The sequence below is a fragment of the Myxine glutinosa genome, chromosome 4, assembly GCF_964187855.1.
Source record: "Myxine glutinosa chromosome 4, kmMyxGlut1.1, whole genome shotgun sequence".
NCBI classification, from domain to species: Eukaryota; Metazoa; Chordata; class Myxini; order Myxiniformes; family Myxinidae; genus Myxine; species Myxine glutinosa.
The window spans coordinates 94,344,818-94,406,132 of NC_136264.1; the positions used below are offsets into that span (position 1 = coordinate 94,344,818).

The 61,315-nt window shown below is 51.4% G+C and overlaps 1 protein-coding gene and 2 non-coding genes across 3 annotated transcripts; 1 reads left to right on the forward strand and 2 right to left on the reverse strand.

The window, feature by feature from the left end:
- Positions 1 to 5,620: 5,620 nt before the first annotated feature.
- On the reverse strand, positions 5,621 to 5,761 carry LOC137426325 (U4 spliceosomal RNA). The gene has a single exon (XR_010984283.2). It is a non-coding gene; the product is annotated as a U4 spliceosomal RNA (small nuclear RNA).
- Positions 5,762 to 14,576: 8,815 nt separating this feature from the next.
- On the forward strand, positions 14,577 to 22,369 carry LOC137425000 (PRA1 family protein 3). Its single transcript, XM_068112980.2, has 3 exons — positions 14,577 to 14,864; positions 18,982 to 19,202; positions 19,341 to 22,369. Exons 1-3 carry the CDS (start codon positions 14,686 to 14,688, stop codon positions 19,520 to 19,522), a joined length of 582 nt encoding a protein of 193 aa, XP_067969081.2. The 5' UTR covers positions 14,577 to 14,685; the 3' UTR covers positions 19,523 to 22,369.
- A 16,924-nt stretch (positions 22,370 to 39,293) lies between these two features.
- Positions 39,294 to 39,484, reverse strand: LOC137426314 (U2 spliceosomal RNA). The gene has a single exon (XR_013623309.1). It is a non-coding gene; the product is annotated as a U2 spliceosomal RNA (small nuclear RNA).
- Between the last annotated feature and the right edge of the window lie 21,831 nt (positions 39,485 to 61,315).

The window sequence follows — 61,315 nt, forward strand, 5'->3', positions numbered from 1 at the left end:
GGGAGGGGAAGAAGAAGGGAGGGAGGGGAAGAAGGGAGTGAGGGGGAAGAAGGGAGTGAGGGGAGAGAAAGGAGGAGGAGGAAGAATATGGAGGGAGGAAGGAGAGGGAGGGAGGGAGTGGAGAAGAAGGGAGGGAGGAGGAAGAAGGGAGTGAGGGGGAAGAAGAAGGGAGGGAGGGGTCAGTGGAGGATGGGGGAGATGAGGGGTGAGAGAGAAGAAGGGAGGGGTGAGGAAGGGAAGGGATTGAAGGCAGCAAGAGGGGAAGGGAAGACAGCATCATATTATATGAGGGTTTGGCAAACTTAGCAACAGGTGCAAAACAGCTATCAGGGACGCCTCTTCACGGTGGTTGTACCCCCAACACAAGTCAGGGGGACAAATCTTCCCCATTCTTCCCTGCTGCCCGGATTCGTCAGGGCAGTACGGTCATGGTCAGAGTGCCGATCGGTCCCCATGGACCGGTCTTTTACCTTGTCCCTCTTTTATTCTCTCTCTCTCTCTCCCTCTCTCTAACTCTGTCATGGCTCTGACTTTGTGAAGGTGATGGTACACCATCGTGGATGTGGGGGATCTCTGGGTCGCTCCTGGGTGATCGATCAGCTGTCTCCGTGCTGCGGGCTTGTTGAGAGAACTGTCCGGGGCTATACAACAACAACACCAAAAACAACAACAACAACAACAACAACAACATGCGCAAAATAATTCATTGAGGATAAAATTTATTATAAATGTGTAACTGTCTCCGGGCGTCTCCGGACATCCCGTTCAAACAGGATATCAAACTACTCGTCGTTATCAAACAGCACGTAGCATTTTATAAGTGATTATAACATGGGCTTCCCTTAAGGGATGCGACTCGACCAACACTACTCCCACCCCTTGCCGTGCTTCCTCCCGGACTCCCAACCCACCCATTCCCGTGCCTCCTCCCGGACTCCCAAGTCCCAACCCACCCCTTCCCGTGCCTCCTCCCGGACTCCCAACCCAGACTGTGAACCACTGAATTATTAATGGGTCTTTGCTATTACCAATTATTCTGTACAACAATAACTCGTATATTATTTACTCATATAATTCGGTGCTTTTGTTGAGTTATTGTACTCATTACTTTTGTACTTCCTATTCCGGTGCACTGTTCAATGCAGCTCCTCTTGCAACCAACTGTACCTGGCTCGTGGTTATTCGTGTACATGCTCTTCCCATGGTTATTGCCTCACCTCACTCGGTCCCGATCTATCACAATCCCCACTTTAATAATAGACACAATCTGGGTCGGTCATATAGAGGGAATTTTTAAAAACATATAGTTCAAATCTTCGGGCTTCCTACAAGTATCGCAGGTCCAGTGGAGTGACATCCTATCCTATGGAGGTATGAATTCGTAAAAAAATTACTATCCAGTTAAATTTAAAAACTAACGCTAACAGAGTAGAAGGAGGGAAGACAGCCTTGCTTAATAAATCAACATAAACACTTAGATATAAGAACCGCTAATGTTGGTAAACTATTCAGGTTTCACTACAGATTTCGACACTTATTGAGTCAACAGGACCCGATCCTCAAATCCGAATGGAGATTTTGATTTTATACTTTAATTAGTCCATGAGAGGTCATCGTGGTTGCAAGGCAAGGCATGTTTCCATAGGCCGAAACAAAATGACAGTTTAAGGACCCAGCGATGTGACAGTGGGGTGACCAATATAGCAGACCGCCATTTTGGTAAGGCTTATTATTTATTTATTTTGTCATGAGGACATCGTTAATCATCTTCAAAAAGGATGTTTTAACACACCCAAACACCCAGTTTTCATTCGTGCACTCTCTTGGAGGTCGAGGAGTATGCATGCAAAGTTTGGGGCTGCTAGGTTTCATGGTTTTGGAGTTATGGAGGAGACATACTGACAGACACATACACATATACACCACCCTCACCCTTTTATTATTATAGATAAAAAGTAAAAACCTTTTTGCCTTGTTTATTACGTTCAACACATAACTAGTTTTCCTCTAAACTGATAATCAAATTATTAGTACTAGCAACGGTACCCGCCCTATGGGCGGGGCTTCAATTGTGAGGACCAAATGAGAAGGCAAAATATCAGAAATTGAAGGCTTTTTTTTAATTTTTAACGATTTATATAAACATCCGTTAAATTATATCATGCGCAAATCATCAAAATCTAAACAGTATTTGTAGAATTTCAATAAAAGCCACATCACTGTTCATATCGGTAAATATTATTCCATCGTGTTTGGAAAAACTGGAAAATTGGAAATTGGAAAAATTGGGGAAAAAATTGGAAAAACAATGGAGCCTATTTTACTCCAGGGGGTCGCAGGATTACCCACCCAAAATTTCGTTGCGATCGGTTCAGCCGTTTTTGCGGTACCTGGGAACAGACAGGCAGACATTTGGTGAATTGCAGTAAGATTTGTATATGCAGCTTCCAGCTGCTGGTTGCATCATTGCTGGGCGTGTGGCTGTGCCACTGATTCAGTGTCCCCTGTAATAGTATGTACTCATTTTGCCGACAACGGAAAGAGGGCAGACTGAGTCAACCCACCTGGTGTTATTCAACGGGTCGACAGGTGCTCAAAACTCAACACCTTAAGGCAGCCTTAGCCGTTAAACCAACCTAAGGCTTAACCGACAATCAAAGAAACAATATCAATTCATTTTTTTTTTTGTTTGTTTTTTGTATACAGGATCGAGGCTCGTGAAAGAGCTAACATTTATCATACAAAAAAAAAATCAAACAGACACAAAACATATAATAAGTGTAGAGGTAGATAAGATGGGGAGAGAAGGGGAAGCACACAAACACAACATTTGAGAGCAGGGACATCGGGAGATCTATGGGGGGGGCTTGGGGGAGGAGGCGTGGGAAGGGGGGGAGGGGTGGGAGAAGTATAAAACACAAGGACACTGCAAGGACTTCCAGGAAGGAAGTTGGTATTTCAAAAAAGTGAATCTGGGGTGAAATTAGCGGGGGTAGAAAAGATCAAGGTTTTGGATGGCGGAAGATAAGAGATGGTGGTGAGCAGCTGCTTTGAAGACCTGGAGGGAGGAGTGGGATTGAAGAGAGTGAGAGGGTTTGTTCCAGAGGTGGGAGAAAAGAGGAATGAAGGAGTGAAGGTGAGCAGAGAGTCTTGATTTTGGCAGTTTAACCATGAGAGGGTTGCAGGCAGATCTTGTGCGACATGCAGGAATATTTGGAGGACAGAGCCCAGAGAGAGCTGGGGGAGCAAGGCCGGAGAGGAGTCGGTAGAAGACAGAAAGCCCACCAACCTGCCTGCGGTGAGTAAGTGAAAGGCCCTCGGCATTAGCTTCATTGCGGGAGATTCCAATGATTCTGAAAGCTTTGTGTTACGGATTCGGCACTTCCGTGGTTGTGGTTTTCATCCACTTGAAACATTTCTGGTTATGTATTATTATTCTTAGTGGGGTTAGAAGGAAACGGCGATTATTGTTGTTAAAAGGTAAGGTTATTGTTGTTAAAAGGCAAAAAGGGTTAATATTTTAAATGAAACAGGAAACCGGATCGAGAACCGGAAGTGTGGTTTCTTGGTTTCTTTATAATCCTTGGTGTGGTTTCACTATTGATTACTGACACAGAATAACATATTTTTCTGCCGTGGCTCCTCTCGGGGTTCGGAGGTATACCGAGACCAGGGGGTCGGGGAGGAACACGTAACATTTGGTTTCACCGGCCCAGAGGGGAGAACAGTATTCCATTGAGCTGCGGATGAAAGCCTTGAATGTGGTGAGGAGCTCAGGTGTGCCAAGGAAGGACTTCGCACCATGGAGGATGCCCAGTCGGTGACTGGCTTTGGAGGCCAGATTTGAAATGTGGTTTTCCCAGGAAAGATCACGTCAGATAGTGAGACCCAAAAGCTGAGTGACAGAACTTCTTGGAGAGGATTATTCAGAAAGTGGATGGGAGGGTTGTCCAGTCGGTCTTTTCGGAGAGACATAGTAAGAGTGTGAGATTTGTAAGGATTGAAAGACATGTTCCACTTGTTTGACCAGTCTGTGATTTTGTCCAGGTCTGCAGAGAGTGACGAGGCTGCAGGACTGCCGATCTGAGGGATGAGGAATGGAGCGGCGGAGAGTGGAGTCATCAGCAAAGAGATAGAGAGGATTTTCCAGAGAGTCGGAGAGATCATTGATGAAGACCAGAAAAAGCACAGGGCCCAGAACACTGCCTTGCGGAACTCAAGCCTGAACAGGAAGGGGAGATTAGAGAAACCCATTCAGGGCCACACGTTGACTACGACTAGACAGGAAGTCTGCAAGCCAACCGTGGAGATTTCCATGGATACCATAGGAGGAGAGTTTGGTGAGCAGAGCGGGGTGCCAGACCGTATCGAAGGCACGTGATATGTCAAGGGAGACAGCTCTAATTTCCTGTTTGGCATTGAGGACCTCCATCCATTGTTGAGACAGCAGAAGCAGCATGTCCAGAGTAGAGTGACCTGGTCTGAAACCAAATTGATGATCAGAGATCAAGCCATTTGAGAAGAGGAAAGATTTGATATCCGAAGCAATGATGGATTCCATGACTTTGCTGATAATTGGGAGAAGGCTGATTGGTCTGTAGTTGCAAGGATCTGTTTTTTGCACATTTTTTTGTTTAAAGCGGTGATGTTGGCTGATTTCCAAGCAGATGGCAGATGACCTTGAGCAAAAGAGCGGGTGAAGAGAACCAAGAAAGGGAGTGAAAGAGCGGAAGAAAAGGATTTTAGGACCCGTGGGCTGATGCCGTCAGGTCCAGTTGCAGAATCAGAGTCGAGGGTTGACAGAAACTTTTCCACCTTGTCAGGAGGAAAGGACACAGAGTCCAGGAGCAGCTGGTACGATTGGGTACGGTGGGTACAGAGAGGGATGGGTTTGGGACACAAGATTTAGAGGCAAACACAGAGTTGAGGCATTCAGCTTTTTCACGTCTGTTGTGTAGCCGTCTGAGGTAAGCGAGGGGATGGAGGGGGAACAAACACCAGAAACGGATTTGACCAGACGCCACCAGGATTTGGAAGAGGGAGACAGGTTTGAGAGTTCGGTCTTGAGAGTGGAGAGATATTGTTTCCTGGCTCTCCTGAGGGTGGACACACACTTGTTTCGGGCTTTGTGAAAGGAAATGAGATTTCCTTCCGTTAGATTTGCTTTCCTGGAGGCGAAGGCAAGTTGTTTCTGGGCAACAGCCTCACCACAAGATTCTGTGTACCATGGATGGGAGGAAGGGTATGACAACTGAAGGCGAGATGGGATAAATCCTGTGCATGAGAGAGAGCAATTTACTTTGGAACAATTCCCAGGATGAGTTGATGTCAGAGGCGGTAGAAATGGGAGACCAGTCCAGATGATTGATGCTGCTTGAAGACCGTGCCAGTTGGCCTGAGTGGAAATGCCAGACTAGTCGACGCTGAGGAGGCTCACTGAGAATGGTCAGAGAGATGTCCACTTTGACAAGCACATGATCAGATGAGCCGATTGGAGCAGAAGAAGAGCAGCAGACATTTTCAGGGAAATTAGTAAAATGTGACTTCAATGCTGTTCACGTGACTTCAGTCCTGAAATAAACAACCATTAGCGACATCTTTCATTTATTTGTTAAATCAGCTTCCGGAGAAGCTTGCAAAAATTGCCAACGCCGACCATATTTCAGGTCGTCACGGCGGGGTATTGGGAAAAGTTTTCAATTAGCAATAATCGCGCCTCGGATAAACCTCATTGGCTACGATACTGCCACTGCGCAAAGCTAACCATCAATAGGTTCATCGTTGCTTAAGTTCAGACGAGCCAACCGTACATCCGTGGTGAGTATATACAAAGCACTGTATTGTGTACATCTACAAATACACTCCATATTGTTTTATCCTTTTAATCCTTTAACATTTTCTACCAGCAAACCGATTTGGTGACTTAGCAGTGTTCCCTCTAATCTGTCTAGTCCTGGGTTCGAATCCCGAGCCAGCTACAAAGCTTGTTTTTCATCATTCATCAACGCGTGTGCCTGATTGGCTGCAGTCCCTCGGATGGACGTCAAAACTGCGTATCCCATCTTCCGACGTTAGTTGGTGGACGCCAAATATCCCACGGTGTCCTTTGCAGAGAGTGGGCGAGCAAATTACAAATTCCTGCCCTATAACCACTGCTGGAAGGCAATGGCAAACCACCCAGTATAACCCTTGCCAACAAACTGCTTCATCTTGTACATAAACTCTGTTCAGGTACACGTACATCAGAGAACGATGAGTAATTTCGTTTGGCCATTCAGCCAGGTTTCTCTGGTGTAATATTTAATTTGGGAATGTTTCGTGTTTATGATTATTAGCTCACCTGGAACGAGGGAGGGGGAAGAAGAAGGGAGGGAGGGGGAAGAAGAAGGTAGAAGGGGGAAGAAGAAGGGAGGGAGGGGGAAGAAGAAGGTAGAAGGGGGAAGAAGAAGGGAGGGAGGGGGAAGAAGAAGGGAGGGAGGGGGAAGAAGAAGGGAGGGAGGGGGAAGAAGAAGGGAGGGAGGGGGAAGAAGAAGGGAGGGAGGGGGAAGAAGAAGGGAGGGAGGGGGAAGAAGAAGGGAGGGAGGGGAAGAAGAAGGGAGGGAGGGGGAAGAAGAAGGGAGGGAGGGGAAGAAGAAGGGAGGAAGGGAGGGGGAAGAAGAAGGAGAAGGAGGGGAAGAAGAAGGAGGGAGGGAGGGGAAGAAGAAGGGAGGGAGGGGAAGAAGGGAGGGAGGGGGAAGAAGGGAGGGAGGGGGAAGAAGAAGGGAGGAGGGAGGGGGGGGAAGAAGAAGGGAGGGAGGGGGGGAAGAAGAAGGGAGGGAGGGGGGGGAAGAAGAAGGGAGGGAGGGGGGGGAAGAAGAAGGGAGGGAGGGGGGGGAAGAAGAAGGGAGGAGGGGGAAGAAGAAGGGAGGGAGGGGAAGAAGAACGAGGGAGGTGGAAGAAGAAGGGAGGAGGGGAAGAAGAAGGGAGGGAGGAGGAAGAAGAATGGAGGGAGGGGGAAGAAGAAGGTAGGAGGGGGAAGAAGAAGGGAAGGAGGAGGAAGAAGAATGGAGGGAGGGGAAGAAGAAGGTAGGAGGGGGAAGAAGAAGGGAGGGAGGAGGAAGAAGAAGGGAGGGAGGAGGAAGAAGAATGGAGGGAGGGGGAAGAAGAAGGTAGGAGGGGGAAGAAGAAGGGAGGGAGGGACTGGAAGAAGAAGGGAGGGAGGGAGTCGAAGAAGAAGGGAGGGAGGGGGAAGAAGAAGAGAGGGAGGGAGGGGGAAGAAGAAGGGAGGGAGGGAGGGGGAAGAAGAAGGGAGGGAGGGAGGGGGAAGAAGAGAGGGAGGGAGGGGGAAGAAGAAGGGAGGGGGAAGAAGAAGGGAGGGAGGGGGAAGAAGAAGGGAGGGAGGGGGAAGAAGAAGGGAGGGAGGGGGAAGAAGAAGGGAGGGAGGGGGAAGAAGAAGGGAGGGAGGGGGAAGAAGAAGGGAGGGAGGAGGAAGAAGAATGGAGGGAGGGGGAAGAAGAAGGTAGGAGGGGGAAGAAGAAGGGAGGGAGGGGGAAGAAGAATGGAGGGAGGGGGAAGAAGAAGGTAGGAGGGAGAAGAAGGGAGGGAGGGGAAGAATAAGGGAGGGAGGAGGAAGAAGAAGGGAGGGAGGGACTGGAAGAAGAAGGGAGGGAGGGAGTCGAAGAAGAAGGGAGGGAGTGGGAGAAGGCAGGAGGGAGGGGGAAGAAGAATGGAGGGAGGAGGAAGAAGAAGTGAGGGAGTGGGAGAAGGAGGGGGGGGGGGCCTCACGGGGATGCGCGTTGTCCATCCGCCAGTCCGCCCGTAAACACTTGAAACTTCCTCTCCGAAACCGCTGATGGGATTGCGACCAAATTTGGCACAAATTATATTTGTTGTGATGTGACTAAGGTTTGTTCACGGCATTAATCAAAATCGAAGTCTAAGGGGGTCTACCGGGGTCAAAATGGATCCAGGTTTGACCCTAGGAATTTGCTTTCTTCTCAGAAACTACACACACAATTTACATGAAACTTCACTACAACCTTCACCACCCATGATGTACCAATGTTTGTTCAAGGCAATAGAAAAATTGGGGTCTGAGGAGGTATATGGGGTTGGGGTAGTGGGGGGAGGCGGGGGTTGCCCCCCAAAATAGGTATTTTTTTTATTTGTGTGTTTAAAGTCTTATGATTATGTTATTATGACTCCACATGCTGCCCTGTCTTCTAGCAAGCATTGAAATTGGTTTAAAATACCTTTAGTCAGTGCAGTATACTGCTTATTCTACCAGGTGAGCGCCAGGGGTTTTGCCCCTATGTTTTTCAAGTCATGGTCAAGGCTCATGGAAGAGATAGGACACAGAACATATCAGGACACAACATAACAAAGGAACAGCAGGAGGTTTTCTTTGTTATAAAGTTATTTGTGCATTGTGTTTTGTGCTGAGTCGACCCATCCTTTGTTTAAGGTCTGGTTTTTTTTGTGTCAATAATTTTGGTGTAACTTCATGACTTGTGTGATCATGTGCATCGGATGAATGAAGAACTAAATGAGAGACAGGCAGGCTGAAGCAACCCTGCTGCGCGCATGCGCGTGTGGAGCGAGTGACGGCGTACGATTTTACCAACTTCAGAGGCAAAGTACTACTCAACTGCAGGTTTTTGTTAGTGCTTTACCAACCAACAAATCGATTCATGTTGTACAGCGTTCAAAATATATAATTCAATTGGAATTAAGTAGGTCTTCAATCACAGACTGACAGACTCGAGCAATTGCTTTCCCCGCTTTGCATTACCTACACGCGCGCGGAGTAATAACGAATTCATTACCTCCACCACCAAAGGTGGATGGAAGTTATGTTTTCACCCATGTCTGTCTGTTCGTTTGTCTGTCTGTCGGTTTGTGAACAAAATATCTCAAAAAGTTGTGGACGGATTCGGTCAAAATCTGGCAGAGATGTAGCGTATGTGATAAGGACGAAATGATTAGATTTTGTTGAATATCCGGATTCGGATCCGGCTACTAGATTTTTTAAGTGATTCTTCACCATTGGGAGATCGGGCCAAAAATGATACATAGCAGGATATCTCAAAAATTTGTGGACGGATTTGGACGAAACTTGTTGGACCGGTTGGGTGTTTGACAAGGAAGAATCGATTCAATTTTGGTGAAGATTCGGATCCGGATCCAGCTCGTGGAATTTTTAAAGTGATTATTCACTATTTAGTGATATGGCCAAAAATGATGTATAGCAGGATATCTCATAAAGTTATGGACGGATTTGGACGAAACTTGGTGGAGAGGTTGTGTGTGTGAAAAGGACTAATCGTTTCGATTTTGGTGACGATCTGAATATGGATTCGGCTTCAAGAATTATTTAATTTTTAAGTGATTCTTCAACATTGAGGGATCGGGCGAAAAGAAATATATAACATTGTGGCGGACACAAAAGCCCACTGGCGTGGTGACATCATTCCGCGCACCAAGTGGGCGGTGGCCACGCCCGAGGGGTAGGCGTGGCCTCATGATATACACCGGGCGCCCAGCCCGGGGCGGGCCAGTGTTACAGTGAGCTCCTGAAATAAAGACGCTTATAAGTTACCGCTTGTCCGCTTCCTCCTTGCTCGCAAGCAGCGCGCGGAACGCCGCGCTTTACTGGTGACCCCCTCGACGTTGGATCTGCCGGAGCGATCCTTCCACACGCGACGCCATTGCCATGGCCAACTTCGTCAAACTTCCCGAATTTTGGGAGGCTCAGGCCGAAGTCTGGTTCGTCCAGGCCGAAGCCCAATTTCAGCTTCGGCGCCTCACCGGCGATGACACGCGCTATTGCCACGTCGTCGCCTCCCTCGGGCCCGGCACGGCCGCTCGAGTTGTGTCCGTCCTTCGCCACCCACCGGACGGCCACAAGTACGAGGCACTCAAGCGGCTACTCCTAGCCACGTTCGGCCTCACGGACGACGCACGGGCCGACCGCCTCCTGGATCTCCCCGAGCTCGGTGACACGCGCCCGTCGGTCCGAATGGACCATATGCTGTCACTGTTGGGCGACGAAGCCCCCGGTTCTCCATTCCGGGCGCTTTTCCGTCGCCAACTTCCAGCGCAGGTTCGCCTCGCGTTGGCCGGGACCGGGCTAACGGAACCCCGAGCATTGGCAGCCGAGGCGGACAGGTACTTCGCCGCTTCGGACACGCGGGCGAGAGTCGGCGTGGCCGTCACGGCCCTCGAGGCTGATGCTGCTGATGCTGCTGATGCTGCTGTTCCACAGCATCAGCTTCTACAGCATACGTAGCATGCTGATACGCACCTCGTGAACGCCGCCACGCCCCGCCCACCGCCGCGGCGAAAACCGCCACCGCGGGGAAACCCGCCAACTCCACCGGCCTGGCGGAGCCAGCCGCGCTCCTCCAGCTCCACCACCTGGTGCTGGTTCCACGCCAAGTTCGGCCACGAAGCTCGGCAGTGTCATCCGCCATGCTCCTTCAACAGGTCGGGAAACGCCCGGGCCGGCGCTCAATAGTGGCGATGAGCGCCGGCCGTTCGAGCAGCCTGCTGTTCATAACGGACACCTTCTCCGGGCGCCGTTACCTGTGCGACACGGGAGCGCAGGTGAGTGTCATTCCCGCCGGCACGTCAGACAAGCACGCCGCGGGTGGGGGCCCCACGCTGCTTGCCGCGAACGGGACGCCCATCCGTACGTACGGAAAACGCTGCCTCTCTCTGCGGTTTGGAGGGCAGGTTTTCCGATGGACGTTCGTCACCTCCGACGTGCCCATGGCACTGCTTGGCGCGGACTTCCTGTGCGCTAATGGGCTCCTGGTCGACGTCAAGCGCAGACGTCTTGTGCAGGCCGAGACGTTCAGCTCGCTCGCTTGTGCGTTGCCCAGCTCAACCAGCTTGCCAAGCGGCTTGCCGAACGGTTCGGTTCCGGCCATGTTGGTCTGTACGCTTCCGGCAGCGGACGCATTCACCCGCCTCCTCGCCGGCTTCCCGGCCCTCACGCGGCCCACCTTCTCGGCGGGGGCCGTCAAGCACGGGGTGGCCCATCACATCCCCACCGTCGGGCCACCGGTCTACGCCCGGGCACGCCGCCTCGAGCCGACGAAGCTGGCGGTGGCAAAAGCGGGGTTCGCTACCCTGGAGCGACTCGGCATCGTTCGGCGCTCAGAGAGCGCTTGGGCGTCGCTGCTGCATATCGTGCCGAAGCCCGGCGGGGGATGGCGACCGTGCGGGGACTATCGCCGTCTCAATGACGCCACGACTCCCGACCGCTACCCCGTCCCCCACATTCAGGACTTTTCCGCCTGTTTGGCGGGCAGGTCCTTCTTCTCGAAGGTGGACCTCATACGCGGCTACCATCAGGTCCCCGTCAGGCCGGAGGACGTCCCGAAGATGGCGGTCATCACGCCATTCGGACTCTTCGAGTTCCTGCGCATGCCCTTCGGTCTGAAGAATGCGGCTCAGGCGTTCCAGCGACTGATGGACAGCGTCCTGCGCGACTTGGATTTTGTCTACGTCTACCTGGACGATATCCTCGTCGCCAGCGCGTCCCGCGAAGAGCACCTACGCCACCTCCGCACGCTCTTCGAACGCCTGGGCCAGCATGGCCTGATTGTGAACCCCGCAAAGTACCGATTCGGCGCCGCCATAATCGATTTTCTGGGGCACCGTGTCACCAGGCACGGAGCCGTCCCCCTGCCGGCCAAGGTGGAGGCGGTGAAGGGGTTTCCGCGCCCCCGCACGATCAAAGGGCTGCAGGAGTTCCTGGGCATGGTGAACTTTTACCATCGGTTCCTGCCCCGTATCGCCCAGCTTCTGCGCCCCCTGCACGAAGCTCTCCGAGGTAAGCCGGGCAAAGGCGACGTTACCTGGACCGAGCAGATGGACACGGCGTTCACGGGCGTGAAGCTCGCCTTGGCTAACGCCACCATGCTCGCGCACCCGGCACCCGATGCACCGATCGCCCTCACCACCGATGCCTCGGACTACGCGGTGGGCGCGGTGCACGAGCAATGGGTGCGTGGAGCTTGGCAACCGCTGGCGTTCTTTAGCCGGCAGCTTCGCCCGCCCGAACGCCATTACAGTACCTTCGACCGCGAGTTGCTCGGACTTCACTTGGCGGTCAGGCACTTCCGCCATCTGCTCGAGGGCCGTGCGTTCACTGCCTTCGTCGACCACAAGCCGCTGATCTTCGCGATGGGCAAGGTCACCGAGCCGTGGTCGGCCCGGCAGCAGTGTCACCTCTCGGCCGTGTCCGAGTACACGACGGACATCCAGCACGTCGCGGGGAAGGACAACCCGGTGGCGGATTGCCTTTCCCGGGCCGTCGCCCACGCAGTCCACCTCGGCATCGACTATGCCCGGATGGCAGCGGACCAGGCCGCTGACCCCGACGTCCAGGCCTTGCGGACCGCCGTCACGGGCCTCCGCGTCACCGAGGTGCCGTTCAACGGCGCGGGCGCGGCCCTCTTGTGCGACGTCTCCCTCGGGCGTCCTCGCCCCATCGTGCCCGCGGGCTGGCAGCGCCAGGTGTTTGACGCCATCCACGGCCTGTCCCACCCGGCCGCGAGGGCCTCCCAAAGGCTGATCGCCGACAAGTTCGTCTGGCATGGCCTCCGGAAGGCCGTCCGCGGCTGGGCCAGGACGTGCCTCGCGTGCCAGCGCGCCAAGGTGCACCGGCACACCCAGGCCCCGTTGGCCCCGTCCACGGTGCCGGAACGCCGGTTTGACCACGTCCACGTGGACCTGGTGGGACCTCTGCCCCCCTCGCGGGGTTTCACCTACGTCCTCACCATGGTGGACCGCACCACCCGGTGGCCGGAGGCCGTGCCCTTGGCGTCCACAACGGCGGCCGATGTCGTGCAGGCTTTCATCGCCACCTGGGTCGCCCGGTTCGGCGCCCCCTCAGACATCTCATCCGACCGCGGCCCCCAGTTCACCTCGGAGCTCTGGGGGACGGTTGCGCAGGGGCTCGGGGTCCGGCTGCACTGAACCACGGCCTACCACCCCCAGGCTAACGGCCTGTGTGAGCGATTTCACCGCTCATTGAAGGCCGCGCTCCGGGCCACCCTCCGCGACGGCGGCTGGGTCGACAGGCTCCCCTGGGTCCTGCTGGGCCTCCGGACGGCGCCCAAGGAGGACCTGCGCGCATCCACGGCGGAGTTGGTCTTCGGGCAACCGCTGCGGGTGCCGGGCGAGTTCCTCCCCGACTCCACGGCACCATGGTCCGCGGCACAGCAGCGCTCCGCTCTGCCTTAGACCGCCCAGAGGTTCGCCCCGGTGCCAACGGCATGCCACGGGCACCCACCGACGCACGTCGCCCCGGAGCTTCGCACGGTGGAGTACGTCTTCGTCCGCCACGATGCCCATCGGACACCACTGCGGCCCCCGTACGACGGGCCTTTCCGCGTGCTGGAGCACTTCACCCTGGACATCGGCGGTACTCCTGACCGCGTTTCGGTAGACCGCCTCAAGCCGGCCCACCTCGATGTGGACCATCCACCGCCAGTGGCCCGACCCCCACGTCGGGGCCGCCCTCCTGCGGGCGGACCCCGTCACCGCCCAGCCCCGCCGCCACGCCGCCCCCCGGTCCTGCACCCATCCCAGGGGCAGCCAGGGGCATCCCACCTGGCATCCCTGCACCCCGGACGCCGCCGATCGCCAGGGGGCGCTTCGGCCGGGTCATTCGTCTGCCCCGCAAACTGGCCCTCCAGGTGCGCGGGAATTCTGGGGGGGCGCGTGTGGCGGACACAAAAGCCCACTGGCGTGGTGACATCATTCCGCGCACCAAGTGGGCGGTGGCCACGCCCGAGGGGTAGGCGTGGCCTCATGATATACACCGGGCGCCCAGCCCGGGGCTGGCCAGTGTTACAGTGAGCTCCTGAAATAAAGACGCTTATAAGTTACCGCTTGTCCGCTTCCTCCTTGCTCGCAAGCAGCGCGCGTAACGCCGCGCTTTAACATGATATTTAAAAAAGTTATGGACGAGTTATGAATAAACTTGGTGGATGAGTTGGGTAGGTGACAAGAACAAGGCGATTAGATTTTGGTTCAGGTCCCAATACAGATCCGGCCTATCGGTGGGGTACAAAACATAAACTGTTCACCAGGCACAGGTATGCTCTGTACTGAGAGCCTAATATCATAAGTACTCCTATTACATCATTCATCAGTCTCCAAATGCAGTTCTTAGTCCTTACTGATACTGCATGTCTGTACAAAATTGCACATTATGGTAATGGCGTAACATGCCGTGACGTCACTGGGAGGGCGTCACGGGGCGGGGCGAGCTGCGTTGTTTACATTGGAGGAGGGAGTAACGACTAACAGTTAATAATGTCACGGGGTTGAAGTAATGAGCGCCGTTCAAGGGAATGAATTCAGGGTAATGAGGATGATGACGGGGAGGCGTGGCTATAGATGTTACGGGGAGGGCGGAACGAGCCATACGTCATGGGGAGGCGTGGCCAAACGTCATAGGGGAAGGCGGAACGAGCCACACGTCACGGGAAGGCGTGGCCATATATGTCATAGGGAAAGGCGTGGCCTTACGTCATGTGGGAAGGCGGAACGAGCTACAGCCTACACGTCACGGGGAGGCGTGGCCATATATGCCATAGGGAGGGCGGAAGGAACGGCTCGTCAATCGTCATAGCGAGGCGTGGTGAAGGAATACGGCAGATAGAAGGTGGCGGCGTGTTTTGTGAAGCTATGCCGGACTTGATTTTCCCTCCGCTGCGGTCCTTTCACGACTTCGTCTCGGCCTCGGCTCGCTTCGGTCTTCCGGACGGTCAAGACGTTCACAAGTGGAACAACCGCGTCATCAACAACCTGCACTACTATCAAAGCAACTATTTCGTGCTGGCGATATGTGTGTTCCTGCTTGTTGGGTGAGAATTGCACTGCGCAACAATGGGGCGTTTTGTCACTGCCCACAAGTGGTTGGTTTCACTGTAATCAATGTGGAGCATTTGTTATGATCGACTTTAAATTCTCCCACGTGGCTTTATAGGGAAAACGCCGATTGCCAACAAGTGGGAACTTATGGAATCGGAATGCAGGTAGTTGGAATCTGTAAAATGTTTTCACAAATATCCAAGTGAATTGATCATGTGGGAATGCTTGGATTAACTTTGTTCATTTATTACGTATCCAAATTTGGCGGGAATTTCAATCCCTTTCCCTGCCGGTTCACCATCTGCTTCCCTGTACCCCTACACTTACACATGCATGCTAACATTCTGTGGCCATTGCATTTCCTCCTTTTAGCACTCGTTCTCATCCTTCGCCCTTGCATCCCGGACGTTGCGGTAGAAAATCCGGCTCAGGTCAGCACTGGATATCTGGGCTTCTGGAAACTGAGATGGCTTGAGAATTTCAGTATTGCCCTCTAATTGTCACTGAAAACGGAGCTAGCTCATTAATGGTCTGAGGATGGTGGAGTGCGTTTGTCATTACCTCCGCCACCGAAGGTGGATGGAGGTTATGTTTTCACCCCTGTCTGTTTTGTTTGTCTCTGTCTGTGAACAAGACATCTCAAAAAATAGTGGATGGATTCAAACGAAATTTGGCAGAGAGGTAGCGTATGTGACGAGGGCGAAATGATTCGATTTGGGTGAAGATTCGGATCCGGCTACTAGAAATTTTAAAGTGATTATTCACAATTGAGGGATCGGGTGAAAAGCGATTATATTACACAATATTAAAAAAAGTTGTGGACGAGTCGGTTAGGTGACAAGAACAAGCCGATTAGATTTGGTTCAGGTCCGTACCGAGTGCTGATCTTGCTTGTTTTTTTTAACATTTACACATTGCATTGCACAAGAGTGGGTGGAATTTGTAGAGTCGTATACTGCCTGCTCTATTCGATACGTGACATCAAATCCACGCTACTGTTGAAGTTAGGGTAACTTGGGATGGCCATTAAAATGCTAACCCCCCAAAAAAATGTGGTGCAGTAGCACTCACATGGTCGCATGCTGACCAGAAAAAGGTGGTGCAGTAGCACTCACATGGACACATGTGGACCATAAAAAGGTGATACAGTAGCACTCCCATGGTCACATGCTGACCAGAAATAGGTGGTGCAGTAACACTCACATGGGCACACACGGACCATAAAAAGGTGGTACAGTAACACTCACATTCACATGCGGACCATCAAAAGGTGGTACAGTAGCACTCGCATGGTCACATGCTGACCAGAAATAGGTGGTGCAGTAACACTCACATGGGCACACGCGGACCATAAAAAGGTTGTACAGTAACACTCCAATTCACATGCGGACCATCAAAAGGTGGTACAGTAGCATTTACATGGGCACATGCTGACAAGAAAAAGGTGATGCAACAGCACTCACATGGGCACATGCTGACAAGAAAAAGGTGGTGCAGCAGCACTCACATGGGCACATGCTGACAAGAAAACGGTGGTACAGCAGCACTCACATGGGCACATGCTGACAAGACAAGGTGGTACAGCAGCACTCACATGGGCACATGCTGACAAGAAAAAGGTGATGCAACAGCACTCACATGGGCACATGCTGACAAGAAAAATGTGGTGCAGCAGCACTCACATGGGCACATGCTGACAAGAAAAATGTGGTGCAGCAGCACTCACATGGGCACATGCTGACAAGGAAAATGTGGTGCAGCAGCACTCACATGGGCACATGCTGACAAGAAAAAGGTGGTGCAGCAGCACTCACATGGGCACATGCCGACAAGAAAACGGTGGTACAGCAGCACTCACATGGGCACATGCTGACAAGAAAAAGGTGGTGCAGCAGCACTCACATGGGCACATGCCGACAAGAAAAATGTGGTGCAGCAGCACTCACATGGGCACATGCTGACAAGACAAGGTGGTACAGCAGCACTCACATGGGCACATGCGGACCAGAAAAGGTGGTACAATTTTACCATAAAAAGGTGAAAATTGTAAGTTGTCATCTCCCCATCACCCTCTTAGGATGGGGGGGGGGAGGGATTTAGTGCCAATGATCTGACCTTGCATAGCCCAAGCATGTATGCAAAATGTGAGGGTTTTTACAGGCAGTACTGTATTTGATTCTATAAAATTGAGACATATTCAAATGGAGAATTCCTGAATTTTAGTACAAGGGGCTTTAGGTCAATGCCTGTTCTATCCATTTGCATTGTCTCGGACCTACAGAATCGCACACATTACTTCAAACTCATATTTTTACCCTATGCACGTGAAATGAAAAGTGGGGTTAAGCAATTTGTTCACTTTGTCTGCCTATAGACGTCAGTTTATGATTGAGGACCATCTTGATTTAAATTGAATGTTCTATGTCGAACGCAAATCACCTTTTTAACACTTTCAAAAACCTACTGTTTAGCGGTACTTGGATAAAATATTGCGGCATTTCACGTCACCCCGACCAATCAAATTTGCTGCTTGCAGATCCTACCCATGTCCTTTTTTCTCAAGACTGCACGGGCTAAGGTGTAGTTTGAATTCTCTAGTTTTTACACCCGCTCCCTTTTTGGAGCATTGGCATGTCGCCCCCCCCCCCCCTCCTCACGGGGGTTTACCCTGGGTACTAGCAACATGTTTGTGAGAATCGTACATCATCTTTCCACCCCCCCCCCCTCGACCCCTCACGCACCTTATGGAGGGAGGGGGTGAGGATTTCCTTGCTTATGCCTATGACGGACACTGGGCACTACCAGTGTGGATGCAAAATGTGGTGAACGGGCTAGTCATGTTTTATTTTCCCCATGATTTTCAGATGTACATACATACAGAGAATTGCCTTATTTAATATACCATAGTGCATTTAATTGGGTACAGTATTGGTTTCTGTAGCCAGCGTGTAATCTTAAGGCCTGTCTGTGTTATTTCAGCCAAATTTTGACATCTATCTGACAGCTTGTACACCCACTTTTCTGTTTGCTTGCCCGTTATAATTTTTCCTTGTTTGTTTAAATCCACTTTGGAGTTTTCATCTCTCCCAGCACATTTCCAAGCTTTTTTCATGGGATTTTATCGTGATATCTTTGACAAACATTCCTGAAGTGAAACCTTGCAGAAGATGTTTTGTGAGGGCTCCATGAGATGATGTTCCTGGATTTAAAAAAGACTAATTTGTTCAGTAATACCGTCTTGTTCTTTGTGGCAAACTTTCTCCTGACGTTTCAACAATGTGGCACTGCCAGAAAGGATATCCCATCATTTCCAGATGAGTGTTTTAACAATGCCCTGTTTGTCTTTCCACTTTGACTTTTTTGTTGCGCAACAATACTGGACAGTGATGAGTGATGACTACTCTGATGCAAAGGGGTTGCGTGAAATGCTGCAGTGGTGTATTAATTCGACCTTTTTTTTGTATACCAACTCCAGGCTTTTGGAAGAGCTGGAGCACAGAACGGATCAGGATGCAACAGAACAAAAGGAACAGTAGAAAGAGGGGGAAACACCAACAACAGGGCCAATGGACGAACTAGGCAGAGACGGACAAATAAGGGATGCAGATAAGAATGGGGGCTAGTGGGGGATGCAGGGGTGTGCAAGATGGATACATGGGGGAGGGGAGGGGGAAGCTGGAAAATTGGAGGGAGGGGGGGGGGTGGGGTGATCTGAGATGGTGGTGAACAGCTGTCTTTTTGAAGACCTGGAGGGAAGAATGAGATTGAAGAAACATAGAATTGGTTCCACAGGGAGAGGTGGGGGAGGGGGGGGGGGTGAGGAATGAATGAGTGGAGGTGATCAGTGATTCTGGACTTTGTGTGTTTCACCAGAAGGGTTTCCTGGTGGACTGTGTGTCCTGCAGATACCTTATTTCGACCACCTCCATAAAGGAGGTGGCAGAAGATTGGGACCACTGACTTGCCTGCATTGGCAAAGTGGTTTTAAACCCCAATTTCCACTGAAGGAAGAAAGGAGCTATTAATGAATCATAGATTATTATATACGTGTTTTTTCTTTTTCTTTTTGTATCGGTGGACGATATGTATCCATGTATGTGCACTGTGCAGGTGCCTCCAGCCAGTACACATGGTGGAGGGTTTGGCAATCGTCGCTGTGGGTTGCTGGGGGGCTTCTTTGGTGAAGTCATACTGGCCATACCTCCAGGCTCTACAGGGTGAGAAACTGGGCCTGATGTTGGCTGGAACTGCTGCAGCCACCGTGCTCTTTATCCATTACTTTCTTTCAGGGATTTTGTTCTTCTTGTGTGCCGTCATCCTCTCTGTCCTGGGTGAGTTTTAAAATGCTGAGACCCTTCAGTTTTGTGGGTGGGCTATGTCGGTGTGTATGGAATAAAATGTATTTTTGGATAAATGTATCGGTGGCATGCATTATACGAGGTGATATCGAATGCTGAAATGTCTTGCAGTTGTGATTCTTCATGCATCTCTGCGCCTTCGCAATATAAAGAACAAGCTGAGTAACCGCATAGAGGAGGCTGGTCTGAAACAGACGCCGATGGGAGTGCTCCTCAGCTCTTTAGGACAAGAGTTTATTCCTATAGTTTCTCAGCATGACAAAGGCTTTCAGCAAAGTATCACAGACAATTAAGACTCCATCTTTCGTTATGAATTCCACGCTGGTGGGGAGGTCGTACTGTGTAAAGTTGAGAAGATTGATTGAACAGTTATGAGTACGGTACTTGCTTATACGCCTATCCCTCTCCCTTCCTTGGTTTGTCATTTTCCAGCCCCGTACAGCTAATTTGTAACTCTTAGACTTGATGTGCTTGATAAAATGTGCGTTAAAAGGAGAAAAGGAAAAGCAGCGCAGGTTCATAAGTCATTTTATATGGAAACCATATGATTCCAATCGCTTTGTAAAATTACTTAGGTTGTGCACAATGGGATAAGATCGTGATGTGCTATTATAAAGATTATTGGACAACTAGATTATTTTTTGAGGCTTCTCAGAAATGAAAACTCTACGTTTCCCATGACGACTTCTGCACGTTTTATTTTATTTAACACGAGTCCTGGTGTACTTCCCACCTGGTGTACTATGTTGGACAAATGGTAAGCCTGGGTTGGTATCATCAGGTCTGTTGGTTCAATATCGGCTTTTCGATTGAGGCAGTTGCTATGTGGATACTGATGACGTTCGGCCAACGGCTCCTGTTATTCTGCCAATGACGGAGTAACGTTTAACCAATGATTTAATGAACGTTTACCCAACAGAACGATCAGTGTTGGTCCGACATGCTGCATCGGTTGGGGTGCCATTTTTCTCTCCGTCGTTTTGATTGTCAGACTTTTCTTATTCTTATTGATTGATGTATAGTCTATCTCCAGGTTTTTGGTGAGAAAGTTATCTGCTCTCTCCACCTCCCACCCCCTCCAAAAGAAGAAAAGAAGAAGAAGAACCCCCCGCCCCGTGGCCCAATCAAACTTGCAATAAAGCAACTTTTGCAGTATTTGAGGGTTTTAAGAGGAGCGTCATTTCAAATGCATAACAGATATTGTATTTTGATGACACAGTGGAAAATGTACTTTGCAGTAAAATGGCTGCTTTACACTATAATACAATTTTTAGTAAATTTACTACTATATAGATAGTACTGTACCTAAATTTTGATAAATATATAAACAAGAATGTATTTGGTCTTGTCAAATAACACATGTATAATGCAATTAATGTCAGCATTTTAAAGCTGCTGGATCTTTTTAATCGATTATTGCAGTGCTGTATATAAAATTGACAAGGTACAAGTTATCATGCGACACTTTTCAGCCAATCTCAGTGCATTGAGTTAATGAACTCTGTTTACAAGCTCATTTTGTGGAGAAGGATGCTGGTGGAGGGTTATTTCTGTGTTAGATATTCCTGATTATTTTTCTTTCTTTTTTATCATTGGGAGATATTTTATATCATCCAAACTGAATGCAATGTTCATCCTAATTTCTGTGAAATTTGAACTTGTTTTGACAATCTCTTTGGCTCTAAACTTGCTGAAGTGCTAAATATTATTTGTTTTGCAATAGAGAGAGGGAGACAGAGGGATACATGTGATGTTGCACCACATCATATAATGCCCCATTATGTTGGAGCAAGAAGCACTACAACCAGAATAAGCAACCCTGTACATATTGCAGTTGATATCAAGACTTGAGTTTGTGCGTTATTTTACGCGCTTACTCGTCTCAATGTTTCAGATGTCCATTGTCATTAAATTGCAACAAGGGTGAATTGTGTAAATACATTGGTTCAAATTCGACATGAACTTGCTTATAAAGAGATGGTTTTTGAGATTCATTATTTGTTATGGGTCACCACTCTCCATAGTCACATATTTCCTCCTTTAATAACCAAATGTGTTTAAAATCAAGGGTGGAACAACAAATTATGAAATTACTGGTTCACAAAAAGACCAAGCTAATTGAAATTTACAAAAGATTAACGAGAGGATGGTAATCCTTGCCTGTCGAGGATATCTGTGTGTTACTGGGGTTAGTTATTCAAATATGGATAGGAAAATGTATCCTATTAACTACTTCCTGTGAGACTGGTCACCTCCATGCAATCAAATGTCTTTCATGAACAAGATACTCCCATTCGTCAAGATGCAAAAAAATTATAGCAAGGCTTCCAAATGAAAAACAAACAAACATATTTTCTTACCAATTATTTAGATAGATATATATATATATACACACACACAAGATGTTGTATCTGATTATGACACACAATAATGTATCTATTGATTATGGTATCTCAGTTGTTGCTTTTAAAATGCTCTTCAATGTTGTCTGTCATTCGTGACAAGTTATCATTATATCAACATCGTTCAGGTCAAAAGTGAACCGCCCTCGTACTCCAATAGTAGTGGGTAAAAGAAAAACTTGTCTCCCTTGTTTTGAAACGCCATAATTTGTATGATAAACTTGGGTAGTGACATGCCAAGATGTATGTATACATACTGTATTAATGCTCCCCCACACAAATGTGGCTTTATCATTTTGGATTTATTTATTCCTCAATTCTAATTAATTAATGCGCTATTTACGTATTGCATCCAGAAAAATGGTGGAATTATCCCCTCCTCCCTCTCCCCTGCCTCTTCTCTCATATTCTTTCTCGATGTTCATAAACCTCCCAATTTCCTGTTGTCCTACCAACTCTCATACACTCCTCTTTGTTCTCAATTTACCTTCTCTTATAAGTAAATCTCGAGTTTCTCGAGTATTAAATGTGTCTACATATTTACTTTTGCATCACCTTTGGATGAGTCAATATGCACTGATAGTTTGTATTGAAGTTTTTCATCGATTTGGTGTCCTTGGAAAAGTTGTATTCCTGCAAGGACATATGCATGGCAAAGAATAAGATTTCAACAGAAAATAGTATTTTGCTCGGACTCACTTTCTTGTCTGATATTAATAAAATATTTTTGGCAACTGATGTTCTCGTGATCTGTGGAAATACAATATAATTGGCGACAAGCTGCAAAGTCTTAAGTTTGCACGAAATGAAATGTGATTCCAAGTTTCTTGTGTAGGTCGTCTTCGTTCGTATGCGTCATCCGGTCGCACCATTGGCTGAGGGTGTGAGTTTGCTGCTGATGCAATGCCCTCTGCTACTCAGAGCAGGAATATGGAATTTGACCATGCTGCTAATGATAGCTCTCCTACTCTTTTGTGAAGGACAATAAACTAACCACGGCAGACAGAACGCCCAGCTTAACATCCATATTGTGATACTACACGACTTTAAATCGATCATGAAGCAGAGCTGGTCCAAACCGGATGCTCAATCCTGTGTGTTTGTACGTAGTAAATTGATGGCACAGTGTTGAATTCCATCTTTCAAATAGAGAGAAGGTAGAGTTTGAACAATGGTCAGCAAAACTGCCAACTCTCGTGTAGCTTGCATGAAAGGAAATTTCAAATGTACCTTTTTAAGATAGGTATGGATTATCTCAAGTATGAAGCAAAGGCTGTTTTTTTTTTTTTTTTTTTTTTTTTTTTTTTTTTGTGACTGAGAAACTATTCTAATGAAAACGAGAACAGCACTCAGTAGAGAGCATACCTCGGCCAGGTTGAACAGTTTACCTTTTGTATCCCACTGATCTGCCAGTTCTGGATCCGGACCTCAACTAAAATCTAATTTGCTTGTTCTTGCCACCTACCAAACTCGTCCACTTTGTTTTGTCACGTCGTCTAACAACTTTTTGAAATATTGTTTTTGTACTTGACCGTTAATTGTAAAGAATAACTTAAAAAATAATTCTCGCATTTGAATCTTCACCAAAATCAAACCAATTCGTCCTTGTCACACACCCAAACTGCCCACCAGGTTTCGTCTGAATCCATCCATAACCTTTTGAGATACTGTTTATGTATTGTTTTTGGCCAGATCACTCGATGGTAAACAAGACCAAAAGTCTAACCGGCGTAGCCGGGCTTGTAAAATATTATAAACCACAAACACGTATGATTAGCTTTTCAAACGGTCGCAAATGCTGTTTATAACATTAACCAAAGAAATTTGGAGGAATCCTGACATCCGTGAGGTAGGTTTTACTTACAGAACTGAGCGAAGACCTACTGTTATATATTGTTGCGGTTTTAGAACCCACACTTGTGTAAATATGACATTAAATGGTTAAAGGTAGCACCCCATAGTTAGTCCACAAGCAACACGTAGGCCACCTTAGAATTCCAGTCATTTCATTAGTATGTGTATTAGATAAGGCCGTGTTTCCAATAGTTGAATCTGCGTTGTGTCGATCAAATAAGAAGTAGGCCCCATTCCATTCAGTTTTCAACCTCCCTCTCCAAGCGACGCCATTACACGCCCTCCAGTCTGCCCTATGGCTCCCCAATTTGTTACGCACCTTTGTTAGCAGCGTTCGCTGCCTTGAGCTGGAGCTCGCTCAAACGCCGCCATAAGCCACGTGGTGAGGCCCGGAAAAAGGGGGCGGAATGCCAAGAAGAAGGTGTGGCCACGTCATCCAGCTGTCAAAGGCGGAGCCGGTAAGCCCTCACCAGCCAACCAGGGCTGAAGGGACATCGCCGACAGGCGTGGCTTTTGCGCTCGCGGAGCGATCGTTGCTTGAGTTATAAAAGCGAATGCAAAGCCCTTTTACAGGACTGCGCAGGGGACTTTCCAGTGAGCACATTTACCAAGAGACTCATGCGCCGGCGTTTGTTAAAGAGGACGTGTTGGAAGGGTGGCTTGGAGAAGGACTGAGAAGAAGAAGGGTGCGCTTGTTAAAGAGGACATTGGGGAGAGAGAGGGCGTTTGGCACCAGTGTGCACATATTACGTACGCAGCGTACCAGCTTCCCCCCACGCTATATAATTGTCTGGTCGCGTTCAACTACACGCGGAGCTGCCTGCCGGGTTTCGCCCGCTGGACCGGAGCCTGGACCATCAACCATCTACAATCCCCGTGTGTGTGTATGTGTGTCCTGGGTATTAAGAATAAGACTGTTTTAAGACTGCCCTGTGTTCTGCTTCTTCCTCTTCCTATCCTGTACATTCTTTTATTTCCTCTTCTTTCTGTACATGTGTAATAAATTGCCTTGTTCTTTCTTGGTTTCCTCTTATCCGATCGCATCCGTCTTTTCTCTCATTGGGTAAACATGGCACGATCGCAACCGCCATAATCGGGTTTAGTCTTTGTTAATAGCTCGGATCGTGGATTGCTATCCGCTCGGCATTTTCCATCATATCCGTGGTTCGAGCAGGAGTTATTCCCTCGTTTCTGGCCGGCGTTAGTAATTAGGTAGTAGTGAACCCCTAGGACTAACAAACCCTACCTAACGCCACGCCGGGAAGGACGGTATAACGTCCAGGACTCGGGTCGGCCAGATAAAAGGACAAGGGGATTAACCCCCCCCCCCCCCCCTTGATAAGGGGAGAGCCGACGACCGAGATCCGCAACAATATATATATTGAGGTTTTGAGAATTGTACATATAACATCATTAAAGGTTAAAGGTTTGCCCCCCATAGTTAGTCCACAAGCAACACGTAGGCCCATTAGAATGAGTTATGTCATAGTATGTGTAAGAGTAGGCCACTGTCCCTAGTAATATCTGCGTTGTGTAAAGAAATAATAAGCTTAGGTCCTTTCATTTTGCGGCCGCCCTTCAATTACATCATGGGCGAACTCGATCCCACGCTCCATTTGGCATCCCTCAAGTTTGTTACGCTTTGGGCTACCCGCAGCAGTTTTTTACGCTTTGGCCGCCAGCAGCGTTCGCTGCCCTTGGTTTTGCTCGAAACTAGCCAAGTAACCACGAGGTAGGCCTGAAAAGGGGGAGGAGCGCGAGGGTCGAGGTGTGGCCGCATCAAGCAGCACGTCAGAAGGCGGTGACGGTAAGGGCAACAGCCAACCAGAGCTCGGTGGGCATGGCTTGATAGGGCGTGGCAAGAAACGTCTGGTGAGTTTGAGAGGGTTCCAAGGGCATGGTAATAAAACCCTTGGCGCGAGGCCCCCACCTCAGATTAGATGAGAAAGGGATGCGCGGTGTTGAAGGACTTGATGAGGACGGGAGCCAAGCGCTGGTATCAAGAGGACTGGTTGGAAAAGGACACAGAGTTGAGAAGGGAGAAGCCATTGAGAGAACTGATCCGGAGCGTTCGTGTGAGAACTGCATTAAGAGGACTGGAGTGTACTCGACAGCTTCGAGCCTTGATTGTGAAGCGCATTGTTCGCGCTAATTGAACTATTACGAACTATTCGCTTATTACGTACGCGGTTGAGCCGCAAGTGTAACCGCCAAAGCCAGCCTACCGTCCGCCCTATAATAATCCCGTGCGCGCCAAACAACACGTGGAGAGCTCCTGGCCGCTGGGTTCATCTACTTCGCGGTGCGAGTTGGGGACCTGAGAGCGAGCTGTCTGGACGCCATCCCTGGACCATCGACCTGTTCGTCTGCAACCCCGTGTGAGTGTGTCTGGGTGTGACGGGCCCGTTTGTCCAGGGATAAGTTGACTATAAGGCTGCACTGTGTATTCTTCTTCTTATTTTATTGTACAAAGGGTAAATAAATTCTGTTATTTCTTTTCTTCCCAAATTCAACCGTTTCAGTCATTTCCTCCATTTGGTAAGCATGGCGGGATTAAGAACTGCTTGGATCAGGTTGTCATTGATAACGGCTCGGGTCACGGGTCGCTACCGCTCGGCGTTTCCACTAACACCCGTGATTCGGGCGGGGCTTATTTCCTCGTTTCCGGTCAGCGTTAGTACTTAGGTAATAGCGAATTCGTAGTCCTAAAACCCTATTTAACGCTGCCCGGTGTTACGTGTCCCTCCCCGACCTCCTGGTCTCAGTATACCTCCGAACCCCGGGAGGAATCACGGCAGAAAAATATATATTTCCGTGTCGAAATCAATAAGGAAACAACACCAATGATTACGAACAAACCAATAATATATTATAAATCACACAGGAATAACATTACCACCAATGACAATTAAGAGTGCACTCTCTATTCCATCAGCTAGCATGCATAAAGTAACTCAGTGTTCTAAGTGAGTGGAAAGAACCTTCCCCAATGTCTCTATATTCCCGTCTTCGAGCTCAGTTGGTCCCCTCCAGTGATCAATGGAACGATGTCGACTCTAAACCAGAATCTCGTTCCGAGGGCAGGCACAGACACGCCGCCCAAAACGGCACCAAGGCGCACGCGACCCAAAGCGGAGAAAAGGGTCACGTGGTTAAAGTGGCACAAAGGCGCACTCACGGCGACTGGGAAATCGAAAGGCCCCCTCCAGGTACGAACTTTCACTGTTCACGGTCGGCGAGCCGCAAAGTAATCGTCAGAAGCCTCGGTGCACACACACACACCACAGATACGTCTGAACGCGGTGGAAACGGTTGACGAAGCCAGGAAAGTTTGCTCGACGCGTGAAGAGCACGAGTCAAAATGGCGGACGGCTCGTACTTGAGACGTAATCACACGACGATGGTTCCTCCGAATCCAACGCCAACCTGACATGCAGGTTTGATCAGTCACAGCGATAACAACTCTATCGCGGAATCCCTTTCCAGGAAACCCCAAAGTTCACTCGTGTCTCTTGCTCGACAACGGTCGATCCAGAACGCAAAGCAACCAGCTTCTTCTCCGACTTTTTCACCGCCTCCTCCTCCTCCTCCTCGCCTCGTCGTTTTCTGGTGCACGATTTCCTGTATCATTTTAAGTTAACCTTCTTAACTTTAGATAGCTGTTCCTGAATAATAAACCGTTTGCGAATAATAATAATAATACATAATATCAGCAACATGTCAAGTGGGTGAAAACCACAACAGCGGAAGTGATGAAACCGTAACACCGGGAAGGACGTCATAGGTCCCGGGTCCCGTCGGCTAGTAAAAGACAAGGGGACTAACCCCCCCCCCCCCTTGGTAAGGGGAAAGGCCGGCGCAGAGATCCGCAACATTTGGTATCAGGAGTGGGATTGGACCCGAGGTGCGCCTAACGCGCTCAAAATTACGAGCGGCCAAAATTTTATGAACAACCAAATTAAAATCGTGCCATGGATAACCAAGACGGTCAGATGCCGGAGGGGGTAAATGAGGAGGATGAGGAATTAGAATCGATGACCCAGGACCCCGGGAAGAATTGGGAGAAATAGAGGAAGAAGCAGTAGAGGTAGCAGGGGAAGAAGATGGCGGCACCTCGCACATGGCGGCGAGGGCCGAGCCCGCGGTGCCAACGGGTTCGGACCTGTACACACTCATAATTCAACTCATAGGGAACTTTGCCTCCTTGAAAAGAAGTCCGCGCGATAGGAGATCGCCGGATTGATGCGGAGCCTGCGTAGTCGGGTATCCTCGTTGAGGTTGCCGAGTATCCTCACCTCCAAACCCGGATGCGAGAGAAAGCCGGCCGCCATCTTTGCCACACACACCATCGACAGTGACCAGGTTTTTGCGGCGCGTCGACTGGGCGTTACTCTCCGGCGGGCTGCCGGGGACGGCTGTACAAGACAGTGGCTGTGGGAGGGGTATTGAGGAGACTCGCGGATTGAACCGCAACCGGGTACGTACCCGAAATCGGCTTTGGGGAGGTTTCCCATTCTACCGCCATCGTGCTGGGGATTGGATCACGTGGCCTGCGGGTTGGTTCGATCGACTCCGCTTCCCTTGATTGGAATCGGATATTGATTCCACGATCACTGGAGCGAATCGATGTCGCCTTGGAGGAGTGCAGAGACATTGGGGCAAGGGCCGTGAGCTTGGGGGTTAAGGGGCTCGGTAAGGTGGCGCCGCCTGTAGATAGGAATTATATGGTGAAGTGCTGTACTAATTGGGTCATGATTCCTGGGTGGGATTTATATTATATTGTGGTTTGTTCGTAACCCTTGGTGTGGACTCGTTATTGATTGGCTTGTTTTCAACCAAGGACAACACATCTTTCTGCCAGGGACTTCCTCGGGGTTCGGAGGTTTGCCGAGGATAGGGGAGGACCCCGTAACAAAAGATATGAACGCGGAACATGAAACGTTGCTCTACTATACTGCTGTACGCTGGCTTTCGAAAGGAAATGTTCTGAACTGTGTCTTTGAACTTCGTGCGGAAGTCAAACATTTCTTGAATCTTCAAGGGAAACGTGACCTCCTGCAGTATTACAATGAAGAATTGTGGAACAAACAACTTGCTTATCTTGCTGACATTTTCGAGCAGCAGAACTAGCTGACCCTCAAGCTCCAAGGAAGAGCGACTAATATTATTCTTTTCCACGATCATCTCTGAGGATTTGTTGCCAAGCTCCAAAACTGGCGCAGGAAAGTGAACACAGGAAACATTGCTATGTTCGAAAGAATGTCTGAATTGCATGACAGCATGGGAAAAGAGCCTGATCCCATACTGAAAAATGACATTCTTGAGCATCTGCAGTCACTGGAGCTAGAATTTCATAAGTATTTTCCTGATTTAGATGTCAATGAGGCAAAAATTGTGAGGAATCCTCTTTCCGTCAACCTTTGCGTGGAGAGCATGCCGGAGGCAATGCAAGATGAATTCCTGGATCTCCGAAATGATTCATTTGCCAAAGACACATTCGAAGAGAAGAGCTTGATGGATTTTGGGTGGGAATGGGTCGCTGCCCTTATGTCAGCCAGATAGCTATCCGGGTGCTTCTGCCATTCTCGTCTACCTATCTCTGCGAAGCGGGGTTTTCCACGCTGTTGAATATCAAATCGAAACAGCGTAATCGGCTCCACCTGGAAGATGACCTCCGCTGTGCCCTGACTGTGACTCAACCACGGATACCCCAATTGGTAGCTAAAATTCAATTTCAGCCATCCTACTGAGGTTTTAATTCACTTTTACGGCACATGCACCACGTCCCTAGTTTTGATTACCTGAGTTGTTGTCGAATCGAGTTTCTTTTTCTGAGATTATAACACACTGCGTTAAATACAGACACAACAGAGGTTTTTAGTTTTCAAATATTCTTGACTTGGAACCTTTTCATACTGTTTTCTTGTGTGACAGTTCTATTTTATGCTGTCCATAGTGTTGCTACTGATAAATATTAAAATCTCATATCAAACATGCATCAAACAAAGGAACACAAGTTGCTTTGTTTGCTTCTTCCAAAAACGACGTAGTTGGGAGCCAGTGAGGAACAGGAAAAAACTATGGAACTAAATGTTCATGTTGGCTACTTGGAATTCCTCATTTTCTGTGTAATAATTTACCAATTCTCATACAAGCAAAATAGCCAATTAAAGGAAAAAACACCTCTCAAAATGCACCACAGAGCATCTGGAAATCAAAATTTTTCTGGGGGGCATGCCCCCAGACCCCCATAGCCTGCTTACACGCGCTGCACCGCTCGATCCTCACGAAAGGGAGGGGGGTGCTGGGGATGTGCTCTGGGAGCCAAGGGGGCCATACACACAAAAAAGGTTGGGAACCCCTGCTCTAAGGAGTGTTAGGGGTGTAAATGGTCAAAGGGGTCGACACGTAGTTTAAAGGGTGAAAGGGTCTAAAGTGTGTAAAGGAGTGAAGGTGTAGTGAAGACATTACCTCGGGTTTGTAAATAAATTAACTCGCGAGTGCAACACGACAATAACGGGCCAAATGACCTCCTCATCACGGTATAAATCCCATTTTCAGGTATATCGTGGTTAAAAATCCGACGGTAGAAAGTTTTTTTTTGTGATTAACCTTGGGAGCTCAAAGCGGTATGATCCCAAACAAAGCAGAACAACAACTCACCTTGTTGTGAGGATGAGGTAATCATTGGAGGTCAACCCGTTGTCTCGTGGTGGTTTCGAGTGGGCGTCACGTGGGTCCTTTTATCTACAATATATTTTTTCACACTTGAGAGTGATATTGTTAGATGAGCCGTAAAATTACCTTTAAAACTATGTATAGGTTGCATTTGTACTATTTTCGGTTTTTGAATAATTAGCGCATTAAAGAGGTGTTACGTGGTCCTCCCGGTAACTACCTGGTCTCGGTGACCCCCGGACCGTGGGAGGCACCCCGCCAGAAAGATATATGATTTATACGCTTTCGTAACGCAATCAATATGAATTCCAGTCAATAAGAAACCCCACACCAAGGATCCAGAGTAATCAATAATATATTCCCCCAAGGAAACAACCATCAACGATCCACAATCAACAATCAATCACCAATATGATTAAGATGGCCATCTTATATATGTGTGTCCCCTTTCCCCACTCCCGACCTCTTGGGTACTCACGACCCCTTTGGTCTCTGTCCCTCACAATGTCTCTGGGCCCCCTCCTGACCAAGATGATGGTCGGCTTCTCCGCACACGGGCGGTTGAACGAACCCCTGGCTGCTGTGCTCCCAAACGTGCACGTCCCGTACCGGGACCAACGGTTGCAGCGCACACCTCCTTGCCAAGCAACGCGGGCAAAGCAACGCGCGGCTTGTCCAGCGCGCGAGGCCCAAGGTGCGACCCGTAGGCGTCCTTGTAGACGGTGAGGCGAACTGTGTAGGACGCTGGGTTCCGTGCACGAACCCACGGCAACTTCATGTGTCAAGGGGTAATTCCTTTCGCCAGATGGGTTTCCCAACGCAGCGTCAGATGCTGCTCGATATCGATACCCTCGCCTCGGAGCTCGGCGAGGAAGAAGAAGAAGATCGTCGCTTCTCCAGGACCTCGTGTCTTTTTCCTTCCGTTTCCGGTCTCCTTTTTCCCAGAAGGGCTCCTGACCCTTTAATCACAACAACCTTTAATCGACTACACATTGATAAGCAAAGACCTGAATAGTAATTCACATGAATTCGTAACAGAGGTCACATGACTCCTTTGCCGAACTTACCAATCAAGGTAACGTCTTAATTAAGAGTGGTTTCTCACACATGATAACATATTTGATGATCGGAACTCTATATCAATATCCATGTTGAAATCCGATAAAAATTTCGCTTTTTATAGAGGTTTGTATTTGTGGATCTCTGAATTGAAAATATGTATATAGAACGCTCATACGCCGTGAAAAGTATAGCCGCCGTGTCGCCATCTTGGTTAGCACGACTCGACCGACTCGCTTCGTGGATCTCGTTTCCTTTTAACGTGTCCCAGATTTTAAAAGCCAGACAACTGTTAAAATGCCATTTTGTGCGGCAATAAACTGCTCCAATCGGTTACGGAAGGGTTGTGGAAAGACGTTTCACAGCAAGTTTCATGAAAATGTCCCGAGTTCTTCACGCTCCCAAATTAACAATTGTGGCGGGCACAAGGGGTAATAATTCCGCGCACCAGTGGGTGGCGCGAGCGCCCAGGCGGGGACCGATGGTACATGCCCCGCCCTTCGACCGATCGGCCACGCCAGGGGACTAGGCGTGGCCTCGGCACATATATGCGGGCTCTAAGCTCGAGCCCGCTCAGTGCTGCAGATCGAGCTTTCCAAATAAAGACTTTTGGTTTTAACAAACGCGTTGTGGCCTACCTCTTTGGCAAGCAAGTTGTGTGCGCAGCACCACACTTCACTGGTGACCCCGATTGGTTCAGCCGTTGCTGACCACCGAACGCGCCATGGCCAACAACGCCGTCGCAGTAAAACTCCCAGAGTTTTGGGAAGCACAGGCCGATGTGTGGTTCGTGCAGGCCGAAGCGCAATTTCAGCTTCGCGGCATAACGGCGGACGAGACCCATTACTACCACATGGTCGCCGCCCTCGGGCCCGGCACTGCCGCCCGAGCCGTGTCCATCCTGCGGCACCCGCCGGTCGACCACAAGTACGGGGCGCTCAAACGTCTCCTCATCGCCACGTTCGGCCTCACGGAGATCGAACGGGCCGACCGCCTCCTGGACCTTCCCGAACTCGGCGACACACGACCATCCGTGCAGATGGATTTTATGCTGTTGCTGCTGGGTGACCAAGCCCCGGATTTCTTATTCCGGGGGCTTTTCCTACGCCAGCTACCTCTACAGGTACGCCTCGCGCTGGCCGGTTCCGAAATAAAGGAACCCCGCGCCCTGGCCGTCGAGGCCGACAAGTTTTTCGCGGCTTGCGACACGCGGTCGAGTTACGGTGCTGCCGTCGTGGATCCCGGGGCAGAGGCCACAGCGTCCCTCGTGGCCGCTGCCGCGCCACGCCCACCACCACCGCCACCGAGAAAACCGCGGCCGCCGCCGCCCCCGCTGCTGCAAGCCTGGTGCTATTTCCATGCCAGGTTCGGCCACAAGGCTAGGACGTGTCGCCCGCCATGCTCTTTTCACAAGTCGGGAAACGACCAGGCCGGCGCTCATTAGCAGCCCTGAGCGTCGGCCATTCCGGCAGCCTCCTATTCATTACGGACACCTTGTCCGGGCGCCGTTTCCTCTGCGATACAGGAGCGCAGGTAAGCGTCATCCCCGCCTCCACGTCCGACAAGCGAACCGTGGGCCGGGGCCCCGCGTTGCTTGCCGCCAACGGTACACCCATCCGCACATTCGGGAAGGGCTGCCTCTCCCTGCGGTTCAGAGGGCAGCACTTTCAATGGTCGTTCGTGACTGCCAGCGTGCCAATGGCATTGCTTGGTGCGGACTTCCTATGTGCGAATGGGTTGTTGGTCGACGTGAAGCGCAGACGGCTCATCCAGGCCGAAACCTTTAGCTCGCTCGCTTGTTCACTGAGCGGCTCGTTGAGCGGCTCACCGAGCGGCTTGCCAAGCGGCTTGCTGGAAGGTTCCGTCCCGGCGAGTTTAGTTTGCACGCTTCCGGCAGCGGACGACTTTACCCGCCTCCTCGCCAGTTTCCCGGCCCTCACGCGGCCGACCTTCTCAGCGGTGGCTGTTAAACACGGGGTGGAGCACCACATCCCCACGGTCGGGCCGCCGGTCTATGCCCGGGCACGCCGACTCGAGCCCACGAAGCTCGCGGTGGCGAAAGCGGAGTTCGCCACGCTGGAGCGGCTGGGGATCGTGCGGCGCTCCAACAGCGCTTGGGCTTCTCCGCTGCACATCGTGCCGAAGCCCGGTGGGGTATGGCGGCCGTGCGGGGACTACCGCCGGCTCAACGATGCCACCACCCCCGGCCGCTACCCGGTCCCACACATTCAGGACTTTTCCGCCCGGTTGGCCAACACGACCGTGTTTTCTAAGGTGGACCTCATCCGGGGCTACCATCAGGTCCCCGTCCAACCGGACGACGTCCCGAAGACGGCCGTCATCACCCCTTTCGGCCTCTTCGAATTCCTATGGATGCCCTTCGGGTTGAAGAATGCGGCTCAGGCGTTCCAGCGGCTTATGGATAGCGTCTTGCGCGACTTACCTTTCCTGTTTGTCTACCTGGACGACATCCTAGTCGCGAGCGCGTCCCGGGAGGAGCACCTGCTCCACCTCCGCACGCTTTTCGAACGCCTGGGCCAGCATGGCCTAATCATCAACCCCGCCAAGTGCCGTTTTGGCGTTGCCACCATCGACTTCTTGGGGCACCGCATCACCGAGCACGGGGCGGTCCCTTTACCGGGCAAGGTGGAGGCGGTCAGGGATTTCCCGTGGCCCCGCATGATCAAGGGGCTCCAGGAGTTCCTGGGCATGGTAAACTTTTACTACCGCTTCGTGGCCCACGTCGCCCAGCTCCTCCGCCCCTTGCACGAGGCCCTTTGGGGCAAGCAGGGCAAAGGTGACATCGCATGGTCGGAGCTGATGGCCGCGGCATTCGCGGGCGCAAAGCTGGCTCTGGCCGACGCCACCATGCTGGCGCACCCGGCGCCCGATGCACCGATCGCCCTCACCACCGACGCGTCGGACTACGCGGTGGGCGCGGTGCACGAGCAATGGGTGCGTGGTGCTTGGCAACTGCTGGCGTTTTTCAGCCGGCAGCTTCGCCCACACGAACGCCGGTACAGCACCTTCGACCGCGAGTTGCTCGGGCTCCACCTGGCGGTCCGACACTACCGCCATCTGCTGGAGGGCCGCCCGTTCACGGCCTTTGTTGACCACAAGCCCCTTGTGTTCGCGATGGCCAAGGTCGCCGAGCCATGGTCGGCACGGCAGCAGCGCCACCTCTCTGCCGTGTCTGAGTACACGACGGACATCCGTCACGTGGCGGGTAAGGACAACCCGGTGGTGGATTGCCTTTCCCGAGGTGGACCGTGTGCACGACGGACCAGGATCGACTATGCCCGGATGGCGGAGGCCCAGACCGCCGACCCCGGCGTCCAGGCCTTGCGGACCGCCGTCACGGGCCTCCGCGTCACCGAGGTGCCGTTCGACGCCGCGGGCACGGCCCTCCTATGCGACGTCTCCCTCGGCCGGCCTCGCCCCATCTTGCCCGCTGGCTGGCAGCGCCCAGTGTTCGACGCCATCCACGGCCTGTCCCACCCTGGCGTAAAGGCATCCCAGAAACTCGTCGGGGCGAAGTTCGTCTGGCATGGCCTCAGGAAGGACGTCCGCGACTGGGCCAGGACGTGCCTCGCGTGCCAGCGCGCAAAGGTCCACCGCCACACCCAGGCACCGTTAGCCCTGTTTACGGTGCCCGAGCGGCGGTTCGACCACGTGCACGTCGACTTGGTGGGACCTCTGCCCCCCTCGAGAGGGTTCACCCACCTCCTCACCATGGTCGACCACACCACGCGGTGGCCGGAGGCCGTCCCATTGGCGGCGACGTCTGCGGCTGAGGTGGCGCAAGCCTTTATCGCCACTTGGGTTGCCCGGTTCGGTGCCCCCTCGGACATCAGACCGCGGCCCCCAGTTCACCTCGCAGCTCTGGGCCGCGGTGGCGCAAGGGCTCGGGGTGAAGCTACACCACACCACGGCCTACCACCCCCAGGCCAATGGCCTGTGCGAGCGCTTTCATCGCTCCATGAAGGCCGTGCTCCGGGCCAGCCTCCGCGACGGCGGCTAGGTTGACAGGCTCCCCTGGGTCCTGCTGGGCCTCCGGACAGCGCCCAAGGACGACCTGCGCGCGTCCTCAGCGGAGCTGGTCTTCGGGCAACCACTGCGGGTACCGGGTGAATTTATCCACGGCTCCTTGGTCCATGGCGCAACAGCGCTCTGCCCTTCAGGAGACCGCCCGGAGGTTCGCCCCGGTGCCAACGGCACACCACGGTTGCCCGCCTTCCCACGTCGCCCCGGAGCTTCGCACGGCAAAGTACGTGTTCATCCGGCACGACGCCCACCGGGCACCGCTACGGCCCCTGTACGACGGGCCCTTCCGCGTGCTGGAGACCGGGGTCAAATTTTTCACGGTCGACATCGGTGGTGCCCCGGATCGCATTTCGATCACCTCAAGCTGGCCCACCTCGATCCGGACCACCCCCCACCAGCAGCTCTGCCTCCGCGTCGAGGCCGCCCCCCGGTGGTCGGACCCCCGGCACCCCCCAGCCCCGCTACCCCCCAGCCCTGCACCCATCGCCAGGGGGCGTTTCGGCCGGGTCATCCGGCTTCCCCGCAAACTCACCCTTCAGTTGCGCGGGAATTCTGGGGGGGGGGGGGCACGTGTGGCGGGCACAAGGGGTAATAATTCCGCGCACCAGTGGGTGGCGCGAGCGCCCAGGCGTGGACCGATGGTACATGCCCCGCCCTTCGACCGATCGGCCACGCCCGGGGACTAGGCGTGGCCTCGGGACATATATGCGGGCTCTAAGCTCGAGCCCGCCCAGTGCTGAAGTGCAAGCTCTTAATAAAGACTCTTTGTTTGTACCAACGCGTTGTGGCCTACCTCTCTGGCAATCGAGTCGTGTATGCACAGCACCACAGTAACGTCTTAATTAAGAGTGGTTTCTCACACATGATAACATATTTGATGATCGGAACTCGATATCAATATCCATGTTGAAATCCGATAAAAATTTCGCTTTTTATAGAGGTTTGTATTTGTGAATCTCTGAATTGAAAATACGAGGGCATGCCCGTACTATATATATATCTAAAATTATATCCCCCCCCCTCTATTTACATGAAATGGTTTGGTCCATTCGCAAAGCCAAAGCGAACGGCTTGCGAGTACGGTGACAATCCCCCCCCTCTATTTACATGAAATGGTTTGGTCCAAAGCGAACGGCTTGCGAGTACGGTGACAATCCCCCCCCTCTATTTACATGAAATGGTTTGGTCCAAAGCGAACGGCTTGCGAGTACGGTGACAATCCCCCCCCCCTCTATTTACATGAAATGGTTTGGTCCAAAGCGAACGGCTTGCGGAGTTTGGTAAAGAAATCGCCATAGCGTGCACAAACGCGCAGGAAAGCGAAAGAATCGCAAATTAGTTTTAATTAGTTTTAAAACATAGTTTAACGCCAACATAGCGGCAACATAGTTTGCCAACGGGAAATAAATGAATACGCTCTCAAATGTGCCGTCCGAGGCAGAGTCTGTTCGCCACGTTCGGCACACGTGATAGCTCGCTGCTCTCTGATTGGTTGAATCGTTTTTTGGACATAGCTCGCTAACTACTTGTCCGATTAATATGAAACCTTGAAAAGGCACATCCTCGGGTCCCCAGCAATATACCTGGCAAGTTTCAAGTATATCGGACCCGTGGTTGTCGAGAAACAGCGGTCACAGACAGACACACAGAGATTACTGGCATTATAGATACTAGGGCATGCCCGTACTATATATATATCTAAAATTATATCCCCCCCCTCTATTTACATGAAATGGTTTGGTCCATTCGCAAAGCCAAAGCGGACGGCTTGCGAGTACGGTGACAATCCCCCCCCCCCCCCCCCCCGGTGACAATCCCCCCCCCCTCTATTTACATGAAATGGTTTGGTCCAAAGCGAACGGCTTGCGGAGTTTGGTAAAGAAATCGCCATAGCTCGGTAACTACTTCTCCGATTAATATGAAACCTTGAAAAGGCACATCCTCGGGTCCCCAGCAATATACCTGGCAAGTTTCAAGTATATCGGACCGGTAGTTGTCGAGAAACAGCGGTCGCATACACACACACAGACACACACACACACAGAGATTACTGGAATTATAGATAGAAGATATAGAACGCTCATACTCCGTGAAAAGTGTAGCCGCCGTGTCGCCATCTTGGTTAGCACGACTCGACCGACTCGCTTCGTGGATCTCGTTTCCTTTTAACGTGTCCCAGATTTTAAAAGCCAGACAACTGTTAAAATGCCATTTTGTGCGGCAATAAACTGCTCCAATCGGTTACGGAAGGGTTGTGGAAAGACGTTTCACAGCAAGTTTCATGAAAATGTCCCGAGTTCTTCACGCTCCCAAATTAACAATATTTGTTCTCGAATTTTTTTGTGAAAAGGAAAGGATAAAAGGAAAGTGTTGTAGTAACTGTGATAGGTTTCCTATTGAAAAACGATCGCACAAAAGGTGAAAAAACGCAATCGCTTTTCGCTCTGAATTACGTGCAAACGCGTGACGGAAATCACCATCGCCCAGCATCGAGTGCCAACCAAGATGGCGCCCGGTAGCTACAGCCTACATCTCCATCTGTGTGGTGTGAACTGTGAATAGCAATGGTCATTCTATATATTTTCAGTTCAGTGATGTGGACCGACCCGATCGACCCTCGGAGATCATGGCGACAGGTGGCGGCTCGGATGGTTTTAATTTATGAATCGTGAGAAAATAACTGTTTTAAAACCCCCATTTAGGTGCAGGGTGGTAAAAGATGTTGTCCCACAAAGTTTTGTGTGCACACTCAAGGCTGCGAGTTGCGTCATTGCCCGGGGGGTTGCGCCTGTGCTGCCCCCTGCATGTTGGGGCAGGAATCTGGAATATGGCCAGAGTGCTCGCGTTGTCTTCGTGGAGGATACCGTGGGCGTCTTTAATGTCGGGGAACAGGATTCCCGTTCAACGTTTATCCGAGGGACGGCACTGATTAATCACTATCTTATGGATTGTATGGACAAATCTTTAAAGGTGATGTTGAAGGAGCTGTGCTCCCACGTAGTCGGAAGAATGGACGCGACAAAAAGCTGGAATTCGTCCGACTTTCTTTATTGTCACAAAACAACTCGGGTACTCTGAAAAGCCCGTTTATCGGGCAGCAATATATATACACACATTATCCCGGAGCGTTTGCCGGGGAAAGGCGAGAGGGGGCGTGGCCGGGCGTCCCGGCCGGGGCCTGGCAAGTTGAGCGCGGGCCTGCCCGGGCGTCCTGGACGAGCCCGGCATGGTGATCGCTCCGCGTCCTTGGTAGGTGCAAGGCGATTGTGTAAACCCAGCGGTAGCCGCTACAATGTGGATTATAGAGAACTAGCAGAAGTACCCGGCGTTGCCAGGAGGGGGAGAGGGTAGGGCATGGGAGGGGGAAGTGGGGAGGGAGGGAGGAGGAGGTAGGGGGGTGGCGGAAGGGAGAGGGGGAGGGGAGGGAGCGGGGACAGGGAGAAGGGGGGACGGGGAGGACGGTGAGGGGAGGAGGGGAAGTAGGAGAGGAAGGGGGTTCATCTATATGCTGGTGGGTGATGCCGATCAGGAAGAAGAAGCTGTACTACCAACTTCATACACTTCCAGAATTGTTTGAATTGTTTTTATTCAAATGAACTGGTGATTGTTTTTTATTTATTTATGGAAAAGTGTACTTGTATATAACTGTCATCAATTTTAAAAGGCTTCGGCACAATCGAGCGATTAAAAAAAAAAAAAAACTCCAAAAAGCCAACCTTTTTTTTTTCTCAGGTTTTTTTTTTTTGCCGAAAACATTCCCAGGCACTCACTGATGAACCTCTGAAAGTTTGACGAAGATCCGTTCAGCCATCTCTGAGAAGAATGGCGACACAGACAGACATCTCTCTTATATAGTAAAATAACCATTATTTTAGTAATTAGTGGGAAGAATGTTCGAGAACAAAAACCCACCAACAACTTCCCTGTTCACTCGACCTAGTTTGGAAGTTTTGATACTTCTCTAACTTCAAACAAAACCTTCACGTTTTACCTTAAGGATCTTTTCTTTGTTTTCCAGGTACCCCAAAGGGGGTGCACCGTTCCCGGAGGTACTGCAATACCGGGTCGATACGTGGAGCGGACGGAGCAGACCCTAATCCAACTCCTGATACCAAAAATCCATTCAATAGACTAGTCCCGCATTGTGGGACATATCAGCTATTAAACTGATAAGAACAGATACTACGACGATTTTTATTAAGAAATAAAACCAACAAACCAAACGTCTCACCTCAATCAGAGGCTAACAATCATAGGTTTGAACATGCAATCAGCATAACATATTCCGCAAATCATGAGGAAAATTTCTTAAAAAGAAGGCAAGTACAAATTTCATCAGGAAATTGATGCATAGCAAAACATGCCGACATCAAATCAAATCATTCAAAACATCCAAACAAATAAATAAACCCAACCACCATAGGTTTTCACATCACTCGTATAACATATTCTGCAAATCATGGTAAAGGAACATTTCTTTCTTGAATAAGGCAAGCACAAAATTCTTCGAAAAGTGATGCATCCCAAAACATGCCGACACGCGAGCTTTCCACAGAGCCATTTTTACACAATTCAAAATTCTCCAAAAGCTCTTCTGTTTCGGCTTACAATCATCCCCAAAGGGTCCAAACAGAAGCATCTCCCAACTTAACAAAAACCTGACCTTCAACCGGCACAAAAACTTTGCTGAAACCTCATTCCAAATTGAGGCAGCAAACACATTCCCACCAAAAATGCCGAACCAATTCCTTCTCGTTACACCCGACATACGGGCATTTATTAGTTGAGGAATGGCCTCTTTCCGCCTGCACTGCCCTACACGGTAGCAGCTGGCACACTGCCAACCAGGCTAGGTCACTCTGTGCCCCGGTCAGGACCAGAGATGACACATTCTGCCACACCAATGGAACTCTCTGGATTAAGGCCACCTATTGGCATAACCTCTTCTGCTTTGCTTCACCAAGGTTTTGTATCCCCAATCTGGTACCTCTCTGAAGCGACCCTCCCGAATAACATCTTTCAGCACCGAATAGGGGTACTGAAGGAGCTCGGGCTCCCACGTCGATCGGAAGAATGGACGCGACAAAAAGCTGGAATTCGTCCGAGTTGCTTTATTCAAACAAAACACTCAGGTACTCTGAAAAGCCCGCTTATCGGGCAGCAATATATATACACACATTATCCCGGAGCGTTTGCCCAGGAAAGGCGAGAGGGGGCGTGGCCGAGCGTCCCGACCGAGGCCTGGCAAGTTGAGCGCGGGCCTGCCCGGGCGTCCTGGACGAGCCCGGCATGGTGATCGCTCCGCGTCCTTGATAGGTGCAAGGCGATTGTGAAAACCCAGCGGTAGCCGCTACACACGTCCCCCCAGAATCGACTTGCACCGGCAGGGTCAATTTGAGGGGGGTCCTGATGACCCGGCCGAAGCGACCCCTGGCGGGTCGTGGGGGGGGGGGGTCCGGTGTGGTGGTGGGCGGTCGAGTGGGGGGCACCGCGGACGGGGGGCGGCCTCGCCGCGGCGGAAGGGCCACCCGTGGTGGTTGGTCGACGTCCACATGCGCCGGCTTGAGGCGGTCCACCGCAATCCGGTCCGACCTGCCGCCGATGTCGATGACGAACGACTTGTCGTCCCGTCGCAGGACCCGGAAGGGCCCGCCCGTCGTACGGCGGCCAGAGTGGCCCCCGATGTGCGTCGTGACGCACAAAAACATACTCCGCTGTGCGAAGTGCTGGGGGGACGTAGGACTGGGGGTCACCGTAGTGGGATGTTGGCACGGTGGCAAACCGTCGGGCGGCCTCCTGGAGGTCCGAGCGCTGGTGAGCTGCGGACCAGGGACTGGTAGCGTCGGGCACGAATTCGCCCGGGACGCGTAGCGCTTGGCCGTAGACAAGCTCGGCGGTGGATGCCTGGAGGTCCTCCTTGGGGGCCGTGAGGAGGCCCAAAAGGACCCACGGCAGCCGGTCGGCCCAACCGCCGTCTTGAAGGCCGGCCATGAGCGCGGCCTTCATGGAGCGGTGGAATCGCTCGCACAACCCGTTTGCTTGGGGGTGGTAGGCCGTAGTACGGTGGAGTTTGACCCCCAGGTTGCGGGCGACCGCGCCCCACAGCTCGGAGGTGAACTGTGGTCTGACGAGATGTCCGCCGGTGCGCCGAAGCGGGCGACCCAGGTGGCGATGAAAGCCTGCGCCACGTCGGCGGTGGTGGTGGAGACGAGGGGAACGGCCTCCGGCCACCTGGTGGTCCTGTCCACCATGGTGAGCAGGTGTGTGAACCCCCGTGACGGGGGGAGGGGGCCCACCAGATCCACGTTGACGTGGTCGAAACGTCGTTCGGGCACGGTGAAAGGTGCCAGCGGGGCCTGGGTGTGTCGGTGGACCTTGGCCCGTTGGCAGGATGTGCAGGTGCTGGTCCACTCGCGGACGTCCCGACGAAGGCCGTGCCAGACGAATCGCGCCGACACCAGCTTCTGGGAAGCTTTCCGGCCTGGGTGGGAAAGGCCGTGGAGGGAGGCGAAGATGCGGCGTTGCCAGGTGACGGGCACGATGGGGCGAGGCTGGCCTTGGGAGACGTCGCAGAGCAGGACAGTGTCCGCGAAGGGGATGTCTGCCAGGTGGAGGCCCGTGTCCGCCGCCCGGAGGGCTTGCACCGTGGTGTCGGTGGTTTGGTCCGCCGCCATAAGCGCGAAGTCCACGCCCAGGTGGACCGCGTTCGCGTTGGCCCGGGAAAGACAGTCGGCCACGGCGTTGTTTTTGCCGGCGACGTGCCGGATGTCCGTGGTAAACTCCGACACGGCGGAGAGGTGGCGCTGTTGGCGGGCCGACCACGGCTCCGTGACCTTGGCCATTGCGTAAACCAACGGCTTGTGGTCGACGAACGCCGTGAAAGGTCGGCCCTCCAGGAGGTGGCGGAAATGGCGGACGGCCAGGTGTTGACCGAGGAGCTCACGGTCAAACGTGCTGTATTTGAGCTCGTTCGGCCGGAGCTGCCGGCTGAAAAAAGCGAGTGGCTGCCAAACCCCGTTCACCCATTGCTCATGTACGGCGCCCACCGCGTAGTCGGAGGCATCCGTGGTGAGGGCGATGGGAGCGTTGAGCACCGGGTGAGCGAGCAGTGTTGCGTCGGCGAGGGCCCACTTTGAGCTTTTAACGGCCACGTCCATTGCTGCGGACCAGGCGATGTCGTGCTTGGCCGGCTTGCCCCGGAGGGCTTCGTAGAGGGGCCGCATGAGTTGAGCAGCGCGGGGCACGAAGCGGTGATAAAAATTCACCATTCCCAGGAATTCCTGCAGGGCCTTTATGGTGCGGGGACGCGGGAACGTGGTGATGGCCTCGACCTTGGTTGGCAGCGGCACGGCCCCGTTTTTGGTGATGTGGTGGCCCAAAAAATCAACGGCCGTCGTGCCGAAGTGGCATTTGGCCGGGTTGACGATGAGGCCGTGCTCGCTGAGGCGCCCGAACAGTGTTCGGAGGTGGAGGAGGTGCTCGGCCCGGGACGTGCTGGCGACGAGGATGTCGTCCAGGTAAACGAAAAGGAACGGCAGGTCACGCAGCACGCCGTCCATCAAGCGCTGGAACGCCTGAGCCGCGTTCTTGAGACCAAACGGCATTCGTAAGAATTCGAATAAGCCGAACGGCGTGATGACTGCCGTTTTAGGGACATCGGCCGCCCTGACAGGTACCTGGTGATATCCCCGTACGAGATCGATTTTCGAAAAAATGACCCGTCCCGCCAGACGGGCGGAGAAGTCTTGGATGTGCGGGATCGGATACCTGTCGGGGGTGGTAGCGTCGTTAAGGCGGCGGTAGTCGCCACATGGGCGCCAGCCGCCCCCTGGCTTTGGGACGATGTGTAGTGGTGAAGCCCACACGCTATCGGAGCGCCGCGCGATGCCGAGGTGTTCTAAAGCGTCGAACTCGGCTTTGGCCATGGCGAGCTTGCCTTGGTCGAGGCGGCGGGCTCTGGCGTAGACCGGCGGGCCCGTGGTTGGTATGTGGTGCTCGATCCCATGTCGTACTGCGACGGCCGAAAACTCCGTGAGCAGGCGAGCAAACTCGTTCGCCGCCGGGAGGGCGCATGCCAGCTCGGTCGGCGCGGAGCTGCTCAATGTGCATACCAGGGAGCTGAAGGTTTCGGCGTTGATTAAACGACGCCGTTGGACGTCCACCAGCAGTCCGTGTGCGCAGAGGAAGTCGGCGCCTAGCAGAGCCATGGGCACGTTTGCGGTTACAAACGTCCAAGCAAAGCGTTGGCCGCCGAAGCAGAGGGTGACGTTGCACGGGCCGAAGGTGCGGATGGCCGATCCGTTGGCCGCAACCAAGGAAGGGCCGCAAACCGCGGACTGCCTGTCCTGGTCAGAGGCGGGTATGATGCTCAGTTGGGCGCCGGTGTCGCACAGGAAGCGCCGTCCGGACGCTTTATCCGTGATGAACAGTAAGTTGCCCGTGTGGCCAGCGCTCATGGCTGGTAATGAACGCCGGCCCGACCGTTTCCCGGCCTGCCGAAAGTGCACGGGGGTCGGCATGTCCGGGCCTTCTGTCCGAACCTGGCATGATAGTAACACCACGCTTGGTCAGGTGGAGGCCCCGGTCGTCGTGCTGGAGGTGGTCGGCTCGGTGTAGCGGCCGCCAATTGCGTCGGCAGTTTGGTCGTCGACCGTGCCGGGTGCTCGGGCGCCATGGGTGTTGCGTCGGACGGCGGTGGGCCCCAGGTCGCTGCTGCGATGCGCTGGCCTGCGGCGGAGATCTTGTCGGCTTCCCTGGCAAGGGCACGGGGATCCGTGATCGTCGTGCTTGCCAGGGCGAGGCGTACCGGGCTAGGCAGCTGACGGAGGAACAGCTCCCGGAACAGGAATGCCGGAGAGTGCTCGCCGAGCAGCGAAAGCATGTAGTCCATTCGCTCGGAAGGGCGCGTGTCGCCGAGCTCAGGCAGGTCGAGGAGGCGCCGTGCCCGTTCCGCCGATGGGAGGGCGAAAGCGTCAAGGAGGAGCTTTTTAATCGCGCCGTATTTGTCAGCGGCTGGCGGGCTCTCGAGGAGGCTCAGGGCACGGGCCGCGGTGGCTGAACCGAGCGCTGCTACCACATGGTGGAAGCGGGTGTCGTCGGCCGTGATGCCTCGCAGGGCGAACAGGGAGTCCGCCTGTGCGAACCAAACCGCCGCGTGAGCCTCCCAGAAGGTAGGCAGTTTAAGGGCCACTGCCGTGTCCATGTCGGTAGGTCACCAATGAAGGAGCTCGGGCTCCCACATCGATCGGAAGAATGGACGCGACAAAAAGCTGGAATTCGTCCGAGTTGCTTTATTCAAACAAAACACTCAGGTACTCTGAAAAGCCCGCTTATCGGGCAGCAATATATATACACACATTATCCTGGAGCGTTTGCCCAGGAAAGGCGAGAGGGGGCGTGGCCGAGCGTCCCGACCGAGGCCTGGCAAGTTGAGCGCGGGCCTGCCCGGGCGTCCTGGACGAGCCCGGCATGGTGATCGCTCCGCGTCCTTGATCGGTGCAAGGCGATTGTGAAAACCCAGCGGTAGCCGCTACAGTACCCCGGATCCCATGCATATGGTCTATTCAAGCACGTCCTCTTGCCTCGTACCCGGTTTAGCTCGGGTAACACATAATATGCGACAGCAGAGGAAAATACATCAAATGCCTTCATAGCCATCGACATGTGCAACGCCACGAAGGCCAACTTTAAATTATCGACTAAATCCGGACTCCCCCTTCCCCCTTGAAGCTGACCCGCCTCGAGACGGCCATGGGAAGGACGAGAGAACCATGGCTTGCACATAAACTTGTACACTAAACTTCTCAGCTTAATTGCAATCCTCTCTGTTGGAGGAAACACCTCTGCCACAAACCTCACCATAGGAAAAATTTGCCCTTTAATAACAAATCGCCTTCCGACAGATGACAGGGCCCTCTGCCCCCATTCACCCAGCAAACTTTCAACCGAACTTAATCGTGCCTCCCAATTCTTTGCAACACAACAAACAGACCCCAACCACACCCCCAAAACACATATGCAGCCCTCCGCTATCCGAAATCTCTGTACAATGTCCCCTTCCCAAGACCCCTCCCACAACCAGCAAGTTTGATTTGTCAAAATTCACTTGCAAACCACTACTCGCAGCAAACTCCTCGCAAACCCGCATGATGACCTCGAGGTCTCCACTTTGTTTAACACATACCACTACATCGTCCATATATGCTAAGCAGGGGACCCTACAACCCCCCGAACCCGGCACCAACAATCCCTCAACACGTACTGACAATCTGTGCAGCAAGGGTTCCAAGGCTAGAACAAATAGTAAGGGGGACAGTGGACATCCCCCTGGAAATCTCAAAAGGACGAGACAATCGGCCATTTATAGTGACACGTCCAACTGAAGAGGTGTACAGAGTTTTAACCAGCTTCACCACTGCTTCTCCAAATCCCCATTTTCCCAAGACAGAAAACAAATATTCCCTTGAAAGCGTGTCATACGCCTTTGCAAAATCCAAACTGAGAAACCCTGCCGACCGTCCCCTACTTTTAACCGACATGATCAGGTCATGAAGGACAATTAACACGTCAGTAGCCTTGCGCCCTCTCACCACACACCTCTGAAAGATGCTCAGCCGATCCCCTAATGCTACTTGCATCTTCCCCAGCAAGTCTGTCGCGAGAATTTTGTAATCTCCATTCAACAACGTAATAGTAGTCTGGTCTGTTAGGGGGATTTTAAGGGGGGATTGTGCAAATTTGTCTACAAGCATGAAACTTGGCACACTTGTAGTTTGTGACCTGCTGAATTCAAATCTGCCGGGAGCCAAAGCCAATTCTCAATGGGAGCGCCATATTTGACACTTCAAAATGGCCGCCACTCAAAAACTGACTTTTCCGTTACTAGCCAACCAAAAGTCACATAATTACAATTAAAAGCACTTTTCTAGGGTTTTGGACCTTACTGATTCTAAATCTGATGTCTGTTTGACAGTAGCCTTGACAGGGATCGCCAAATTGGAAAATCCAATATGGCCGCCGGTGAATATTATAATAAATTTTGCATAACTTTGACACTTAAAGTCATAAATCAGGAAGTAAAACAAGTAAAACCAAGAGATCAAGGTATCCTTTATTGATCAACAAAATCAGGCTAATAACCATTAAGCACTATGTTAATATTAATTAATTAATTTACATATAGCTATCTATAATTCCAGTAATCTCTGTGTGTATGTGTGTGTGTCTGTGTGTGTGTTTGTCTGTGACCGCTGTTTCTCGACAACCACGGGTCCGATATACTTGAAACTTGCCAGGTATATTGCTGGGGACCCGAGGATGTGCCTTTTCAAGGTTTGAAATTAATCGGACAAGTGGTTCCCAAGGTATGGTCACCGTACTCGCAAGCCGTTCGCTTTGGCTTTGCGAATGGACCAAACCATTTCATGTAAATAGAGGGGGGGGGGGGGGTTCTACCGTACTCGCAAGCCGTTCGCTTTGGCTTTGCGAATGGACCAAACCATTTCATGTAAATAGAGGGGGGGGGGGGTTCTGTGGTCGTTACTGCCACGTGGTTTCAAAGTTTTTTTTTGTTGTTGTTGTTTGCACGCATGTTTTTTTGCACCCACGTACGGGCACGCCCTAGTTAATAGTAAATCAAGCAATCAATAAATGTATCAATCATATCACGTGCTGTGACTGGTGTCACACTGATTCATGAATTCTCATTGTTCACACATCCACCTTCGCATTTGCACACAATTGTGCAACGAACGCCAGCTCTGCAGCACTTGCAGTTCCATGTGCATGACTTCGCACAGCCACACTGCAAAAGGATGGAACAGGCCTTGCTGCTGTCCTCAAGGGTTGTCCAGAAGGGCAACCGCCCATCATCAGGACCAGCTTATCTTCCCCCATTGTGTCAGGGAATGACCACTGCAGCTGCTTAGCGATGGCATACAGAGGCTGGTCACCACCAAGCACAGGAGTTTGACCAGGGTTGAGGGCCTCTGTGCCTTGCATTGTGAGATGCATTGCATGTTTCATCATAGAAGGTGTGGCTGCTTTGTCAGGAAACAGAGGTAGAACCCCTATCAATGCCTTAGGCTTCACAGAGTCATCACTCATGAGTCGGGAGTTGTAGCCTGACCAGGTGATGACTTCACCTTCTGGCAATGTGTCCTGTTTCAGCACTGTGGACACATGTGCCATCCAGGACTCATCCTTGAATTTGGCTCCATGTAGCAGATTATGAGATGGCCGAGAATTGAGATCTGGAGTACATGGTACATGCAAATCATTGCTTGAGAATTCAGCTGGCTGAACCACTCTGTAGGATTCAGGAAGTTGTGGTACAGTAATGTCTGTAGGATCCAGCTCGATAGAGGGTCGCTGTACTCCTTGGTTGTCCCAAGACAGGTGGTTTGTCACGCTGATTGCTGTCCCATGGAACTCATCATGGGAGAAGTTACCTCGGTTGCTGCTATCCAAGTTGTCTACATCAAAGGTCACGAAGACCCCACTACGGATGTTTGTGGGCAGCACAACTCCATCCTGGACAAACTGTTTGACGTGTGCTCGTGCCATGGATCGCCTGATCTCCAAGACACGACTGTAAGACACAGAAACCCCAAATGCATTGGCATTATTGATCTCTTTCTTCCACCTACCCTCACCATGCAGCTTGAGGCCCTGGTACAAAGGGAAAGGGGTCTCATGTTCTTTGTTGTGACGGCTGTTGCTGGACTTTGTGGCATGATGTGAACCACTGCAGGTATTATAAATAATCTGCTGGGCAATGGCGCTTGCAACTCTTGCCCTGCCTTGTACCTGCGCCTGCAACTCCTCATTGCTCTGTTCACGCAAGATTGAGGGGCCCTGGAGCAGGATGTTGAGGAAGCTTCTCAGCTGTCCAGGGATGGGAGATGTCAGGGAATCAGAGGCAAAAGAACCAGTAAATGGTTCTTGCCTCTGGAGACAGCATTTCCTAAGTATTACTGCTGCTCGCATCAACAACAAAGCATCATCCTGACCTGTCTGGGACTTATGGGCTTCAGCTATTAGATCTCCAACGTTCTGGTTGCTAGAGATATAGACTTCCTTGCCCTGGGAGAACTCTGTCGACTCAGGAAGCAGCTTCAGAAGATACTCCTTGAACCGTGTGGCATGTGGTTCCCTGGTATCAGAACAGGGAATTCTCTGTTGCTCCACAAGTGTTCTATATAACTGTCGCAAAGCAGACAGTTTGAAGACTGAGTCAGAGTCCTCGACTAAAGCAACAATTTGCGCAATGGCAACTGAATTGAAGTGAGGGGCAGGAGGACCTGCAGATGATCTGCGATCCTCAGCACGAGCTGAGTCTCTCAGGTGCAAGTAACACTTTACATGATAGTAAGTGTCACCAGCGTGGGCATCAGCTGCGTGGGCAATCAGTTTGCCCAGAAGATTGAAATAGTTGGTGCTCTGAGCCCAGGTCTTTAAGTTTGTGTCTACATTAAATGTTTCAACTTTACGTCGATTATTTTGGTCCTGTCCCTCACATATTATGCAACAAGGAGACTTCTGAGGAGCAGAAGACACTGCAAAACTGGACCGTAGTTTCTTAGGTGAGTTTTGGTCACTAGAATCCTCTTTTTCAGTGAACCTTCTCAGGCGAGAGTTACTGCAGTAGGTTCTGCAAACTTTGTGATATTTGGCATTGTGTGTCTGAAGCGTCTTAGCAATGCCCTGGCCCTCATCAAGCTGAGCCCATGACACTTTCAAACAAGAAGGCATGACACCAATTGCTTTAAAACCATTCAGATCTTTCTCAATTGAAGCAAGGCCCTCTTCCGTTGGCGTCTGCAACCGTTCACCTTTTCTTCTTGGCAGACACAGCAAAGCTCCCAGTTGATGGCATCCATCCTTGCCATCCACCACCAGTACAGCTAGGACTTCTATTCTCTATTCTTCTATTCCCACAGCAGAACGACAGGCACCTGAAATAAAATCTAAAAAATAAAATTTAAATAAAAAAATTAAAATTTAAAATAATTGTCAAACATAAAAATAAAAAAAATGTTAAATTTCCTGTCAAGGCTACTGTCAAACAGACATCAGATTTAGAATCAGTGAGGTCCAAAACCCTAGAAAAGTGCTTTTAATTGTAATTATGTGACTTTTGGTTGGCTAGTAACGGAAAAGCCAGTTTTTGAGTGGCGGCCATTTTGAAGTGTCAAATATGGCGCTCCCATTGAGAATTGGCTTTGGCTCCCGGCAGATTTGATGTCAAAAGCTACAAGTGTGCCAAATGTCATGCTTGTAGACAAATCTGCACAATCTTTCCCCTGACAGACCAGACTGGTTTAGGGCCACAGTCAGGGCCTGCCTTTTTTACGTGTGAAAAAAGGTAAAAAGTCCAAACATTTGAACAGCCTCGGACGTGCACCTTGACCCCATGGCCGAAGGGGAAGCACATGGACATTCAAACGCATGCATCATGCCCCCGAAGGGCCACAATGCATGGTTCATACAGTTGGGACCACTCCTCTTAATAGGAGTGAGACCCCTTAATCCACCAGCAGGGCATTACTCCTGCCAGGTCGATCGTTTAGGGCCTGACCGAAGGCCTGCCTTTTTTACAATGAAAAAAGGTAAAAAGTCCAAACATTTGAACAGCCTCGGACGTGCACCTTGACCCCATGGTCAAGGCACAGCGTCAACAAGGCTGTCCCCAAAACAATACACATGCGCCTCAACCCCGAAGGGGAAGCACATGGTCATTCAAACGCATGCATCATGCCCCCGAAGGGCCACAATGCATGGTCATACAGTTGGGACCACTCCTCTTAATAGGAGTGAGACCCCTTAATCCACCAGCAGGGCATTACTCCTGCCAGGTCGATCGTTTAGGGCCTGACCGAAGGCCTGCCTTTTTTACAATGAAAAAAGGTAAAAAGTCCAAACATTTGAACAGCCTCGGACGTGCACCTTGACCCCATGGTCAAGGCACAGCGTCAACAAGGCTATCCCCATAACAATACACATGCGCCTCAACCCCGAAGGGGAAGCACATGGTCATTCAAACGCATGCATCATGCCCCCTAAGGGCCACAATGCATGGTCATACAGTTGGGACCACTCCTCTTAATAGGAGTGAGACCCCTTAATCCACCAGCAGGGCATTACTCCTGCCAGGTCGATCGTTTAGGGCCTGACCGAAGGCCTGCCTTTTTTACAATGAAAAAAGGTAAAAAGTCCAAACATTTGAACAGCCTCGGACGTGCACCTTGACCCCATGGTCAAGGCACAGCGTCAACAAGGCTGTCCCCATAACAATACACATGCGCCTCAACCCCGAAGGGGAAGCACATGGTCATTCAAACGCATGCATCATGCCCCCGAAGGGCCACAATGCATGGTCATACAGTTGGGACCACTCCTCTTAATAGGAGTGAGACCCCTTAATCCACCAGCAGGGCATTACTCCTGCCAGGTCGATCGTTTAGGGCCTGACCGAAGGCCTGCCTTTTTTACAATGAAAAAAGGTAAAAAGTCCAAACATTTGAACAGCCTCGGACGTGCACCTTGACCCCATGGTCAAGGCACAGCGTCAACAAGGCTGTCCCCATAACAATACACATGCGCCTCAACCCCGAAGGGGAAGCACATGGTCATTCAAACGCATGCATCATGCCCCCGAAGGGCCACAATGCATGGTCATACAGTTGGGACCACTCCTCTTAATAGGAGTGAGACCCCTTAATCCACCAGCAGGGCATTACTCCTGCCAGGTCGATCGTTTAGGGCCTGACTGAAGGCCTGCCTTTTTTACAATGAAAAAAGGTAAAAAGTCCAAACATTTGAACAGCCTCGGACGTGCACCTTGACCCCATGGTCAAGGCACAGCGTCAACAAGGCTGTCCCCATAACAATACACATGCGCCTCAACCCCGAAGGGGAAGCACATGGTCATTCAAACGCATGCATCATGCCCCCGAAGGGCCACAATGCATGGTCATACAGTTGGGACCACTCCTCTTAATAGGAGTAAGACCCCTTAATCCACCAGCAGGGCATTACTCCTGCCAGGTCGATCGTTTAGGGCCTGACTGAAGGCCTGCCTTTTTTACAATGAAAAAAGGTAAAAAGTCCAAACATTTGAACAGCCTCGGACGTGCACCTTGACCCCATGGTCAAGGCACAGCGTCAACAAGGCTGTCCCCATAACAATACACATGCGCCTCAACCCCGAGGGGGAAGCACATGGTCATTCAAACGCATGCATCATGCCCCCGAAGGGCCACAATGCATGGTCATACAGTTGGGACCACTCCTCTTAATAGGAGTGAGACCCCTTAATCCACCGGCAGGGCATTACTCCTGCCAGGTCGATCTGGTTTAGGGCCGCAGTCAGGGCCTGCCTTTTTTACGTGTGAAAAAAGGTAAAAAGTCCAAACATTTGAACAGCCTCGGACGTGCACCTTGACCCCATGGCCAAGGCACAACGTCAACAAGGCTGTCCCCATAACAATACACATGCGCCTCAACCCCGAGGGGGAAGCACATGGTCATTCAAACGCATGCATCATGCCCCCGAAGGGCCACAATGCATGGTCATACAGTTGGGACCACTCCTCTTAATAGGAGTAAGACCCCTTAATCCACCAGCAGGGCATTACTCCTGCCAGGTCGATCGTTTAGGGCCTGACCGAAGGCCTGCCTTTTTTACAATGAAAAAAGGTAAAAAGTCCAAACATTTGAACAGCCTCGGACGTGCACCTTGACCCCATGGTCAAGGCACAGCGTCAACAAGGCTGTCCCCATAACAATACACATGCGCCTCAACCCCGAGGGGGAAGCACATGGTCATTCAAACGCATGCATCATGCCCCCGAAGGGCCACAATGCATGGTCATACAGTTGGGACCACTCCTCTTAATAGGAGTGAGACCCCTTAATCCACCAGCAGGGCATTACTCCTGCCAGGTCGATCGTTTAGGGCCTGACCGAAGGCCTGCCTTTTTTACAATGAAAAAAGGTAAAAAGTCCAAACATTTGAACAGCCTCGGACGTGCACCTTGACCCCATGGTCAAGGCACAGCGTCAACAAGGCTGTCCCCATAACAATACACATGCGCCTCAACCCCGAAGGGGAAGCACATGGTCATTCAAACGCATGCATCATGCCCCCGAAGGGCCACAATGCATGGTCATACAGTTGGGACCACTCCTCTTAATAGGAGTGAGACCCCTTAATCCACCAGCAGGGCATTACTCCTGCCAGGTCGATCGTTTAGGGCCTGACCGAAGGCCTGCCTTTTTTACAATGAAAAAAGGTAAAAAGTCCAAACATTTGAACAGCCTCGGACGTGCACCTTGACCCCATGGTCAAGGCACAGCGTCAACAAGGCTGTCCCCAAAACAATACACATGCGCCTCAACCCCGAAGGGGAAGCACATGGTCATTCAAACGCATGCATCATGCCCCCGAAGGGCCACAATGCATGGTCATACAGTTGGGACCACTCCTCTTAATAGGAGTGAGACCCCTTAATCCACCAGCAGGGCATTACTCCTGCCAGGTCGATCGTTTAGGGCCTGACCGAAGGCCTGCCTTTTTTACAATGAAAAAAGGTAAAAAGTCCAAACATTTGAACAGCCTCGGACGTGCACCTTGACCCCATGGTCAAGGCACAGCGTCAACAAGGCTGTCCCCAAAACAATACACATGCGCCTCAACCCCGAAGGGGAAGCACATGGACATTCAAACGCATGCATCATGCCCCCGAAGGGCCACAATGCATGGTTCATACAGTTGGGACCACTCCTCTTAATAGGAGTGAGACCCCTTAATCCACCAGCAGGGCATTACTCCTGCCAGGTCGATCGTTTAGGGCCTGACCGAAGGCCTGCCTTTTTTACAATGAAAAAAGGTAAAAAGTCCAAACATTTGAACAGCCTCGGACGTGCACCTTGACCCCATGGTCAAGGCACAGCGTCAACAAGGCTGTCCCCAAAACAATACACATGCGCCTCAACCCCGAAGGGGAAGCACATGGTCATTCAAACGCATGCATCATGCCCCCGAAGGGCCACAATGCATGGTCATACAGTTGGGACCACTCCTCTTAATAGGAGTGAGACCCCTTAATCCACCAGCAGGGCATTACTCCTGCCAGGTCGATCGTTTAGGGCCTGACCGAAGGCCTGCCTTTTTTACAATGAAAAAAGGTAAAAAGTCCAAACATTTGAACAGCCTCGGACGTGCACCTTGACCCCATGGTCAAGGCACAGCGTCAACAAGGCTATCCCCATAACAATACACATGCGCCTCAACCCCGAAGGGGAAGCACATGGTCATTCAAACGCATGCATCATGCCCCCTAAGGGCCACAATGCATGGTCATACAGTTGGGACCACTCCTCTTAATAGGAGTGAGACCCCTTAATCCACCAGCAGGGCATTACTCCTGCCAGGTCGATCGTTTAGGGCCTGACCGAAGGCCTGCCTTTTTTACAATGAAAAAAGGTAAAAAGTCCAAACATTTGAACAGCCTCGGACGTGCACCTTGACCCCATGGTCAAGGCACAGCGTCAACAAGGCTGTCCCCATAACAATACACATGCGCCTCAACCCCGAAGGGGAAGCACATGGTCATTCAAACGCATGCATCATGCCCCCGAAGGGCCACAATGCATGGTCATACAGTTGGGACCACTCCTCTTAATAGGAGTGAGACCCCTTAATCCACCAGCAGGGCATTACTCCTGCCAGGTCGATCGTTTAGGGCCTGACCGAAGGCCTGCCTTTTTTACAATGAAAAAAGGTAAAAAGTCCAAACATTTGAACAGCCTCGGACGTGCACCTTGACCCCATGGTCAAGGCACAGCGTCAACAAGGCTGTCCCCATAACAATACACATGCGCCTCAACCCCGAAGGGGAAGCACATGGTCATTCAAACGCATGCATCATGCCCCCGAAGGGCCACAATGCATGGTCATACAGTTGGGACCACTCCTCTTAATAGGAGTGAGACCCCTTAATCCACCAGCAGGGCATTACTCCTGCCAGGTCGATCGTTTAGGGCCTGACTGAAGGCCTGCCTTTTTTACAATGAAAAAAGGTAAAAAGTCCAAACATTTGAACAGCCTCGGACGTGCACCTTGACCCCATGGTCAAGGCACAGCGTCAACAAGGCTGTCCCCATAACAATACACATGCGCCTCAACCCCGAAGGGGAAGCACATGGTCATTCAAACGCATGCATCATGCCCCCGAAGGGCCACAATGCATGGTCATACAGTTGGGACCACTCCTCTTAATAGGAGTAAGACCCCTTAATCCACCAGCAGGGCATTACTCCTGCCAGGTCGATCGTTTAGGGCCTGACTGAAGGCCTGCCTTTTTTACAATGAAAAAAGGTAAAAAGTCCAAACATTTGAACAGCCTCGGACGTGCACCTTGACCCCATGGTCAAGGCACAGCGTCAACAAGGCTGTCCCCATAACAATACACATGCGCCTCAACCCCGAGGGGGAAGCACATGGTCATTCAAACGCATGCATCATGCCCCCGAAGGGCCACAATGCATGGTCATACAGTTGGGACCACTCCTCTTAATAGGAGTGAGACCCCTTAATCCACCGGCAGGGCATTACTCCTGCCAGGTCGATCTGGTTTAGGGCCGCAGTCAGGGCCTGCCTTTTTTACGTGTGAAAAAAGGTAAAAAGTCCAAACATTTGAACAGCCTCGGACGTGCACCTTGACCCCATGGCCAAGGCACAACGTCAACAAGGCTGTCCCCATAACAATACACATGCGCCTCAACCCCGAGGGGGAAGCACATGGTCATTCAAACGCATGCATCATGCCCCCGAAGGGCCACAATGCATGGTCATACAGTTGGGACCACTCCTCTTAATAGGAGTAAGACCCCTTAATCCACCAGCAGGGCATTACTCCTGCCAGGTCGATCGTTTAGGGCCTGACCGAAGGCCTGCCTTTTTTACAATGAAAAAAGGTAAAAAGTCCAAACATTTGAACAGCCTCGGACGTGCACCTTGACCCCATGGTCAAGGCACAGCGTCAACAAGGCTGTCCCCATAACAATACACATGCGCCTCAACCCCGAGGGGGAAGCACATGGTCATTCAAACGCATGCATCATGCCCCCGAAGGGCCACAATGCATGGTCATACAGTTGGGACCACTCCTCTTAATAGGAGTGAGACCCCTTAATCCACCAGCAGGGCATTACTCCTGCCAGGTCGATCGTTTAGGGCCTGACCGAAGGCCTGCCTTTTTTACAATGAAAAAAGGTAAAAAGTCCAAACATTTGAACAGCCTCGGACGTGCACCTTGACCCCATGGTCAAGGCACAGCGTCAACAAGGCTGTCCCCATAACAATACACATGCGCCTCAACCCCGAAGGGGAAGCACATGGTCATTCAAACGCATGCATCATGCCCCCGAAGGGCCACAATGCATGGTCATACAGTTGGGACCACTCCTCTTAATAGGAGTGAGACCCCTTAATCCACCAGCAGGGCATTACTCCTGCCAGGTCGATCGTTTAGGGCCTGACCGAAGGCCTGCCTTTTTTACAATGAAAAAAGGTAAAAAGTCCAAACATTTGAACAGCCTCGGACGTGCACCTTGACCCCATGGTCAAGGCACAGCGTCAACAAGGCTGTCCCCAAAACAATACACATGCGCCTCAACCCCGAAGGGGAAGCACATGGTCATTCAAACGCATGCATCATGCCCCCGAAGGGCCACAATGCATGGTCATACAGTTGGGACCACTCCTCTTAATAGGAGTGAGACCCCTTAATCCACCAGCAGGGCATTACTCCTGCCAGGTCGATCGTTTAGGGCCTGACCGAAGGCCTGCCTTTTTTACAATGAAAAAAGGTAAAAAGTCCAAACATTTGAACAGCCTCGGACGTGCACCTTGACCCCATGGTCAAGGCACAGCGTCAACAAGGCTGTCCCCAAAACAATACACATGCGCCTCAACCCCGAAGGGGAAGCACATGGACATTCAAACGCATGCATCATGCCCCCGAAGGGCCACAATGCATGGTTCATACAGTTGGGACCACTCCTCTTAATAGGAGTGAGACCCCTTAATCCACCAGCAGGGCATTACTCCTGCCAGGTCGATCGTTTAGGGCCTGACCGAAGGCCTGCCTTTTTTACAATGAAAAAAGGTAAAAAGTCCAAACATTTGAACAGCCTCGGACGTGCACCTTGACCCCATGGTCAAGGCACAGCGTCAACAAGGCTGTCCCCAAAACAATACACATGCGCCTCAACCCCGAAGGGGAAGCACATGGTCATTCAAACGCATGCATCATGCCCCCGAAGGGCCACAATGCATGGTCATACAGTTGGGACCACTCCTCTTAATAGGAGTGAGACCCCTTAATCCACCAGCAGGGCATTACTCCTGCCAGGTCGATCGTTTAGGGCCTGACCGAAGGCCTGCCTTTTTTACAATGAAAAAAGGTAAAAAGTCCAAACATTTGAACAGCCTCGGACGTGCACCTTGACCCCATGGTCAAGGCACAGCGTCAACAAGGCTATCCCCATAACAATACACATGCGCCTCAACCCCGAAGGGGAAGCACATGGTCATTCAAACGCATGCATCATGCCCCCTAAGGGCCACAATGCATGGTCATACAGTTGGGACCACTCCTCTTAATAGGAGTGAGACCCCTTAATCCACCAGCAGGGCATTACTCCTGCCAGGTCGATCGTTTAGGGCCTGACCGAAGGCCTGCCTTTTTTACAATGAAAAAAGGTAAAAAGTCCAAACATTTGAACAGCCTCGGACGTGCACCTTGACCCCATGGTCAAGGCACAGCGTCAACAAGGCTGTCCCCATAACAATACACATGCGCCTCAACCCCGAAGGGGAAGCACATGGTCATTCAAACGCATGCATCATGCCCCCGAAGGGCCACAATGCATGGTCATACAGTTGGGACCACTCCTCTTAATAGGAGTGAGACCCCTTAATCCACCAGCAGGGCATTACTCCTGCCAGGTCGATCGTTTAGGGCCTGACCGAAGGCCTGCCTTTTTTACAATGAAAAAAGGTAAAAAGTCCAAACATTTGAACAGCCTCGGACGTGCACCTTGACCCCATGGTCAAGGCACAGCGTCAACAAGGCTGTCCCCATAACAATACACATGCGCCTCAACCCCGAAGGGGAAGCACATGGTCATTCAAACGCATGCATCATGCCCCCGAAGGGCCACAATGCATGGTCATACAGTTGGGACCACTCCTCTTAATAGGAGTGAGACCCCTTAATCCACCAGCAGGGCATTACTCCTGCCAGGTCGATCGTTTAGGGCCTGACTGAAGGCCTGCCTTTTTTACAATGAAAAAAGGTAAAAAGTCCAAACATTTGAACAGCCTCGGACGTGCACCTTGACCCCATGGTCAAGGCACAGCGTCAACAAGGCTGTCCCCATAACAATACACATGCGCCTCAACCCCGAAGGGGAAGCACATGGTCATTCAAACGCATGCATCATGCCCCCGAAGGGCCACAATGCATGGTCATACAGTTGGGACCACTCCTCTTAATAGGAGTAAGACCCCTTAATCCACCAGCAGGGCATTACTCCTGCCAGGTCGATCGTTTAGGGCCTGACTGAAGGCCTGCCTTTTTTACAATGAAAAAAGGTAAAAAGTCCAAACATTTGAACAGCCTCGGACGTGCACCTTGACCCCATGGTCAAGGCACAGCGTCAACAAGGCTGTCCCCATAACAATACACATGCGCCTCAACCCCGAGGGGGAAGCACATGGTCATTCAAACGCATGCATCATGCCCCCGAAGGGCCACAATGCATGGTCATACAGTTGGGACCACTCCTCTTAATAGGAGTGAGACCCCTTAATCCACCGGCAGGGCATTACTCCTGCCAGGTCGATCTGGTTTAGGGCCGCAGTCAGGGCCTGCCTTTTTTACGTGTGAAAAAAGGTAAAAAGTCCAAACATTTGAACAGCCTCGGACGTGCACCTTGACCCCATGGCCAAGGCACAACGTCAACAAGGCTGTCCCCATAACAATACACATGCGCCTCAACCCCGAGGGGGAAGCACATGGTCATTCAAACGCATGCATCATGCCCCCGAAGGGCCACAATGCATGGTCATACAGTTGGGACCACTCCTCTTAATAGGAGTAAGACCCCTTAATCCACCAGCAGGGCATTACTCCTGCCAGGTCGATCGTTTAGGGCCTGACCGAAGGCCTGCCTTTTTTACAATGAAAAAAGGTAAAAAGTCCAAACATTTGAACAGCCTCGGACGTGCACCTTGACCCCATGGTCAAGGCACAGCGTCAACAAGGCTGTCCCCATAACAATACACATGCGCCTCAACCCCGAGGGGGAAGCACATGGTCATTCAAACGCATGCATCATGCCCCCGAAGGGCCACAATGCATGGTCATACAGTTGGGACCACTCCTCTTAATAGGAGTGAGACCCCTTAATCCACCAGCAGGGCATTACTCCTGCCAGGTCGATCGTTTAGGGCCTGACCGAAGGCCTGCCTTTTTTACAATGAAAAAAGGTAAAAAGTCCAAACATTTGAACAGCCTCGGACGTGCACCTTGACCCCATGGTCAAGGCACAGCGTCAACAAGGCTGTCCCCAAAACAATACACATGCGCCTCAACCCCGAAGGGGAAGCACATGGTCATTCAAACGCATGCATCATGCCCCCGAAGGGCCACAATGCATGGTCATACAGTTGGGACCACTCCTCTTAATAGGAGTGAGACCCCTTAATCCACCAGCAGGGCATTACTCCTGCCAGGTCGATCGTTTAGGGCCTGACCGAAGGCCTGCCTTTTTTACAATGAAAAAAGGTAAAAAGTCCAAACATTTGAACAGCCTCGGACGTGCACCTTGACCCCATGGTCAAGGCACAGCGCCAACAAGGCTGTCCCCAAAACAATACACATGCGCCTCAACCCCGAAGGGGAAGCACATGGTCATTCAAACGCATGCATCATGCCCCCGAAGGGCCACAATGCATGGTCATACAGTTGGGACCACTCCTCTTAATAGGAGTAAGACCCCTTAATCCACCAGCAGGGCATTACTCCTGCCAGGTCGATCGGTCTCCCAGCCAAAAGGCCGAGAAGCGATAACTTAATTTTTTTTTTTAACGCTCTTTTCTACGACAAGTACATCTATGATTGACCGGCGCCGATTGGCGGAAAGTCGAAAATTCCTTCTAAATGTCAATCCGTTCATCGCCTCCATTGCAGCTATGAATCTTCTTTGATATCCTGGTATTAAACATTCCTGATGTGATGTGTATATTTTGTTTATCTTGGAAGAAATACAGGATTTATCATGTTAAGAACAGGAATGAACAGTGCATCGAGTTTAGCGAAATGACGTCACTTCCTCCGTGCGTCAGAGCGGCGCACCGTGCGTAAAAACCCAGCTTTCCGGATCGAGATGCCAATGCAATTGGACATTAAACACATCAGCTGTTTATACATTATAAATAATACATTAGAGTCTAATTACAAGAACCTTGATCAGGATGGGGGTTTATGATTTTTACTGGGATCAAACCACGTGGTTTGGTGCGAAAGCAGCGAAACGGCACGAGGTCACGTGGTGCCTCCACAGTCGCACTCCCGACTTCCAATGTTAATCCACTCGTAATCCGTTCCGGTTATTCCATCTCGCTTTGCAGGCAATCAGAAGACTTCGAAGAAGAAGAGGGCGATGCTCGTTCGTGCGATGACGTGGATATCCGAGAAGCGAGTGACCGGAAGAGGGGACCATTATTGGAATGATTCAAACGAACCGAGCTTCAAATAAACTCATTGAATCCCCTCGTTAACTGTGAAAATAAATGAAGGGATCAAACAAAAAGAGAAGCCCTGAGCTGAGTGTCTGTGGGAAGCAACCGACATATTTCCGCTTCCGGTGTGCAGATCAGAGTGACGGGACTCGAACGTCGTGTATGTATGTGGAACATAAAGTCGTCCGAGGTGTTTTCGAGATCTTTTCTGAACTGATTTGACACCAACGAGGCTCCTGAACAATTCCTTCATTTTTTTTTTTCCTTCATTTCATTTTTCATTTCAGAACAGCTTCATGTTTCCTTCATTTCCTCCCTCATTTCCTTCATTCCCTTGATGTTTGTCCCACTGCCAGTTCCACCTTGATCTTCCATGAGCTTCGTTCCTGCAAAGAAACTAGAACGACGCTCTTCGACGTCACGACGTCGACCGATATGACTCCGCCCACATTATTGCATCATTATAATACTTGCACCAAATTTGTTTTAAATCCATTCAACTCTTCTCAAGTTATCTCATTTTTAATTTTACCTGACGTGTAGGGATGATCTACAGAGGCATGTGCTATGCCTCGATTGAGGACATTCCTGGATTTTGGAAGTCCGGCATGGAATTCATCTAATATAACTAAAGAAGCCGTATGTCTATTAGATCAAGTACAGTACTGAGTGTCAAGGATGACACCTTGGATCAGGGGGGATGTCATTTGAAAGTGCACTCAACACCTGGGCCCCATGACACGAACCGAGAACACGAAGCGACTTGATGGAGACATTCAGAATTATAGAGTACTAAAGCGCGGCGTTACGCGCGCTGCTTGAGAGCAAGGAGGAAGCGGACAAGCGGTAACTTATAAGCGTCTTTATTTCAGGAGCTCACTGTAACACTAGCGCGCTCCGGGCTGCGCGCCCCGTGTATATCCTCAGGCCACGCCTACCCCTCGGGCGTGGCCGCCGTCCACTTGGTGCGCGGAATGATGTCACCACGCCAGTGGGCTTTCGTGTCCGCCACACGCGCCCCCCCAGAATTCCCGCGCACCTGGAGGGCCAGTTTGCGGGGCAAACGGATGACCCGGCCGAAGCGCCCCCTGGCGATCGGTGGCGTCCGGGGTGCAGGGATGCCAGGTGGGATTCCCCTGGCTGCCCCTGGGATGGGTGCAGGACCGGGGGGCGGCGGGGCTGGGCGGTGCCGGGGGTCCGCCCGCAGGTGGGCGGCCCCGACGCGGGGGTCGGGC

Excerpts from the sequence above, each read along its gene's own strand:
- LOC137425000 (XM_068112980.2), top strand. The coding sequence starts at position 14,686 with ATGCCGGACTTGATTTTCCCTCCGCTGCGGTCCTTTCACGACTTCGTC. Across the intron at positions 14,865-18,981 it reads TGTGTGTTCCTGCTTGTTGG|GTGCCTCCAGCCAGTACACA; the intron begins GTGAGAATTGCA and ends TGCACTGTGCAG. Across the intron at positions 19,203-19,340 it reads CGTCATCCTCTCTGTCCTGG|TTGTGATTCTTCATGCATCT; the intron begins GTGAGTTTTAAA and ends AATGTCTTGCAG.